This window comes from Glycine soja, chromosome 6 (assembly GCF_004193775.1).
Source record: "Glycine soja cultivar W05 chromosome 6, ASM419377v2, whole genome shotgun sequence".
Taxonomy (NCBI): domain Eukaryota; kingdom Viridiplantae; phylum Streptophyta; class Magnoliopsida; order Fabales; family Fabaceae; genus Glycine; species Glycine soja.
Genome location: NC_041007.1, coordinates 34,090,305 through 34,141,366, shown reverse-complemented (window position 1 = coordinate 34,141,366; position 51,062 = coordinate 34,090,305). Strand labels below are relative to the sequence as shown.

The 51,062-nt window shown below is 33.9% G+C and overlaps 2 protein-coding genes and 1 pseudogene across 2 annotated transcripts in view; 1 reads left to right on the top strand and 2 right to left on the bottom strand.

The window, feature by feature from the left end:
- The window catches only part of LOC114416129 (glutamate receptor 2.7-like), an 11,509-nt gene extending 2,517 nt beyond the window's left edge, over positions 1–8,992 (top strand). The window contains exons 5-8 of the mRNA XM_028380999.1: positions 6,398–6,858; positions 7,431–7,502; positions 8,270–8,338; positions 8,705–8,992. Coding sequence (XP_028236800.1) covers positions 6,398–6,858; positions 7,431–7,502; positions 8,270–8,338; positions 8,705–8,992 — 890 coding nt within the window. The remainder of the gene's footprint in view (positions 1–6,397; positions 6,859–7,430; positions 7,503–8,269; positions 8,339–8,704) is intronic.
- An 11,397-nt stretch (positions 8,993–20,389) lies between these two features.
- LOC114416806 (glutamate receptor 2.8-like) lies at positions 20,390–24,662 on the bottom strand. Its single transcript, XM_028381829.1, has 5 exons — positions 24,390–24,662; positions 22,683–23,896; positions 22,115–22,427; positions 21,353–21,750; positions 20,390–20,944 (listed from the first exon to the last, which is right to left on the bottom strand). Exons 1-5 carry the CDS (start codon positions 24,637–24,639, stop codon positions 20,648–20,650), a joined length of 2,472 nt encoding a protein of 823 aa, XP_028237630.1. The 5' UTR covers positions 24,640–24,662; the 3' UTR covers positions 20,390–20,647.
- Positions 24,663–33,653: 8,991 nt separating this feature from the next.
- LOC114416128 lies at positions 33,654–40,593 on the bottom strand (annotated as a pseudogene).
- Positions 40,594–51,062: the final 10,469 nt, after the last annotated feature.

Genomic DNA, 51,062 nt, shown 5'->3' with positions numbered 1-51,062 from the left:
GCCAAGAGCATGTAGTGGCTATAAATCTGGCAATGGAAGACTTTCATATAAAAACAATCTGAGTTTTGCTCTGCATGTAAGAAACTCTCAAGGAGATCCTCTTTTGGCAGCTACTGCGTGTCTATCTCTAATTCTGTCTCTGCCACTGACTTAAAATTCATAATTGTGCATAATCCCATGTCTCTTAATCCCATTGGAAAGCAGTCTTAATTGTATTTACCCCTACTAAGTACTAACCTTAATTGTGGCTTCTTTGGGAGCTGCCTGATTCAGTTTGAAGGGTAGTGTTTAGTCTCCTACGGACTAGAGACATAACTTAAGCAAAAGATTCAGTCAGACCCTAAAGTCAAATTCTAAGACATACAATGATATGACCTTTGGAAGTTCAGTTTTAGTTCTTCTAAAAAAACATCTGTTTTTTGTCCTTTTAATTTGGAAAACCACCATTTTTGTCCTCAAATTCTTCCTTCTATAAAGTGCTATCTAAATTACTTGAACAATCAAAAGTGGTGCGTTTCAATAATTAGCGAGCCCAAAAATGAAAAAAAAATAATTAGAGGAACTAAACTGAATTTCAAAAATTTAATGGACTAGGTACATATTTTATCTTAAAATCAATATAGCTACGTCCCTAGTAAGTGATCATTCAACAACAGCTTAATGAATAAAATAAATATGAAGTCATCATTGCTTTATGTTTTACACTTTTATCAACATCTCATAGTAAAAAGTGACAATTTTACTGTCAAAATTTCAATGTTTTATTTTTTAAATATTAGTGCCTTTCCTATTATGGGCAATTTACTGTCTTATGACAATTTTACTGTCAAAATTTCAATGTTTTATTTTTTAAATATTAGTGCCATGCCTATTATGGCCAATTTACTGTCTTATGCTTGAATAGACGCTAGAAGTGTAAAAATAGACAAATTGATGAAATAAATTAATTAAAATAAGATAGTTGTCCTATATTGTTGTCTTATGGCTGATTGATTCATTTCCCATTGAGAACTGCAACCTTTGTCTTTCTTATCAATTTCAGCAATATGAAACAACAAAACACTGTTTAGATGTGATTTGACTCTTCTTTATTCTTCAATCGAATATGTACTTTTGGCTATAGAAGCAAGCTTCATGACAATGAATCAAGTTGATTCAAATAGTTTTGATGATGACAAAAAGTTCAAGAGAATGATTTCAAGATTGAGTCAACAAGTTCAAGATCAAGATTAATTTCAAGTTTCATGAGAAGATTCAAGATTCAAGAAAAGTTTGATTTTAAGATTCAAGAGAAGATGAATTCAAAATTCAAGGGAAGAAATCAAGAAGACTTCATAAGGGAATTATTGAAAAGATTTTTCAAAAAACAAACATAGCACAATTTTGTTTTTCAAAAGAGTTTTTCTCAAAATTTTCTAAGTTACCAGAGTTTTTACTCTCTGGTAATCGATTATCAATTACCTATAATCGATTACCAATGGCAAAGTTTAATTTCAAAAACTTTTAACTGAATTTGCAACGTTTCAAATGTTTTTTAAATGATGTAATCGATTACAATATATTGGTAATCGATTACCAGAGTATCTGAATGTTGAAATTCAAATTCAATTATGAAGAGTCACATCTTTTCATAAAATGCTTTGTGTAATCGATTACATGGCTATGGTAATCGATTACCAGTGATAAGTTCTGAATAAAAAGTCAAGAGATGTAACTCTTCCAATGGTTTTCTCAAAGATTTTCTCAAGGCTATAACTCTTCCAATGATTTTCTTGACCAGACATGAAAAGTCTATAAAAGCAAGACCTTGACTTGCATTTCAACAACTCTTACAACTTTTATAATTTCTTGAACTACTTTTGAGAAATCTTGAAACCTTTGCTTCTCATCTTTCTTCTTCTCCCTTTGCCAAAAAGCTTTCTAAGTTTTCTGGTTTCCAAACCTTGTTCTTTCACAGAAAAACAAAAGTGTGCTGCTATATCTTTTCATCCTCTTCTCCCTTTGCCAAAAAAAATTCAACAAGGACTAATCACCTGAATTCTTTTTGTGTCTCTCTTCTCCCTTTTCCAAAAGAACGAAGGACTAACCGCCTGAATTCTTTTGTGTCTCCCTTCTTCCTTTTCAAAGAATTCAAAAAGACACAGTCTGAGAATTCTTTTGATTCTCCCCTTTCCCTTAAACAAAAGATTTCAAAGGACTAACCACTTGATATATCTTTTGTTTTCCCTTCACAAAGATTCAAAGGACTAACCGCCTGAGAAATTTGTCTTAACACATTGGAGGATATATCCTTTGTGGTACAAGTAGAGGGTACATCTACTTGGGTTGTTGTAACTGAGAACAAGAGAGGATACATCTCTTTTGGATCAGTTCAAGTGGAGGGTACATCCACTTGGTTGTTCAAAGAGAACAAGGGAGGGTACATCCCTTGTAGATCTTTGCTTGTAAAGGTTTTTACAAGGTTGAAAAGAAATCTCAAGGACCGCAGGTTGCTTGGGGATTGGATGTAGGCACGGGTTGTTGCCGAACCAGTATAAAATTCTTGTGTTTGTCTTCTTCTTTCCTACACTCTTTAATTTTCACTATGCACTTTAATTATCGCTTTTACTTTTGGTTAAATTTCTATTTTTGTTCTTTACTTTCTTAACATTATAGTAAAAGCCTAATTGAATCTAGTAACATTAAGAAGGATAGATTTTTAATTAGTAAAAGTTCATTAATAATTAATTCAACCCCACATTCTTAATTATTCTGAGGCTACTTGATCCAACATTGGCAGCTAGAGATCTCATTGAAAATCAAAAGGTGCAAGCCACCATTGGACCACAAACATGGGCAGAGGCATCTTTAGTTGCTGAAGTTTGTACCCAAAAGAGCATACTTTTCCTTGTTAGTTTTTTTTTCACGTAAGTACCCAATGTCTTCATAAATAAGCATATGCGGTTTGTTATCTAAATATTTAGTTATGATACTTTGTTAGCATGTGGAAAAAACTGTTTATGATGTGTTTCATATTTTGTTGTAACCATGTAACCATTATCCCACAATTATCTCTCATATCTACACACTTGAGTTTATTGATGGCCACAACTCTATATAAAGTGTGTGTTGCTGCTCTAATAGGTCACCGAATCCACTCCTCCTTTCATATACTAACACCATCAAGTACGAGTGAGCAAGGATTTGCAACCACAATCAGTTACGAAGTTGCCGTGGAGCAAAACCGCATGTTGCCGTGGAGCAAAACCGCCACCCCCATGAACGTTCATAACAACAATAGCAATGACTGGAGGTTGGTCATGTCTCTTTTAGCTTTCGCTGATCATTTAGACCCTTTCATGATAAATTACATTTGGTATCAGAGCTTGTTTGTACCTCTGCCTTGCTTGTTGTGTCGTTTCTATTGTGCACTTACGGAATTTATTTTTGAGTATATGGGTGTTGTATTTTTGGCCTTCTTAATTTGAAATAACATCAAAATTAGGAATGATATGAGTTTTCTAATTTTTCTGTTATTTAAAACGTGTTTTTAGGTGTCTAAAATGCATATAATGGTGTGGGTTTTCATAACCGGGTTCGCGGGTATTAATCGGATCTTTATGACCCGGCCGGAGATTGAAGATGCACATGCACGGGTTTTGTTTACTAATATGAAATTGTTAATAGATATTTTTTTCTGAGAATATTAAACAAAGCAAGTGACTTGATCCAATGGTTGATGCGTTTCATATTAGCTCATTGTTACGGGTTCGAATAATTGCATGTTTTCATTTTTAATAAATAAAAAGGAACCCATAAATGGAAACACCTTTAGCCAGTCTCGAACCCTTGCCCTAAAGCATGTAATAACATCCTTTGCCACTAAGTTTTATTCATTTATTATGTGTAGTTCATATATATATTCATAACCGCTGAATGATAAATCATTTATGTACAAGTTATTTAAAAAATTGTGTGTCTCTAAGCTATGCTCAACATGCAATATTATGTTAAATACTAGTATGTGTTGGATTCGATCCTTTACCTTGTGTTTGGATCAGAAATTTCAAAATTTCAAGGAATTTGAAATGCTCAGAATTTGAATTGCTTTGATTTTAATTTTCTTCATTTTTCAAATACTTTGTTTGGATAAATCAATTCAAATTTCTTCCATTTTAAATTCTTTGTTTGGATAGGGCAATTCAATTTCCTCCATATGCAAAATTTTAATTTTATATTTTAAATAGATGAAATTTTAATATTAAACTTTATAGAAAATAAACACAATCTAATTTTGAAATATTAAGTAAAAAATATTTTCAATTTTTAATAATTTATAATACAAAATATTGATAATTTTAACTAGGGTTGTTATTCCTCACCACAACCAGTGATGTTTTTAAACCGACATCAACCAAGACTATTTATTGGTCGACATCAAATAGGGTTTTTTTTGTCAAAGTAGTCGGGAATATTTGTCAGCTGATGTTAGTCGGGGCTATTTTTTGGCTGACGTTAGTCGGGGCTATTTTTTGGCTGACGTTAGTCGGGACTATTTTTTGGCTAACGTTGGTTGAGGCTATTTTTTAGCCGATGTTGGCTAGATTTTTTTTACCAACGTCAGCTAGGGTTTGTTTGGCCGACATCGGCTAGGGTCTTTTCGAACAACATTGACCAAGGCTATTTTTAGCCAACGTCAGCCTAAACAATCCTGGCAGGCGTTGACAAAAAAATCTACCCAATATCGGCTAAAAAATAGCTTGGTCGATGTCGACCAATAAAGCCTACCCGATGTCGGTTGAAAAACATCATTGGTCAACATTGGCCGAAATATACCTAGTCGAAGTTGACTAAAACAATAGCTCTGACCAATGTCGGACAAAAAACCCTACCCAACATTGACTATAAAATAGTCTTGGCTGATGTTGACTAAAAAATAGCTCTGACCGATGTCAACCGAAAAAACTCTAGTGGATGACGATTGTAAGAACCTAGTCGATGTCGACTAAAAATATCATGTCCGATGTTGGTCAAAAGTACCTAGCTGGTGCTAGCAGAAAAAACCCTAGCCAACATCAACCAAAAAACCTAGCTAATGTGGTTAAGAAATAGCTCTGGCTGATGTCAGCCAGAAAACCCTAGTCGATGTCAGCAAAAAAATCCTAACCGACGTCGGCTAAGAAAATCTAGTTGACATAAGCCAAAACACCATAGCTAACATCGGCTAAAAACTAATCCTAGTCGATATTGACTGGAAAAATCTAGCTGACGTCGGTTGAAAAACCCTAACATGTGTCTACACAAAAGTTAGTCATGACCAATGTCAGTAGAAAAAATCTAGCCAACATCAGCCAAAAAAATCATTGGTCAACATCAACTGAAAAAACCTGGATGACAACGGCAAAAAAAATCCATGGCCGACATTAGCAAAAAATTTCCATGACCGACGTCAGTGAGAAAATAACCAACATCATCTAAAAAAAATCTTAGCTGATATCAACAAAAAATAGCTTTGGTTGACATCATACAAAAAAATTCTGACCGAAAAAATCTCTACCAATGTCAAGTGAAAAACAACTTATGTTGATATCGGCCGTAAAAACTTTGGTCACCCGTAGTTGTGAGTGTTGAGCGAGAAAAAGTCGCAAGCAAGAACGTGAGTTAGAGTGAGCATCTCTGAAAAAAGAATTTCAAATTCTATATTTTTTGAGAGAATTTGAAATCTCACTATTTTAGTCAATTAAAATGATTCATAAAAATAGCAAAAATTAAATCTCCTTTCAAATACTCTATCCAAACAAGCTATTTTATCATAAATCATTTTAAATTCCTTGAAAAAATGAACTCCTCTGTTAAATTGCTCCATCCAAACACACTATTAAAGTTTATTACATGTTGAATGAATATACATACAATATTATTTTGAATTGGTATGATTGTTATACATGTAACTTTTATGATTTAATATTGAGCACATTTGCATTATTAAGTATGTTATGCAAAGATTATTTTTAAATGTTAAGTGATTAATATAATTTTATTAAATTAGAGAGTAGCCACAACATGTTTAATTGAGTAAAACTATATGCTAAATTTATAATCACATTAGAAATATTAATTGTGATTAATCATATGTAATGTGATGAAATCTACCCACAGGAATTTTGTTGTATTTGTATGATTAATTACGATAAAATATTAGATTATATTTCTTAATTTACCCACAGGAATTAAGGAAAAGAACATGATTTAATAGTTTTATCATAAAGTTGCATGATGAATCTAATTGAGTAGGACTTTAGCCCACAGGCAAGTTTTGTGTCACTAGATTCATATATTGAGACATGATTTGCATTGGCAAAACATGACATTTGTTTAGTCTCAAATTTGCTTAATGAGCATGTGTGTTTGTTTGTAGTTTCACAATTTATGAATATTTCTTGTGACCTTCCCATATTGAAAGGTGATAATTATAAGGTTTGGAAGGAAAGAATTCTCCTTCATTTGGGCTGGATGGATATTGACTATGCTATAAAGAAGGATGAGCCACCGGCTATTACTGAAACTAGCAAACTTGATGTTGTTGACCTTTATGAAAGGTGGGAGAGATCTAATCGTCTCTCCGTTATGTTCATAAAAACCAACATATCCGCTAGTATTCGGGGTTCAGTTGACCAGCATGATAAGGTCAGAGATCTATTAAAAGCTATTGATGAACAGTTTACGACCTCTGAGAAGTTGCTTGCTAGCACACTCATTATGCAATTCTCTTCCATTAAGCTTACTGGAACGAGAGGTGTACGTGAACATATCATGCGCTTAAGGGACATAGTGGCTCCGTTGAAAACCTTGGAAGTTACCATGTCTAAATCCATCCTAGTACATTTCATTTTGTGCACCCTACCTCAACAATATGCACCCTTTAAAATCTCCTACGAGGTGTACGTGAACATATCATGCGCTTAAGGGACATAGTGGCTCCGTTGAAAACCCTGGAAGTTACCATGTCTAAATCCATCCTAGTACATTTCATTTTGTGCACCCTACCTCAACAATATGCACCCTTTAAAATCTCCTACAACACACATAAGGATAAATGGTCTGTTAATGAACTGATGACCAAGTGTGTTCTAGAAGAGGAGAGATTGGTAATGGAAGAGGGTGAAAAGGTAAATTTGACTACTTCTGCTTTTGGAAAGGATAGGAAGAAGTCTCTAGGCACCAGTAAAGGAAAGATTCTGATTCAACCAACAATTAAAAAAGATTCAAAGTGTTTCTTCTGTAAAAACAAGGGACACATAAAGAAGGACTGCCCCAAATTTAAAAGTTGGTTTGAGAAGAAAGGTACACCATTTACTTTCATTTGTTATGAATCTAATTTGATTAATGTGAATCATAATACATGGTGGATTGACTCTGGTTCTACAATCCATGTTTCTAATACCTTGCAGGGTATGGAAAGCCTAAGGAAGCTAGTGGGAAGTGAGCAGTGCATCTACTCAGGGAGTAGGATGAGCTCGCATGTAGAGGCCATTGGAATGTGCATCTTAGTTTTAAGTAGTGGCTTTAAATTACATTTGGAGAAATTTTTTATGTTCGTAGTTTTTGTAAAAACTTAATTTCTATTTCTAAACTTGCACCCTTGGGATTCTATTTTAATTTTACAGACTTTTGTTTTAATTTACTGAATAAATCTGAAATTATTGGTTGTGGTCAATTGATTGATGGTCTTTATTCGATTGAATTGAAAAGCGACACTACTTATAATTCTATGCACGTTTCTGTTGGGTTAAAATGATGTATTGTGAATGAAGAATCCTCTATGTTGTGGCACCGAAGATTAGGACATATCTCTATTGAGAGAATTAAGCGATTAGTGAATGAAGGAGTACTTAGTACTTTGGATTTCGCTGATTTTGAGACTTTTGTAGATTATATTTAGGGTAAGCAAACTAACAAGTCTAAAAAGGGTGCAAAGAGGAGTACTAATTTATTAGAAATCATACATATAGACATATGTTTCCCAGACATGGATGAAAATAGTTCGAAATACTTTATAACCTTTATAGACGATGATTAACGATATATGTATCTCTACTTACTTCATTCTAAGAATGAAGCTTTAGATGCCTTTAAAGTTTTTAAGGCTGAAGTTGAGAAACAATGTGAAAAACAAATTAAAATCGTGAGATCAGATAGAGGTGGAGAGTACTATGGTAGATACACAGAGGATGGACAAGCACCAGGTCCATTTGTGAAATTTCTTCAAGAACATGGGATTGTTGCCCAGTACACTGTGCCTGGTTCTCCGGATCAGAATGGTGTGGCAGAACGAAGAAATCGAAGCTTATTAGACATGGTGAGAAGCATGAGGAGTAATGTAAAGCTTCCTCAATTTTTGTGGATTGATGCACTTAAGACGGCTGCGTATATATTAAATTGAGTTCCAACCAAGGCTCTCTCAAAGACACCTTTTGAGTTATTCAAGGGTTGGAAACAAAGTTTGTGACATATACATGTTTGGGGATGTCCGTCTGAAGTAAGAATTCATAATCCACAAGAGAAAAAACTAGACCCTAGGACTATTACTGGATATTTCATTGGATATGCTGAAAAGTCTAAAGGGTATAGGTTCTATTGTCCATCCCACAACACTAGGATTGTGGAATCAAGGAATGCAAAGTTTCTTGAAAATGACTTGATTAGTGGGAGTGATCAATTTCAGAACATTTCTTCTGAAATGGATCACTATGAAGCTAAACCTTCTGGGACAGGTAATAGATTGGTAGTCATCCCCACCCCTCAAGTTAAAATGGGTGTTAGACAACCAGTGATTGAAGTTCCACAAGCTGTTGAAAGTGATCATGTAGATCAAGTTGTTTGTGAGGAACAACATGATAATGTTGAACAAACTGGTGAAGAACCGGTTGAACAAGATCCTCATCAGGATGACCAAGCAGCATTAAGAATATCTACTAGAGTAAAAAGACAGCAATTCCTAGTGATTATGTAGTGTACCTACAAGAATCAGACTACAACATTGGAGCCGAAAGTGATCCCGAGACGTTTTCACAAGCCATGAGTTCTAAGGAATCAAATTTGTGGTATAATGTTATGAGGGATAAGATGGATTCTATGGCATCTAACCAAGTTTGGGATCTCGTTGAGTTGCCTATTGGTGTAAAAGCCATCGTATGTAGATGGGTCTTCAAAATAAAGAAAGACCCAGAAGGCAACATTGAGAGACATAAGGCAAGACTTGTTGCTAAAGGGTTCACTCAAAGAGAATGAATAGATTACACAGAGACCTTTTCCCTTGTATCTAAGAAAGACTCTCTTCGAGTAATTTTGGCATTAGTAGCTCATTTTGATCTTGAGCTGCATCAAATGGATGTGAAAACGGCATTCCTGAATGGTGATCTAGAAGAAGAGGTTTACATGAAACAACCTGAAGGGTTCTTATCTAGTGTTGGTGAGCACTTAGTCTGCAAGCTTAATAAGTCCATCTATGGATTGAAACAAGCCTCCCGCCAGTGGTATTTAAAATTTCATGAGGTCATTTCTTCATTCAGCTTTGAAGAGAATGTCATGAAACACTGTATATACCAGAAGGTCAGTGGGAGTAAGATTTGTTTCCTTGTATTATACGTAGATAATATTCTACTTGCGGCTAATGAAAAGGGTATGTTATATGAGGTGAAACAATTTCTCTCAAAGAATTTTGATATGAAGGATATAGGAGAGGCATCTTATGTCATAGGCATAAAGATCCATAGAGAAAGATCTCGAGGCATTTTAGGCTTGTCTCAAGAAACTTATAACAAAAAAGTTTTAGAGAGATTTAATATGAAAAGTTGTTCACCAAGTGTAGCTCCCATTGTGAAAGGTGATAAACTTGATTTGGGCCAATCCCCAAAAAATGATTTTGAGCAGGAACACATGAAAAATATTCCATATGCTTCAGCAGTTGGAAGCCTTATGTATGCTCAGGTTTGCACTAGACCTGATATTGTGTTCGCTGTTGGAGTTTTGGGAAGATATCAAAGTAATCCAGGTATTGACCATTGGAAAGCTACAAAGAAAGTTATGAGTATTCAAGGGACAAAGGATTACATGCTCATGTACAGACAGACTGATTGTCTGGAAGTGATTGGCTACTCCAACTCAGACTTTGTTGGTTGCGTTGATTCACGAAGATCAACATCTGGTTATATTTTTATGTTAACCGGTGGAGCTGTATCTTGGAGAAGTGCCAAGCAAACCTTAACTGCTACTTTCACTATGGAGGCTAAGTTCGTTTCTTGTTTTGAGGCTACCTCTCATGGTGTATGGTTGAAGAGTTTCATGTCTGGCCTTAGAGTTGTGAACTCTATTTCTAGGCTTTTAAAGTTATACTGTGACAACTCTACTACGGTATTTATGGCTAAGAACAATAAGAGTGGAAGTCGAAGTAAACACATCGACATTAAATACTTAGCTGTAAGAGAACGCGTTAAAGAAAGGAAAGTTATCATTGAACTCATTAACACAGACATGATGATTGTTGATCCCTTAACTAAAGGCATGCCACCAAAGAATTTTAAGGATCATGTAGTTTGAATGGGACTTGATTCCATAATGTGACATTCATTGTAAGTACATTTATTGTTTTGATGAAATTCTTATTAAGTTTGATGTTTCTCATTTGTTTTGTGAACTTATTTATTTTGAGAAGTATCATTTGAATTTTGACTTAGAATAAGCATGTGGTTTATTCATTAAGTTAAGAGCATTGAGACACTTGGTATATTGTGATACATGGAAGATAACACTTGTTTTCAGAGGACTTATCGCCATGATTCATATATTTTGTTTCTTGTTATGATTAGTGATGGGATAAATGGACCAGGTGGGAGAATGTTAGTTTTTTTTCACGTAAGTACCCCATGTCTTCAAGAATAAGCATATGCGGTTTGTTATCTGAATATTTAGTTATGATACTTTGTTATCATGTGGAAAAAATTGTTTCTGATGTGGTCCATATTCTGTTGTAATCATGTAACCATTATCCCACAATTATCTTCCATATTTGCACACTTGAGTTTGTTGATGGCCTTAGCTCTATATAAAGTATGTGATGCTGCTCTGATAGGTCACTGAATCCGCTCCTCCTTTCATATACTAACACCATCAAGTACGAGTGAGCTAGGATTTGGAACCACAATTAGTTATGAAGTTGCCGTGGAGCAAAACTGCAACCCCCACGAACGTTCATAACAACAATAGCAATGGCTGGAGGTTGGTCATGTCTCTTTTAGCTTCCGATGATCCTTTAGATCCTTTCATGATAAATTGCATTCCTTTCACTAGCAGATGCAACTTCAGAATGGTCAATGAAGAAGTGGCATTTCTTGTTGCAATCAAAATAGGATGGAAGGACTATTATTCTAGGATAAGACTTAGATGCAAATTCTTAGGTGTTTTTTATTTTGTTCTCCAATCAAAATTGGAGTTTCATTCGGGTAGTATGCATAATGGAGGCTTACACTAAACATCGGCATAGGATAGGCTAGAACATCAAACAAAATAGAATGGAAGAACTATTGTTCTAGGATAAGACTTAGATGTAACTTCTTGAGTGTTTTTTGTGTTGTTCTCCAATAAAAATTGGAGTTTCATCCAGGTAATATGCATAATAGAGGCTTACACTAAAGATCAGCATAGGTTAGAAAGGTGAAACTCCAGTTCTGATTGGAGAACACTAAAATCACTTATGAATTTGCATCTAAGTTTTGTCTATTATTTTCATGTAGCTTAAGTTTTTAATTGGTTGTACCTAAAGGCATTGTATGTAAGAATTACTCTTAATTTCTAGCCCTTCAACTAATGTCTTTGCTGGTATTTCCAAGGGGATCTCCGTTGCTTCCTAGTGCAAACCAAGCCCTGCTAAACATATCTGAAAGTGGCACACTTTGCGATCTCGAAAACAGTATGCTTGCATCAGACAAATGTAAACACATAATTGACCCGGGTGCAGAAACTACTAGTCTTAGCCCTGCAAGCTTCATGTTGCTCTTCATAATTGACCCGGCTTGCAAGTTTGTTAACCATTTGTAGTGTAAAATTTGAAATGATCTTCTATATATGAATAAAGGATCAAATGGATAGATGGAGTGGTTTTTGTTTTTTTTTTGTTATGGTTGTTGTTAGAATCCATTAATTGTAGGGATTATATATGATTTGGATTTAAATTGTAATTGATCCAAATCCCTATATATTTTTCTCCTTTTTTATTTGTGATTCTGTTTTGATATTTTGTCCTCAATAATCATCGAAAGATGGTAGAGAGAATCATGTATTTATTCACTATTTCATATCAATAAAAATTACTAGATTCTATTTTCTTAACAACTATGTTGTTTAGTTTTCTTCTTTGTTCTCTCAGGGTGCAAAAGACTACATATTGTACACATTCTATCTAGAACAATCATGCCTTTTTCTAATCTTTAAGCAATGGCTCTTCATGTGCTTCCCCAGTGAATTCTAGAAATATAAATTTACCAATAGAATCTTTGCAAGAATCAATTACTAACCAAGTACTATAGTGAATCATGTGTCTGAGTTGAAACTGTAGCGAGCTTTAGTTTCAGAGATCAATATATTATGTGCTCATAAATCTATATGAAAGAGGTTTCTCTGCACACCAAGTCTCAAGAAGACTTAAAGTTGGAGGCTTGATCCTGGATTCCAATGTCAAATGTGTCAAAAAGATTTGATTGAAAGGTTAGGTTTGTTATATGGAAGAGACAAATTGGCACCCTGCTCCACAGTTCCTCATCACCTTCAAAAGCAAGGTTGATTTGAAAAGGAACTTTTCACTTATCTATGTGGGGCTTTTGTTTGAGCATATATGTTTCAAATAGTATTTTAGAATGGTATGAGGGCTTTGATTCTTAAAATTGATGCCAAGTTGCCAACTATCTAATGTTAGAATATCAATGCCTTTGTTTCACAACACAATTAGTTTAGGATTTTATATGAAGTTATTGCACGAAATTACATTATGATGCTAATATTTTCTTAATTTGTTCATGGATTTCTCCTGGACAATAAATTTTAAAATAACTTACTGATTCTTTTGTATGCTTTGTTGCTATTTTTGTTTAATTAATTTTAGATGTAACCTTGAGAAACTTGGATATGTCGCTCTCTACCCACAACTAGCGTAGAATTCCCCAGGTGATTGATGACATCATTTGGTTCTAAAGGTCAATCTAATTTTGAAGATCAATAGAAGAATGAACTTTGTACTTTATGGTATAGTTTTTGTGTTGCTCGACCAATTTATAAGTTACATCACGAGAATTGAGGCAAACAATGTGAGACTTCATAACACCTCCTTATGAAACCCTAATTTGCAGATCTAATTTTTAGGATCAACAAACTAGGGAACCTATTTGAGACTCTACGAAATTGGGAAAAATAAAAAGGAAAAAATGGAATTAGAAAAGGAGATAGAAAGAACAACATCACAATCTTGGGAAATTGATAAGTTGAGGATGATTCATCTCAAAGAATGGAATTCTTTGATAAGAACATAAGGTTTTACACAAGCACAAGAGAGACACTCTGTGTCTAATATGAAATTTCATCAAAAAATACCAACAAAGTGTTTAAGGAGTCTATGTGTAACTCCTACTAATAACCCTAAATTAAGCCCAATGCCCAATACCTAATCTAATAATTAAAAGACTTAAACATAACAATAAAAAAGTAGCAGCTCATTACTATTGGGTTACAAGTGTGAGGTGAAGTCCCACATAGGGTAGAAGTGGAGAGGTTGAGCACCATATAAGTGAGGAGAAAACCCATAAACCTGAGCCTTAAGGTTTTGGGTTAGAGTGTGGTGTCAGGTCTCCTTATGTGATGGCTAGTGGTCCACAGGTGTACCCCTCGAATCACCCCAACAATTGGTATCAAAGTCGATGGTTCGATTTGGTGACTGGCTTAGACGAGTAAAATGGCGGCGATGGATCCTTAGCCTTGGTAATCCCTTGTATCGAAAGTCTTCCTGGTGGTGTGTCCAGGCAGCGTGTCCCGCAAATGGAGCGGCGGTGCAAGTAATGGCTATACTCGTGGATGACTTCCGCTCGAGGGGGAAGCTACATGTGGAAGAGACTCACACTTGAGGGGGAGATGTGTTGGGTTACAAGTGTGAGGTGAAGTCCCACATCGGGTAAAAGTGGAGAGGTTGAGCACCATATAAGTGAGGAGAAGACCCATAAACCTGAGCCTTAAGGTTTTGGGTTAAAGTGTGGTGTCAGGTCTCCTTATGTGGTGGCTCGTGGTCCACAAGTGTACCCCTTGAATCTCCCCAACAATTACAAGTCCAAAAATAAGTATAAAATACAATTAAAAATGAAAATAAATTTTATTCTAAAAGTGGGCTAAAATTCAAGAGATTCACTTCTTTTTTTTCATAAGAGAATTTAGTCTCTCATCAAGCTTTTCATGAAATCTCTTACTGCTTGCTCAAGTGATTGGTTCATGCATGTGGAGTCCACTCAAGCAAAACTCTTCCTCCTTGGATAGTCCTTTATCACCAACACAACCATAGTCCTTTTGTTAGGACATGGGGAGACAATATAATCCTTTCCCAAACACTTAAAACATTTAATAGAATTCTTTTTTGAAGAAGTGAGAGTAAGGTTAGAATTATTTTTACCAAGGGCAGCACCTTTTTCATGAGATTGGAATGAAGATCATCCCTCTTTCTTGAATGTCTCCTTATCTTTCCAAGTTGAAGAGCCATAGGGCGACTTCTTAAATATTTACTTCCTCTTTGATTTCTGCTCCACCATGATAGCATGATGAATGAGATCCTCCTAAAAGACATAATGGTGTAACTCTACAATGTCTTGGATCTCCCTATTAAGGTTATGCAAAAACCATGCCATGGTGACCTCTTGAGACTCCTCAATTTGAGCCCTAATCAAGGAAATTTTCATCTCTTTGAAATACTCATCCACACTCCTATTTCCTTGAATTAGTCTTTGGAGCTTGTTGTTAAGGTCTTTCCCATAATAGGACGACATAAATCTCTCTCTCAAAACCCTCTTCATGTCTTGCTAAGTATTATTCAAAGGCATTCTCATCCTCTCAGCATCACTCCTCACTTGATTCCACCATACTAAGGCATATCCCTCAAACTCCAAGGAGGCCAATTTGATCTTTTTCTCTTCATTGTAGTTGTAGCAAATAAAGACTTACTCAACCTTCATCTCCCACTTAAGATACACTTCTAGATCAATCCCTTTAAAAGTAGGGATCTTCACCTTCACTCCGTCAATCCCTTCCTCTCTTTGCCTACCTCCATATCTTATATGATTTTTTCTCTCCCTATACCTCTCATTCCTCCTTCCTCCCTCATCCTCTTCATACCCCTCGTCTTCTTCATGAGAAGAATTGGATGATCTATCATCTCTTATTCACTCTATATTTTTAATCCTCACACTTAAAGCTTCACTACTTCTGTGTATTCTTCTTAAACACTCCTCATTCTTCCTTCTCATTCTTTCCATCCTTTCTTCATTGTCATAACTTATTCTTCTCATTTGATCACCAAGTTGAATCATCTTTGCCATGAACCTTGCAGTTTTTGGAGATGGTGGAGTAGCATCTCCACTTGTAGAAGTCATACCTACAAAGGAAAGTTAGTGCACAAGTAATAAACAGAATAGGACCTCACTGCTCAACTTAGTATTTCACTCTCAAGTTCACTCATGCATCACTCTTTCAAGGCCTTTTCTTCTATAATATGCACTCTTGCCTTTTACCACTCTTGTTCCTCTTCAGTTCTTAAGCAGAATTTTCAAGCTCAAAATAAAAAAGTATTCAATGTGAAATATGTCACAAATCAAAACTCAACTCAAGAAGCCAAAAATAGAAATACTCTGAGAAAAAACTAAGGAATTTTAAAGACAAGCAAAAATAATGAATTAATACTCAAAAGGAATGCCAAGGAAGACAATGTAAGAGACTCCAGAATCAAGAAAAGAATTGTTCCAGAATTGAACTAAACTAGATGTAAATAACCAATAAGACACAATCTTTTTAACTATAGGTATGTGAAAGCTAGAAGGGAAACAACTTTGGATGTAGAACTATTTTTTTGCACTTTTTTGCATTTTTTTTCTTATTTTTTTTATTTTATCTCTGTACCTTTTTTCTGACACGAAATTCAAATTTAAATGCAAATGAATGATTAGCCAGATCCAAATTTTGTCTCCAGATTTGAAAAAAAAAATTCAGATCCCAACAACTTCAATTATCCAAATCTAGATTTTAACAGAATTTTGGTTCGAAATCAAATTCAGATCCTCACAACTTCAATGATCCAAATCTGGATTCTAAAAGAACTCAAAAATTTGAAAATTGATTTTTTTCCCTTTTTTGCACGAATTTTTTATAATGTATATAAAATAAGAAGATAAAAAATATATTGATACTATATAGAGTTCATAAAAGAAAGATAGACTCAAAGAAATAAAATAAAAGAAGATGAAACAATAATATAGAGTTAAACAAAAGGGAAAGAACAAACAAAGCAACAAACACACAAGAAGAAAGAAAATACAAAGGATAGATAACACATGATTTCAAGAACCGAAGATTTGATACCAATTGATGGAATCCTAATTTACGAATCCAATTTTTAGCATCAACAAACCAGGGAACCTATTTGGGACTCTATGAAATTGGGAAAAATAAAGAAGAAAAAGACGGAATTAGAAAAGGAGATGAAAAGAACAACGCCACAATCTTGGAAGATTGATAAGTTAAGAATGATTCGTCACAAAGAATATAATTCTTTGATAAGAACTTAAGGTTTCACAAAAGAACCAAGAGAGACACTCTCATGTGTCTAATATGAAATTTTATCAAAAACTATCAACAACGTGTTTAAGGAGTCTATTTATAACTCCTACTAATGACCTTAAATTAGGCCCAAGGCCCAATAACTAATCTAATAATTAAAAGACTTAAAAAAATAACAATAAAAAGGTAGCATCCCATTACAAATCCAAAAATAGGTCCAAAATACAATTAAAAATAAAAATAAATCTTATTCTTAAAGTTGGCTAAAATTTATGAGATTCACATCTTATTTTTCCTCCATGAGAGAATTTAGTCTATCTTCAAGTTCTTCTTAAGATTTCTTATTGCTTGCTCAAGTGATTGGTCCATCCATGTGGAGCCCACTCAAGCAAAACTCTTCCTCCTTGGATAGTCCTCTATCAGTTGGGTAATGGGGATATCACTAGTGCATCTTCTTCTAGCTCTGCTAGCTCTTCTAGTAAGAGTGAAAGTGAATGTGATTTAAACCTCTGGAAGGTGATCTTTTGATGGTTAGGAGGCTAATGGGTAGTGTGTGTAAGGATCGAGATGAAACTCAAAGGGAGAACATTTTTCATACTAGGTGCATGGTCATGGGGAAAATATTATCTTTGATTATTAATGGGGGTAGTTGCACCAATGTAGCTAGCCAAAGATTGATTGAAAATCTTGCTTTGAAAACTTCCCCTCACCACAGACCTTACAAACTACAATGATTGAGTGAGAAAGGGGAGCTAGTTGTAGATAAACAAGTTTTTATATGCTTCTCCATTGGAAAATATGTTGATGAGATATTGTTTGATGTAGTACATATGGAGGCTAGCCATCTCTTACTTGGAAGGCCTTGGCAGTAGTATAGGAATGTTGTCCATAATGGTGTCACAAACAAATTTTCATTTGTACATAAAGAAAAAAAGGTGACCCTTACACCTTTGTCTCCAAGTGAGGTTTGTGATGATCAAATAAAAATGAGAGTGAAAAAAGAACAAGAGAGAAAAGAAGAGAAAAATAAAATTGATGAAAAAATAGAGCATGAAATGAGAGAAAAGAAAGAAAAAAGTGGAGATAAAAAACAGTGATACTTTAAAAAAAATATGAAAATCAAGAGGAGAGAAAAAATATAGAGGTTGTTCATGAGAGAAAAAGAGGTGAAGAAAGTGATGCTAACTAGTCAACCTATGTGTTTACTAATGCCTCATGATTACTGTTTGTCTTCTATTGCTAGTTCTTTTCCCCTAGGTATGGAAGAATTATTGAAGAAGTTTGGAGATGACTTCCCCAAAGACCCCCCTCATGGGTTACCTCCTTTGATAGGGATAGAACACCAATTTTATCTCATGTCGGGAGTTTCCATACCAAATAGGCCAGCATATAGAAGTAATCTGGAAGAGGCAAAAGAGAGCCAAAGACAAGTGGAGAGCTTGATGAAAAAAAAGATGTTAGAGAAAGTTTAAGCCCATGTGTTATGCTCGTCATTCTGGTAAATCAAACTCTATGTCAACTTTTAAGGTGCTTGGTAGGTTAGAATTTGAAAGCTTAGGAGGAATGCCTACCCCACGCTGAATTTGCTTATAATATGGTAGTAAACTCTACTACTTCTTATTCTCCTTTTGAGGTAGTTTATGGTTCTAGTTCATTGTTCCCTCTTAATTTGTTACCCTTGCCTAACACTTTTGTTATAATGGATAGGGATGGACTTTTTAAAGCCAATTTTATTAAGAGTTTGCATGTGAAGGTGAAAGCACAAATTGAGAAAAAGGTTGAACAATATATTAGATATTCTAATAAGGGGAGAAAGAAAATGGTTATCAAACCGGGTGATTGAGTTTGGATTCACTTGAGGAAGAATAGGTTTACTTCCAAAAGGAAATATAGACTTTAAGAAAGGGTATATGGTCATTTTCAAGTTTTAGAGCGCATCCACTATAATGCATATAAAATTGATCTATCACTAGACTATGGTGTGAGCAACACTATTAATGTTACTAACTTGACTATTTGTGATGTACATACCTTTTGACATCAATTCGAGGGTGAATTCTTCTTAAGAATGAGGGAATGATAGATGACTATTCAAGGAGGAAGAGTTTTGCTTGAGTAGGCTTCACATAGATGAACCAATCACTTGAGCAAGCAGTATGAGATTTCAAGAAAAGTTTGACGAGAGACTAAATTCTCTCGTGGAGAAAAGAGGAGTGAAGCTCATAAATTTTAGCCAACTTTTAGAATAAGATTTATTTTCATTTTTAATTGTATTTTGAGCCCATTTTTTGACTTCTAATGGATTGTTACCTTTTTATTGTTATTTTTAATTCTTTTAATTATTAGATTAGTTATTGGGCCTTGGGCTTAATTTAGGATTATTAGTAGGAGTTATAAATAAACTTCTTAAACACTTTATTTGCAGTTTTCTTTCATATGAAATTTAAGATTAAGAAAGTGTTTCTGGTGTGAAACATCTTACAAGACTGTGACGTTGTTTTCTCATCTCCTTTTCTAATTCCACTTGTTTCTTTTTTATTTTTCCCAATTTCATAGAGTCCCAAATAAGTTACCCAATTTGTTGATGCTAAAAATTGGATTCGCAAACTAGGGTTCTATCACCTCCCCCTCCATAGATGTCTACCCGAACAAGCGAGCCTATTAGAATTGGTGAGAACCAAGATGGGCTATAGGCTCTAATATCATGTTAGTTTTCAGCTTAAAACCAATTGATACTAAATAAAATTGTCCAACAGATTTATAAGCTGCATCCCGAGAATTGAAGCAAGCAATGTAGGACTTAATAGTTTTATGTTTGGGAAATTTAACACTTGAATGTTGCTTCCCACCTTTTGTGCTTATATCCGAATGAGAATTTTAGAAATCATTTACCTCTAGATGCCCTTAATCATATATTTTCATCCATCGCTAGTACTTCCAATTCATGTATCATTAGAAAGATTATAGTCACCCCTGCATCTTTTTTCTCTTTGGCACAGGTATTCAGCCTTTTTCTTTTTGTTTAAAATGAACACTATCATAATTTCCAAGCTTACCATATGTTGGCAGAAGTGGTATTTTAATGGTAATCCAAAAGGTAAGAGTTTCACATTGCCTAGACTTGTTTATATGTCAACTTGTGATTAAGGCTTTCAAGGTGGCTAGTAGAAGGTGGGAGGCATGCACACATGAGCTTTAAAGTGTCTCTTTTAATCATAAGTAATAGATTCTCATTACATACGCATCAACTTTTTAATGTTCAAGTAATAAAACTGTTTTAACCCCTTCAAAGTACTGTTATCTATATCATAAATTTGTCCAAAAAAGTTTCATGTGTCAACTTTTGGAGCTATGTTTCCCACTTAAAAATGTTATGGTATTGTTATAGATTTACTGTAAAATCAATGACCCGTGCAAATATTCAGTACTTTGGAAGCATTTACTTTAAAAAAATCTTTCCTTTGTCTCTTATGATACAAAATAATTGTCCTTATGACTTTTCCTTTATTGTTCTGTGATGAAATCAGAAAAATTAAAAACAAAACTTTTGCGTTTTGTCAAGTCATAGCCCATTAATAATAGTCCAAATAATATTGTGCCATTTCTACATGAGATTACACATTAAAGTTCACAAGATTTACAAATGGTTTGTTCAGAACCTTTATTTGAAGCTCCTTATTCTGATTCCTAGATGTACCATACTACATAAACTTCTTGTTTATGCTAAAGCTGGCAAATTAGAAATGCTGGAAGAGTTTAAAGGACTTTCTGCAACATTGTGGGCTCTTGAAAACAGTCTCTTATAAGATCTTCAACGTTTAATTACAGCCATCATTAGTCCCCACATTGTTCTCTGTCCATGACATAAATAATTCGCCGAAAATATGTAAATTAAGAGTGCAATTGTTGAAGTGCCCCCAGTTAAGAAGAAGGGCACCATGAAGCTGGTAGGGCTGAGACTAGTATATTTTGCATCTGGGTCAATTATGTCTATACATTTCTCTGATGCAAGCATTCTGTTTTCTAGATCACGTAGTGTGCCACTTTCAGATATGTTCAATAGGGCTTGGTTTACACTATGAAGCAATGGAGATCCCCTTGGAAATACCTGCAAAGACATTGCAGCTGAGTAAACATAAACTCGGTTCTAGTTGAGGAGCTATAAATAAAGAGTAATTTTTGCATGACAAATGCCTATAGGTACAGCCAATTAAAACTCATGATACATAAAAGTAACGGCCAAAACTTAGATGTAGTTCATCAGGTGCTTTTGCCGCTTTACGGTAATTACAGAATTAGAGTTTCATCTTGATTATGTTAATCTTTCATGTGAACCATTATTACGTGGATTACAAAGGTGAAACTCCAATTTTGATCGGAGAACAACAACAATAGCATCCAAAGAATTGCATCTAAGTTTTTAATGCTTTCTTAATCTTTTGTCTGGTTGTGCATATAGCAATAGAAATATTCAAACTAATATAGGAAAAAAGTGAAAGAAATGCTGAAGCAATACAAATCCATATCCTCCAATTTTGTATGTAGGCATTGCTTGAACAAACCCTTTGCAGTGCTTTGCAAGGAAAATTTTTGCCTGCGGAACATCAAGGAAGACAGCTGCTATTTCTTTGTTTCTTAGCGCATAGGCAAGGCTCTCCATAGAGTTAAATGGCTTGATTTTATTGGCATTGATGCCCAATGCATCCTGCAGATATCTTTGCAAGTAGGATCCTCTATCACATCCTACAATGGCATTGTTGTTCTTTAGCTGCTGAATGCTGTCTACAGTTGGTTCAGACCGTTCAACAGTCAACATGCTGGCAAGGCTAGCAGTGTAAATCTGTGAAATGATTAGAGCCACCAAAAACCATACAACCATTGCCACCCTTGATAAATTGCTATGCAATCTGTCCCCTGTGTCAGCAGATTAAGCGAAAGTTATGTTACATGAGGTAGTTGTAGTTGTTACGGTTACTCGTTAGTTAATAGTTAGTCACAACCACCAAATAATCAGGAGTTTGATTATTTTTGTCCCTATTCTTAATTTTTTTTCTGGATAAAATGATGGCAGAGGTTTTGCATATATAATCTTGTAAAAACTCTCTTCTTAACACCTAAAATTATTCTTCAACGAATAATTAAGCTTTTGCTGTAGTTAGTTCTTGTCAAGTAATATTAGCTACACCATGAACCTCAACTAAAGTTCAAATAGAAGTTAGAGAGCCTTTGATGCGAAAATAAGATGGATCAACAGATGAACACAGCAGAAAGAAATTACCATTCAAAGAGAACAAAGAACAGAAAGCCAACAATAACATAGTTGTGGTTTGCTGCAGAATAGGCCCCTCCGGTTCAGGGCGGTGGTTTCTTTCAATAATCCATACAACAAAACCATTGTAGACAATGATGAACAATATTAGAATCCACATGCGCTTTGTGAAAGGTTTCATGAATAGCCACGTTCTATCACCTGTCTTTGATTTAATAGGAACAATCATCATCAGTCCGGTTTCAGTATAGGGCTGAGTGAATGAAGCATATTCATAACGTGTGGACACTATCGATACATCACCAACAACTGCATCATAGTTCTGCATCAAGCATTGTTGAATGAAGCATATTCATAGCTTGTCAGATAACCATGTCATGTTGCATAGAATATTCAAGCTTATCTAAGTAAGGTATTCTAATTTGTATAACAGCTAACATAGATATGTATCAGACACAGATGCAATATGACATGGTTATCATTTAGAAGTGTCTTTCCCTCATAGCAGTTTATTATCAATGATTTGCAAAAACTGAAGTGAGCTACAACATACAAGGGTAATAAATAAAACACTTACCTTCAAATAAACTTGCTTCACCAGCTCATCATATGTACCATTAAAGGCAAAATAATCATATTCCAGACGGTATGGCAATTTTTTTACTATTTCATCAAAAAGACATATGGAAAATCCCTTGAAGTTGAAGGAAGGAACATTTTGAGAAAGATCTTGAATAACTTCGGCATACTGTTTGACGTTTGACATGGAAGGGACACCAATTCTCAGTCGTATGGCACATGTTGGATTAACAACTTTTCCTAATTCCTTCACCGAAGAACTATAAGAAGCCTTTTCATCTAAATATTTTGAGAAACCAAGTCCATCTGACCAGAAACCAATTTCCCTGTAGCTCCTCCCTATCAAATTAATGATTTTAAAAGTATGTGCCGGAGCTCTTCCATGTTTAGTAAACTGAATTTTTCCACTTAAGCCAGTAAAATTACTAAGCATAATCTTATCTAGCAAAAGTTGACCCCCTATTTGGTTGGTTTCCCTCATTGCATCAACCACAATCCTTGCAGCATCATAAGCTTCGGCTGCAAAGATCCCAGGCTCATAATTAAACTCTTCAAAATTCTCCGAGCTAAATTTTTTCCGAAATCTACGGTAGAAGTCAGCATACTGGGGAAATAGTTTTGGGATATAGCTCTTGACTCCAATAACCCCTTGCATATTGGAGATAGTGGATGCATTCAAGGAATGAACAAGGCTTGTAAAGGAACCAGTAGTAATCCATACATTACCTTCCCCCATAATATTCATTCTTTTTGCAGTTTCAAAGAGGTTTAGTGCCAAAGGAAAGGATAAATGGACAATAATGACTCTACATTGTCCTTCTCTTAGTTTCTCAAGTTGTTGGGACAATGAAGAAGAAACTAGAGGTGGGATTGCTATAGCATTGCTTAATTCTGTCCCAAATTTTGTAAGAGCTTCAGAGAGTTGAGATAAAATTTTAGTGGATGATGAGTCTCCATCTTCATATATCATAGTAATATTATAGAGTTTCCAAGACTTTACAATTTCAGCAATAGCTTTCATCTGCATTATTTGGCTAGGTGAGGATTGCAGCAGGAAATGCCACTTCTTCATTGCCCATTCTGGAGTTGCTTCTGCTAGAGAAAGGAAAGGTATCCTCTTTTGGCTACTGATTTCAGCCACTAAAGATGTCTCTGCCCATGTCTGTGGTCCAATGATGGCTTGCACCTTTTGATTATCAATGAGATCTTTAGCTGCCAAACAAAACATTCCATTGTAAGAAGAGAAGAGTCACACCATGTCTATTCAAGTTTTTTATTTTATTTAATTAACTTATCTATTTTTTCCTCTTTTCGACTCTATTCAAGCATATGACAGTATATTATTGGCCATAAAGGCAAGGCACTAAAATGTTTTAGAAAAAAAAGCATTGAAACTTTTGATAGTCAAATTATGACTTTTTACTACTGGAGATGTTGAACAAAATGTAAATCATGAAGCAATGGTAAGTTGATGCTATATTCTATTTGTTAATCTGTTAATGAATGATCACCTATATACCAAGGGATGCAGTACTGTTGATTATATGATAGACTGAACAGTTTATATGATTTTGAAAGGTCATATCATTGTAAGGTTAAGACTTCAGAGACGTCAGGGTTCAGGGATATATATTACTCACTGATGCAATTATATTATATATGAATTATTTAGAACAGTAGGAGAGACAAAGAATGAGAGATAGACCTGCAATAGCTGCCAAAAGAGGATCCCCTTGAGAGTTTCTTATATGCAGAGAAAAACTCTGAATGCTTTTTTGATAAAAATCTTCCAATGCCAGCTTCATAGCCACTGCATGCTCTTGGCCAATGCGAGAACTCTTATCTAAAATAGCTCCTATTATGCCCTTATCATCTGAACTCTCATTAGCTGCAATGTTCCCATGTATAATTACATGCATGCTGATAAACCAAAGCAGAAAAGCAAACTTGTGCATTTTTTCTGATAAAAAATTATGGTGAGAATTGTAACATCCCAATTTTTCGTAAATAAATTTAAAAACCTTTTTAGTAAAATAAATAAATAAATATAGAGTAAATAATAGGCTGAGTATCCTAGGTATAAATAGTTATGTTAAGTCAGCTACCTCCTTTTGGCCTCATTTTCGTTTTTCCCCTTCTCCTCTCAAAACCCTTTCTTTTTCCCGCAGCCCACCAAACCAGTCTCAGAAAAACGACGATCTCAAACCCGTTCACCGTTGGATCGTCGTGAAATTTGAGTATCATGTTTGCAACACAATTCCGAGCATTCTCACCGTTGGGAATATCGATATCATGTCTGAATTGAGAGAAACACCCTTCGCATTGTAGCTTTTTTCTTTCCCGCAGAAACCCAGAGCTGTCTTGGTAAAACTATGATCCCGGTTTCGTTAACCGTTGGATTATTGTGAAATTTGGATATGTTGTTCGAAATTCAATTCCTCACGCTTCCACCGTTGGGATTTGCGAGATAATATTCGTGGATGGAGAAAAAGGAATCGCATGAAGACAGTATAAGTGGAGGTTTCAATCTCTTCTCCGTCTCTCTGACGTTTGGGAATTCTATCGGAACAGTTGGAGGAATAACTGAAAGAATTTCAGGGAACCGCTAGAGATGTTGCTATCCCTGGCTGAAGACACGTGAGTCCGCTCAGAGGTAAGGGATGAGTTATTCACAGTTGGGGATTAGTGAGAACATGTGTAGGGATCCTTAGAGGATTAAATTGGGGTTTTATTTTGAGATGTTTATTAAATTGAAATTTTTCCTTTATGATTATAAATAAAATATTGATGTCCTAATGAAAATTGCTTGATAAATTGTGCTCTTGATATTTGTATATTTCGACCTATGATTTTGATATAATTGTGTAATATTAGTTAAGGGGTTTTAGTCCTAATGTTGTGATAGTGTTTTATATAAATTGTTATATTGAGGATATGAAATGATGATTCAAATTGTGAGTATGTGATGAATTGTAGAAGAATATGTTGCTTTGAGATTATAATATTGTTATTGAGATTGAGTATAAGTGTAAAGTTGAACATGTGTTAATTTGTGAGATACGTGTAAACATGTGATGGTGAATTATCACACTATGAGAAGTGAAATTGTGAATGAGTTCTAGTTGTGGATAAGTGTGTAGTTAACACTTGATGTGAAATTACTTGTGTTGTAAGCTATGAATTGTACAATAACCCGACCAGTGTTATCTTGAGAAAAGCGTTGATGCACAGTGTTAAAGAGAAAATGTAGGTTTCCTATTTAGGAGCCAGTGTTAAATCATAGTGCGATTGTGTTGAACGTGTTTAAAACACGAGTGTAAGGTCGTGGGTATTGTATAATTCATGAGCAGTGTCTGCATGCAAAAATTATTTTAGGGGTTGGACCTGAATCAGGAGGGAGAGGCCCTGACGGACTCTTCGGAGTGTAGGCCTTGGGGGTCACCGGGTTTGAGTGCTCCTTTAAGCCTATTCTGATCTCATATGGTTGGAGCATTCTCGCAAAACATCGTGACCCTGACTGGTCTCCCTATGATCTTACTTAGTGAGAGTGACCGGACAAACCCATTGTGTGGTGTGTCTTGTTATGTACTCCTAAGCGCCCCAGGGTGGTTTTTCACTGACATGGTACCACATTGCATATAGGATTGAGTCTTAGCATAACTATTGCATATGCTTGCTAATTGATGTGTTATTATATCTTGATCGAAGTGTGGGATTCTTGTGTAATGTGATTGATAATTGAAAAGTGAATTTTGAATGATGAAGTGGTGAAGTTACGTGAGCTATGTTTAAGCAAGTGGTATCTCATTTATATAATATGTATATTTAATTGTCTTGTTTCTCTATTAGCTAGGAATGTGATAACTCACTCCCTGTGTGTTGTTGTGTTTGGATCCTGTGATGATCTTGAACTTGTGTTCGGGGGAGCAGATGAATAGGTGGATGACTATGAAAAACCTCATGCTAGAGGACACGGGAACACCACGCTCTGATAGGATGTGACATTAGGATATAGGTTCTATATTAATTGTATGAGACTTATATGATTTTCTTTTAGTCGAGATGACTTTATTATTTATTTGGACAAGTTTGAATATGATGTAGAAGAAAGTGAATGTGAGCCTTTTATCCATTTGAAAAGCTTGTATTTAAAAATGTTTTAAAAATACTTTTAATTAATATTTGAATTTTTATTCCTTTATTAATATATATGTGAGGGGTAGAGGGTGTCACAAGAATAGATATACATGCAGGTGCCCTGCTAACAACCAAAAACGTACTACTTAGAAAGTTTCTACTAAATTTTTTTTGAGTTCAAAGTTATGATTCTTTTCTTTTCGGTAATTCTTCCCTTCCTTCAATTTCCCGGAATGTTGCTGAGTAAGGTCTAGCTATAATTCAATAGTGATTCATTGTGGAAACTTTTGGGAAGAAATAAGATTCACATGACAATGACAAACAAAGACTTGAATCTAAAATAATTTTTTCTTCCTCAAAAATATTTAAAATTTATCTCTATAAAATTTTGAGTAATTTTTTTATTCTCACAAAATTAAAACTTATTACTTTTTAATCTAAACATATATTCAAGACTAAACATAACATAACAATCTAAATGTGATATTTTTTATATTGCTTATTTATCTAATCGATGTAAAAAAAGTAATACATGTGACTTTGGATATCCCAAATCTGTTTTGAATTAAAAAATTTATAATAATGAATTTTAAATATTTTTATATTTATGAGAAAAAAAACATATTTTAATATTTTCATTATTATTCATATAAGCCCATTTATTTATATATTTTCACATTTTCTTAATTTTCTATCACATTAATTACTGTATCTATTACACCTTACATGCCTTAATTTTATAACCAGTGGAAATATATATGATTCGGCTATCAAAACACTGGATTAGGTGAAGGCTTGATGTTGATGGATAATGGCATGCATTTTTTTTTTCTTTGGGTTAGTAAACGGGCATGCACGTCATCAAAAAACGTAGAAAACGGGCATGCATTTATTGACGAGAGAAAACTCATTTTCAACTTGAGAAAACTATTGTTAGTGTTACTATTTGATGAATTGTACGAATTTTGTGTGATAACTGATAATTAATTGTGAAAATGAAGTCAGATCCAGGTATCAGTATTATCCGCACGGGTAGAGGCGGGAATAGGTCAGGCCGACCTACGATTTGACTTACATAAAATCTGATTTGAACTGATTTATTTAATTAAAAGGTTAGACTCAGACTTTTTTAAAAGCCTATTAAATTAAATAGACGAGACTTAGGCTTGTTAAAAAGTCTTATAAGCCTGATAGGTCAGCCTATATATATATATTTATATTATTTTTTGGATACCAATTTATACTTATATTATTTTTTGGATACAATTAATTTTTTTTAAACTAGGCTCCATAACTTCCATTCCTATAATCAAGTAAAATTTAAGTGTGAGTCATGTGTCCCTTTATATTACTCATTATTTTTATTGGCTTTCATATTCTGGTTAACGTTTCCTTTTCCATTAGCTTTTTTCCTATTACGTTCCTACTCCAAAGCACAAATATAAAAGGCTATTAGGTTAGGTTTTTAAAAAGGTTAGGCCGAGTCAAAATAAAAGCCTTTGTTAGGCTATAGGCCTGACTCAGACCTCAAAAATTCATCGTAGGCTAGGCTCAGACCTTTTAAAGTCTGGTCTGGCCTGACCTATTCCCACCCCTACCCATGGGTTTCATTCTTTGACCACCAATGTTTGATTCCGAACATCAACAAGAAAAAGACTTGTAATATATACAAATTTTAATAAATTTTACTTTTCATTTAATCATTTTTTTTATTTGATAGTTTTTAATAAACTTTAATCATCAATAAAGTATAAGTTAATAATATTTTTAATGAAGACGTCTTTTCAATTTTGCTTGTACAAAAACACTAAATTATAATTTTGATTATCCTTAATTAATTCTTTTGATTTGTGATTTTAATCTTCTCTTTTTCAGTGATTTTAGTCTTTCTATTTTAAAAAATTAAAATTTTATTTCAACCTTCAGTTTTATAAATATTTCGTTTATTTTATTTTGATTCGGAAATCTAATGTATTCACTTAAGATATCATAAACATAAAAAATCAAATTAAAGTTAGGAAAATAGAATTTTGTGTAAGGGGACCAAAATTAAATAATTGAAGTTTAGTGATGTCTTTCCAAATCATTTATTCTAATCTTATGTTTGGATTGGGTGATTTATGAGGGAGAGAAATGAGAGGGAATGTACATTATGTTTCTATTTGCTTGCAAGAAAAATAGGAAGGAGAAAACGTCAAATTCGATGAACTCCTCCATTTTTCAAATCCTTAGTATTTAGCACAATTTTGAGATGATTTCTTGTGCACCTTTATTTTTCTTTTATAATTTTTAAAAATTAAATAAACTTTTATAACAAAAAATTACAAATAATTTGTGTTAAGAAAAAATGGAGTAAAAAATTATATTTTAAGCAGTATAAAAATATTTTTTATATATTTATTTTTTTCACTTCTTTTCTTCAATTCCTATTTCTATTCATCTTAACAAATACATCTTTTGCTTTTTATTTTTTCGGTTAAATTACTCATTTATACCCTATAGTTTTACGATTCGTATATTTTAGTTCTTATAGTTTATATTTTAATTATTTTTTAGACTCTATAGTTTAAAAGTGATCTTTTTAGTCTTCATAATTTATATTTTAATTCTCTTTTAATCCCTATAGTTTGAAAGTAATATTTTTAGTCCCTATAATTTATATTTTAATTACCTTTTAGTCCTTATTACAATATATATATATATATATATATATATATATATATATATATATATATATATATATATATATATTGCTACAAATTAGTTATAATTTATCAACTATTTTTATTACAAATTACCTTATGATAAATTAGTTACGAACTACTTGCTAATATTTTTGTAGTTAATTGTAATTGATAATATTACTCATATTTTGATGATAAAGACTAAAAGAGAATTAAAATATAAAGTATAAAGACTAAAATGACCAAAAGAAAATTAAAATCCAAATTATAAGGACTAAAAAAATTACTTAAAAACTAGGAGAATTAAAATGTAAACTATAGGAACTAAAAAACCACTTTAAAATTATAAGGACTAAAAGGTACAAATAATGAAATTATAGGAACCAAATCAGTCATTAAACATATTTTTTTCTCAATTTCCATCCTTCTCGTTTTTATTTTTATTTTTTCTATTTCACTTCTAATTCAAACAAAACATGTCACTCTTTGATAAAAAAAATTATTGCTTTGGAATTTTTTATTCAATGCATAATGTTGATACGTGAGTTTGAAATTAGTAAAAGCAAAAGCTCTTTTGAAGAGAAGAAAAAAAAACTTTTGGAAATTTTTATTCAATTCATAATGTTGATATGTGGTGTTAATTGATTTTTTTACTTTAAAAAATAATATTTTGTTATAAGAGCTAAAAGAAAAAAAAATAGAAAGACATAATATAAAATATCACTAATTCTTACCTTCCAAGTCGATGTGTTAAAATTGAGTTAACTCCTCACCCCCAATTCTAAAATAGTCTTAAAACATATTTTAAACACATTTATTGAACTGATTGCATTATTATGTTTCAGGTCCATACATCTAGGTGTGACAAAGAGTATTGATCACTCCTACCTCACCTTAATTATGGCCTAGTTGTTGTCTTAGTGGTCACTTGTAGTCCCATATCAATTAAAAATATCATTTGAGTACTCCTCAACCTAGACCAAATTTAAAATAGATACCCATCAACCTAGAACGAAATTAAAATAGGTTTATTTATGTTTTTACGTGGACCAAAATTTTGATAGGATCAATTTTGTAAACTCCACGTAAACCTAATTAAGGCCTATAAAAGTTTTTGACAAAATGGACAAAACTTTTGTTGTGGACAAAATTTTTCATGACTTAACTTGCCTCATTGGCTAGATACCTTCTCAATACTTGACTTGAATGTGAAGGGATAAAAAGTATATACTTACTGAGAGCTTTCCCACTTTCAACTTAACGCGTAAACTATCTCCCTCCCGTATTCCTATTCTACTATAGTATTTGTTTGTTTGCTAGCACAGGTAGTAGAGGCATTCTCCACTCTAGTAGTAGTATATGTAGAATCTGAAAGTGGAAGGCTGAATTCCAAGGGAAGCCTGACTTTAAAAATAAAATATTCTAAAAAAAGTATTTTTAAAATAAATTTAAAAAAAAAGAAAAAGAATATTTTAGAATAAAATATGTTTTTCCATCCCTGTAAAATATTTTGAATATTGTACTTTAATTTCAATATTATATTCACTTATCATTTTTATCTAGATTTCATTAAAAATTTAACTTCATTTTTTATTTAAACAATCCCAAAATATGCATATAGGTTCAAGTCTGTATAATTTAATAAGTATGAAATTTTGTAAATCATGCAGCTTTTGATAATGTCAAAAAGAATTTACTTAATAATAGTTGTCATCATCAAAAAGGGGGAGAATGTAAATGTATGTATACAGGTTTTTAATGATGTCAAAGTATAAGTAAACATGATTACATCAATAAATATTCAAGGTTAAGCAAGCAAAGATTACTTTAAGATTAATTCAAGATTAAGCAAACAAGATCAAGAAAAAGATAAAGTCTTAATTTATTTGTTAAAAGAATTTCACGTATGTGTATATGATTCTGCATTCTAAGTCTATCGTAAATCATTTAAAAAGGAGTTAAAATTTGTTAGTGAAAAAAATTTTAGGACTTAATTTACCCTCTTTTAAGTTATTGAGGTCACTTGTCCAACAAATTCATCACTACAAAAAAAAAATTATTCATTTTTTGTCCTCAAAATTAAAATGTATTTTTTTTTTTGGATTTGAGTTCCATTGATTCTTATTTCTGTGTCATTATCCTTCTTACATGTCACTTTTATTGGTCTCATTGTTGGATACTCTCTTTTTACTATGTTGGGGATTAAAAATCATCCACAAAATTTTTTAAAAAAAAAAACCACAGTCAAATTTTAAATCTCTTTTTTCCTAACTTTCTTCATCTTGTAGCCTGCCGTTTGACCCACCAATCACCAGTGTATCTGCTAAAAGATGTGCATATGTGAGAAGATGTCCACCATTCGCTTTAGAGTTTGTCATAATCATTCCCACCGTGGACTCAAACTTTAGAAGCCATGTAATTAATAGTACCTACCCCACAATCCTTAACATAAACCAACGGAAGCATAAAATCAAGTAAACTTTCGTCGTAATACAAAGACACCCCACCGAAAAGTCTTCCATCTTCCAGAATTACGTATGCCACAAACTCTCAATCTACGGTGGAAAAGAAAAAAGGCTTATTTTGCGTAGTGGAAAAGGCTTGCATTGGAGACGACGGTGTCTACGACGATTGACGCGGGGTGTGTCATGGCATTCGGTGTCACGTGGAGACTTTGATTCCTCAGACTCGTCGATTGGTTTTTCGAGCTAGGAGTTGTAGCCTTTGTAGAAGGCTTTGGCGTTGATGATTTTTTTGTTGAAGAGGAAGGGAAGTCATGGGAGAATTTGCAGGTGCATTTCCATCTGGTCGCGGAATGTGGGTGGTTGAAAGTTTTGGAAAAGGGACTTAAAATTTTGTGGCGACTATTTTGCAGTTTGCAAGGATTATTAACACCCAAAATCGAAAAAAAAATATCAATAAAAGAGTGAGAGGTTAAGTATGAAAATTAACCAAGCTTAGCTTATTTCAATTTTGCGACAACGAGAAAACAAAAAAAAATTAGAGGGATGAAATTCATACTTTAATAATTTTATGGGATGAAAAATATGTTTTAATCATTATTTTATTAAAAACTTAATTATATTTTATATTTTAAGGTTTAATTTGATCCCTCAATTTTTAAAATGTTTAATTTGATCTTTCAATTATTTAGAATGAAACAACTATATCTTTTCCATCATATCTCTTAATTATTTGGTGAAAATAGATTTTTTTTTTATTAGTTGTCAACACAATTGATGTAAAACATTATATTTCTAAAATTAATTGTTTGGCAACCGATGTAAAAAGATATCTTCAAAACTTTACCAAATTGAGCCTTTTACATCGATTGTCAAGCAACCGATTTTAAAAATACAACATTTTACATTAGTTATGTTAACATTCGATTTTAAAAAGACATCCTCAAACTTTATGAACCTTTTACATTGATTGTCAAGCAATCAATTTAAAAAATACGTTTTACATTAATTATTTTAACAACTAATGCAAAAAGTATCAATTTTCATCAATCAAATGAAAATGGTATAATTATTTCATTTTAAACAATTAAAGACTGAACTTTAAAATACAATTAAGAGACTCATTATATAATTAAGCCTTTATTAAAACATTATTTAAAAAAACTTAAACAACTTGGTCCAATATATTAATCTTAAGATTATATATAGTTAAATTGTAAAATTAAAGTATACAACATCAAAAATCTGTATTGGCTAATTCAAGTAGATGGAACAAGACTAGTTATAAACACCTCTAATATTTATCTTACAAGTCAATTTTGTGAGATTGAATTAAGTCATAAGTTTAAATTCTAAAAGAAAATTTATTTTTATTTTCCTTTATGATAACTAAATTCTTGCATATCAACTAAAATTAAGTCTAGTAAAAGAGGTTAGTTTTCATAGTGAATTAAGTTCAAATTCTCTCTAGGTGTGATGTTCAAATTTAATGTCTCTATGTCAAATAGGAATGATTTAATATATAAATAAATAAAAACTCAAGTGCCATGTCATGTGTGTTCCCCACATAAGTGTGAATGTGGGGCCCTGCTTACCTATGAGTGCTCTCAATTAGCTCTTCATATAGAAAACAGCAGCCGAAAAGATATTTGCACAAAAATTGTTATATGGTTTGCACAGAAGTCCTTTAAAGATGGCAAAATTGCTTTGTTTCATAGAGACATCGTTTTTACATTGTCCCAATACATTATATGACTATATGCTACAACTACGACTATTAGCTAAGCTAAACGAGTTTTAAAGTTCATGTCACTCACTAAAGAAACTCAGAAAGCAATTGTTCCCAACAAGTTTCGTTGCTGCATATTGGGAGCAGATGCCGAAATAAGGAGCAATAGATCTTGTATTATGTCAGCTATTTCCTTCTCATATTTTACCTTCAAAACCTTTCTAATCTCAACCATGTCCTACCTTAACCTTGCTTACCAAGGCTCATGCCAAAGTTCCTTTGCCCCTTCATTTCCCTTTGACTCTTGCATATAGTACCTGCCATTATTGGCCCAAATTGTCTTAAACAACCAATCTCAAAAACTATTTTATTGAAGGCTTGAAGAAATTTAGGAACGTGTGACTGCATCTAAGTGGAAATCGATTTTGTGAAAGAAAAACAAAGAAGCCACCCAAAAAAATTTAGAGCCCATCAAAATGGATCATAACCCGTGGGCCAACCCAGCCTTACCATAGGTTTGGGCCAAGTTGGGTTGGAAAAAAACTCTTACCAGTAAAAGCAACAAAATGGCCTGACCACTGGGTTGAACTCATGGGGGGCCGGGTTGGCAAGCAAGTTGCCTAGGTACTAAAAAAACCCTGCCCTCAGCTCACTCACTAAAAAAACAGGAGCCATTCAGTTCACGCATCATGCCTCAGCTCACTTAGTGACTTAGTCAAACAAAGTCTCAAAGGTGGGCTGGGTTGATCCACTTATTAAGTGAGCCAAGGTAGGTTGGGCTGGCCTGTTTTGACAGTTCTACATAAAATTGATAGAGAGCTTACTGATAGATGGAGTATGGGAGAGATGGGATTATATGACTATCCAAAAACTGATAATATGAGGTGAATTCTGCACGAAGGTGACAGCAGCCTAGTGATAGAATAAGAAGCGAAGCATAAGGAACTCCAACAACAGTGAAGTTTCTTTTCTAAAGCAATTGAATATTTTAAAACAGCACAAGTAATATGACAAGAATTGTGTGTAGTAATGGACTACTGGTGAAATACAAAGATTTCTGTTGACCGCTTGAAAATTTACAACAATACAACTTAACAAAGAATTGATTTGATGGGTCAGCTGCAAATGGTTAACCTGTAGATCTAGGATGCACACAGCAGGAACAATGGGAAAAGAAAGTCTGGACTTGGGGCCACATACAGGTTCTGAGCATTGGAAAGGGAAATAGAAGAATGAAATAGTTTTCATGTTAATTACTTAATTACTAGTGTGCATCATGTTTTCACTTTGTTTTCATTTTCAAAAGTTACATATAATTCTAAAAATTGACAAGAGAATTAAAATACTGACAGAATACTTTGGTATAGTATCTGTCAGTATCAAAATCAAAATCTAGGGTCATTCTTGCCACCTCCTGAAATAATACAAAATCATGAGGAGCGTGACCCCTGGTGAGGGATGACATCTTCACGACTAGCAAAGCTTACCTTGTGACCAAAACTATCAAAAGGACATCACAAGGTACCATTCTCTGCTATTAAGTGAGCAAACTCTTGCTGTTTATTTGGGAAATCTTATAATGTTATATTGGGGTTTACCATGTTGATATTTTGTGAAGACACTGAGAAATGATGATGGGTCAAAGCCCAGTGCTTTAGCATTTGGGGATGGTTTCCTTGCGGATTTGGTAGCAAGTGCAGTGAAAATAGAAATCTGCAAGTTTTTTTAATCAAGCACGTTTGAGTTCAACTGACTACAGACCAACCATAATGTAAATTTTATGCTGCTGTTACATAAACAAATGAAAATGAAATTAAAATTTATTTGCTCATAGTTGGTAATATGTAACATTTTAGAATCTACGCAAAAAAATGTTTAATCAAGCACGTTTGAGTTCAACTGACTACAGACCAACCATAATGTAAATTTTATGCTGCTGTTACATAAACAAATGAAAATGAAATTAAAATTTATTTGCTCATAGTTGGTAATATGTAACATTTTAGAATCTACGCAAAAAAATGTCATATCAAAGAGACGAAGCAGGAATTAGCTTTTCTCATTCTTTTGATCAGTGCGTGGGCACCCGAGTGCACTAGATATGAGAAATACCAATAATAAAAAGATGAAAAACTCTTGGACCAAAAGAAAAAGCAGGAGATGATCAAGAAGTCCCTAAACCATGCCTAGCAAACATTCACATAGTGTTTGGTTGGAGGGAGAGGAGGGGGGAGGGATTTTTTTTTTTAAACTTTGTTTGGTTCAATTTTTAGCAAGGAAGGAAGGGAGGAGCAAAATCCCTCATCTAATTTTTGCTCCCCTCCAATATTGGGGGATTTGGAGGGAAGGGAAAGGAAATTTGAAACATTTCAACTAAAATGAGTGAAATATCTCAGTTTATGTTTTGGAATTCAAAATTACAAGGATAGAAATGTAAATTTATTTTTAAAACTCTTCCCCTCCCCTTGTGAACCAAACAAGCTCCTCTCAACCAAACATAATGTCTAATCAAAATCTCTACCCTTCCCTTCCCCTCCCCCCATTTTATTCTCTCCCCTCCTCTTCCCCTCCCTTGAACACTTGAAAAAGGAGACCATGACTAAGATAGACCCTCCCTAGGACAGAACTTAAAGATTCCAATCCCTTTCATCGTACATAAAACTTGCCTGAAACCATTTGGATTGACACCAATTGCGGTTGAGTTCACTTTTAGCACACCTAAATTAAATTTCTTTTTCTTTAAGGAACCTAAATTGTATTGAAAAAAAAAATGCCCTGATAAAGTAAAATTTTTTACACAAACATCCAATCATAACTTATTATGTATGAAAACTTTATTGATTTTTTAAATAACTATCTTAAAGTAATTCAAATGATAATTTGAGATTAGATGATAATATAAAATTACATGTACAAACCAAATCAACAAATGGCACATAACTAGATTTTGCACTTGGGAGTAAACCTCGGTATATGATACTGTAAGAATTTCTTACTAGTCTAACACTGTAAAAAATTATTCATTTTTATCGTTTTCATCTTTATTTTTCACATTTTATTCTAAAAAGGACTAATAGTAATGGTGCCGCGTCTATCATAGTAAAAACTTTCATATTTGATATAGAAATCTAAAGCTAATAAAAGAAGCTTCCTTGTTAAAATGACAAAGGACATGATTTTTGAAAGAATAGGATGCAGGTCCAAACATGCATAAGTGAATAACATTTTACAAAATCAAAAATTAAAGTGAAGATTTTGTACAATCAAGAACTACTAGCACATACTAGAATTAATACCTGCATGATTGTTAGGAAAAAACATACCTCATATGACTTTGTATCAGGACCATGGGGAGTCATACAATTATGGAGACTTGCACCACCGGGAAGAAATCCATCAGCGTTGGCCTCAAAAACAAATGTGTTAGTCACAACACTAGAGAAGACAAAATTTTGTCTCAACTGACCCAAAACTAATCCTGCTCTTTTCCCATATTACCAAAAAAACTACCATTAAGATGCAAATCCTTCGTGCTTCCCACAAACAGCGATTAAAAGACAAAATTTGATATGATATACCTCATAGCCACCATGAATAAGGCCCATAAATTCACTCATGCAATTGCGATGATAATATGGAGGAAGGAAAGTATGCTCAGCAACCAGCCATCTGGGTGGGAAAATGACAAAATCAAGCAATGCCACTCCAGGTTTATCAGTTGGTGCGGTCAACACTGCACATATGAACAAAAATGTAAAAAAAAAAAAAAAACAAACAATTTCCATAAACAAAAAATAAAAAAAGAAGAGAAGGTTAAGACAAATTTCATTTTCAAAAAAGGCATACCAGTATTGATAGATGGGTCACTATGATCAAACAGAACTGTATTATAAGGGCAGAATTTGCTTAAATCATACTGCAAGTGAAAATAATAGTTGCCAAATTAATTAAGATGCATAAATTATCTCACAGGAATTATGCCCCTATCAAACTGAAAATACTATGATTGTAATCATAACTCACAATGAAGAAGGGAAAAACACCCACCTTCTATGGAACATAATTACCATGCCAAGCAACAACATTGAAGGGAGAGAAATCTTGTACTGCATCAAAGAGTTCACCACCAAACTTCTGCACTATGGTGTACCCAGGATAAGATTTATCTTCAAACCAAGCAGTAGGAACAAGGAAATCCCTTGGGGAAGCAAGACCATTAGCACCTATAGTGTAAAAAAAAGTTATTTTTAATTTCACATACCATGAATTTTCAAGCAACATATATGGTAGCTTAAATTTCTTAAGAGTAAAAGAGAAAAGATACCTATTGGTCCCAGATCAGGAAGTTGAAAATGAGTACCAAAAATTTCAGCAACATAACCGCGGGATGGACCATCAGGCAGATTCACAGAAAAACGAAAACCGTGAGGTATTATAGCAATTTCACCCGGAGAAACTTTCAATCTTCCACATTCAGTAGTGATAAGGAGTCCTACAAATCCAGCAGACAGTATGAAAAATATAAATAAAAGGGAAAGGTATATTCCTAAAAAGATGTGATCCACAGGACGGATTAGAGTGTACTCTTAAGCATCATGAAACTTTATTTAACCACAACGCCAAAGAAGAAATTCATGCATGGAATAATTCAAAAACATGGTGAGAACTGGTTGTCATTCTAACTATAAAATTCTACACAAAAAAATCAAAGACAACTCTTAAATACCCATTCAGAAGACTAATGCACCAACCCTGGAAAAGAACAATATTTGTCATTCATATGCATTGCATCCTTCAATTAAGAAATTTCTTTTATATTCAAGTCCAGCCAAGTTCATTGGCACAGATCAACAAGGAAATTATACAGGTGCAGAGAGAACTATATGCACACAAGTATAATGAAATTAAACCCAAACACAACTTTCTTAGTTAACATTGAACCATCAAGGAAATTGTTTTAGTGACTTACTTCCTTGTTGGGGAACTATCAAGAAGTCACCATCAGCATTGCAAAAGGCACAATTGTCCATTGATTTGTTGGCATTGTACCTATAAGTGATATAATATTTTCCCATTTATTAAACTGTTAAAGTTACCTTAAAAATTTAAATTTTGTCATACCAAATCTGGAAGCTTGGCATCAATATCTATGACCAATACGCTATTAGTATTATTTTGCATAGGCTACCAAAATTAAAGAAAAATCAATGGCTGGAGGTGTATTTATGCAACAGGCCATGGTAGCAATAGCATTACTTAGAGCAAAGATAAAACAGCATATCATATAAACAAATTAATTTTCACAGTACACAAATCAAACAGATGAAACAACACTTGATTCTTCTTAGATAGTGTTTGGAAGTAAACAGACTAGAACAGGATGAAACATAAAATAGCAATTGTGTTCTATGTGGGTTTCTTTTAAAAAGAGAATAAAAACAAATGTCCTATTTCATTTTGTTTAGTGTGTCAATCACTGCCTTATCTTATTCTTGTTCACACCAAAGTTATTGTTTCAGACAGAGACCTCATATCTTCATTCTCTACCCTTCAACCCAACCCACAATTACAAATCAATGCAAGTAGCACAAGAGAACTATGAGACCCATACCACACAGTCACACTATGATGACGACATAGCTTTCGGAGCCTAAACATAATAATTCAACAGCATCTCCTAGTATTCGTGAGGAAAGAGGGGATAACATGCCTTCTTAACATTAGTCAACCCCTCAACTCCTAGAAAAAAGGAAACTTAAACGTGCATAGCAGGGGAACTATATCTTGAATGGATTGTTCTCCAAGCAACCACCCCTCACCATAAATAAAGGATTTTAGTCACTTAGTTACATATCTTTTCCACCTTCATATACACCTAATGTAAAATCCAAGTGTCAAGAGTGTCTTTACCGTTATACCACTCTTATCTTTGACGCAGCAATTGGAGTCTCACCCCCTGCTAGTGTATTTTGAAAGTAAGCCCAAATCCAGACTCCAGGACAAAACAGTTATCAGAAGTACAAACTTCACATTAAAACAAGGTTATTCTAAAACACCACTTATGTTAGGTGTGATATCAACTGTCCACCATAGATCTGAAAGCAAATACAGATGAACCCAACTTCGTGAGGCGTAAAAACATATTAAGAGGAGTTCCATAAAGTATCTCATTATATTGATCAAAATGAAAATATACCAATTACTGTGATATGTGCTCTATTTGTAGAGCTTATTGTAGTAATAACTAACAATTAACAAGCTAACCAACTAACAAATGTCAACTACCACAGCTAACTGACAACATCTAACATCAACTAAAATATATATTATTTCAATTTATAGTCATTAAACAATGGCATTGGCATCATATTATAATTGTAGAGACTTAAAGCTCACAAATTATGCCATTCTGATTAAGAAACCAAGCCAACCCAAAAAAAAAGAAAATCAATGACAAAAGAAAAATAACTGACTGGCACAACACCCATTAGATAAAGAAGAATACAAATTGTGACTGCAATTGTGACTGTATTTCAAAAACCTTGTGACTGCATTTCAAAAACCTTGGCAAGAACAAACCAACCCACCCACCAACCTAACGCTGAATGTTGAGCATGTCCTTAGCCTCAATCTGCTCCTCCACAAAACACCTAAGAAGTTGCATCTAAGTCTTATCCTAGAATAATAGTCCTTCCATCCTATTTTGATTGCAACAAGAAATGCCACTTCTTCATTGACCATTCTGAAGTTGCATCTGCTAGTGAAAGGAATGCAATTTATCATGAAAGGATCTAAAGGATCATCGGAAGCTAAAAGAGACATGACCAACCTCCAGCCATTGCTATTGTTGTTATGAACGTTCGTGGGGGTTGCAGTTTTGCTCCACGGCAACTTCATAACTAATTGTGGTTCCAAATCCTAGCTCACTCGTACTTGATGGTGTTAGTATATGAAAGGAGGAGCGGATTCAGTGACCTATCAGAGCAGCATCACATACTTTATATAGAGCTAAGGCCATCAACAAACTCAAGTGTGCAAATATGGGAGATAATTGTGGGATAATGGTTACATGATTACAACAGAATATGGACCACATCAGAAACAATTTTTTCCACATGATAACAAAGTATCATAACTAAATATTCAGATAACAAACCGCATATGCTTATTCTTGAAGACATGGGGTACTTACGTGAAAAAAAACTAACATTCTCCCACCTGGTCCATTTATCCCATCACTAATCATAACAAGAAACAAAATATATGAATCATGGCGATAAGTCCTCTGAAAACAAGTGTTATCTTCCATGTATCACAATATACCAAGTTTCTCAATGCTCTTAACTTAATGAATAAACCACATGCTTATTCTAAGTCAAAATTCAAATGATACTTCTCAAAATAAATAAGTTCACAAAACAAATGAGAAACATCAAACTTAATAAGAATTTCATCAAAACAATAAATGTACTTACAATGAATGTCACATTATGGAATCAAGTCCCATTCAAACTACATGATCCTTAAAATTCTTTGGTGGCATGCCTTTAGTTAAGGGATCAACAATCATCATGTCTGTGTTAATGAGTTCAATGATAACTTTCCTTTCTTTAACGCGTTCTCTTACAGCTAAGTATTTAATGTCGATGTGTTTACTTCGACTTCCACTCTTATTGTTCTTAGCCATAAATACCGTAGTAGAGTTGTCACAGTATAACTTTAAAAGCCTAGAAATAGAGTTCACAACTCTAAGGCCAGACATGAAAATCTTCAACCATACACCATGAGAGGTAGCCTCAAAACAAGAAACGAACTTAGCCTCCATAGTGAAAGTAGCAGTTAAGGTTTGCTTGGCACTTCTCCAAGATACAGCTCCACCGGTTAACATAAAAATATAACCAGATGTTGATCTTCGTGAATCAACGCAACCAACAAAGTCTGAGTTGGAGTAGCCAATCACTTCCAGACAATCAGTCCGTCTGTACATGAGCATGTAATCCTTTGTCCCTTGAATACTCATAACTTTCTTTGTAGCTTTCCAATGGTCAATACCTGGATTACTTTGATATCTTCCCAAAACTCCAACAGCGAACACAATATCAGGTCTAGTGCAAACCTGAGCATACATAAGGCTTCCAACTGCTGAAGCATATGGAATATTTTTCATGTGTTCCTGCTCAAAATCATTTTTTGGGGATTGGCCCAAATCAAGTTTATCACCTTTCACAATGGGAGCTACACTTGGTGAACAACTTTTCATATTAAATCTCTCTAAAACTTTGTTGTTATAAGTTTCTTGAGACAAGCCTAAAATGCCTCGAGATCTTTCTCTATGGATCTTTATGCCTATGACATAAGATGCCTCTCCTATATCCTTCATATCAAAATTCTTTGAGAGAAATTGTTTCACCTCATATAACATACCCTTTTCATTAGCCGCAAGTAGAATATTATCTACGTATAATACAAGGAAACAAATCTTACTCCCACTGACCTTCTGGTATATACAGTGTTTCATGACATTCTCTTCAAAGCTGAATGAAGAAATGACCTCATGAAATTTTAAATACCACTGGCGGGAGGCTTGTTTCAATCCATAGATGGACTTATTAAGCTTGCAGACTAAGTGCTCACCAACACTAGATAAGAACCCTTCAGGTTGTTTCATGTAAACCTCTTCTTCTAGATCACCATTCAGGAATGCCGTTTTCACATCCATTTGATGCAGCTCAAGATCAAAATGAGCTACTAATGCCAAAATTACTCGAAGAGAGTCTTTCTTAGATACAAGGGAAAAGGTCTCTGTGTAATCTATTCATTCTCTTTGAGTGAACCCTTTAGCAACAAGTCTTGCCTTATGTCTCTCAATGTTGCCTTCTGGGTCTTTCTTTGTTTTGAAGACCCATCTACATACGATGGCTTTTACACCAATAGGCAACTCAACGAGATCCCAAACTTGGTTAGATGCCATAGAATCCATCTTATCCCTCATAACATTATACCACAAATTTGATTCCTTAGAACTCATGGCTTGTGAAAACGTCTCGGGATCACTTTCGGCTCCAATGTTGTAGTCTGATTCTTGTAGGTACACTACATAATCACTAGGAATTGCTGTCTTTTTACTCTAGTAGATATTCTTAATGCTGCTTGGTCATCCTGATGAGGATCTTGTTCAACCGGTTCTTCACCAGTTTGTTCAACATTATCATGTTGTTCCTCACAAACAACTTGATCTACATGATCACTTTCAACAGCTTGTGGAACTTCAATCACTGGTTGTCTAACACCCATTTTAACTTGAGGGGTGGGGATGACTACCAATCTATTACCTGTCCCAGAAGGTTTAGCTTCATAGTGATCCATTTCAGAAGAAATGTTCTGAAATTGATCACTCCCACTAATCAAGTCATTTTCAAGAAACTTTGCATTCCTTGATTCCACAATCCTAGTGTTGTGGGATGGACAATAGAACCTATACCCTTTAGACTTTTCAGCATATCCAATGAAATATCCAGTAATAGTCCTAGGGTCTAGTTTTTTCTCTTGTGGATTATGAATTCTTACTTCAGACGGACATCCCCAAACATGTATATGTCACAAACTTTGTTTCCAACCCTTGAATAACTCAAAAGGTGTCTTTGAGAGAGCCTTGGTTGGAACTCAATTTAATATATACGCAGCCGTCTTAAGTGCATCAATCCACAAAAATTGAGGAAGCTTTACATTACTCCTCATGCTTCTCACCATGTCTAATAAGGTTCGATTTCTTCGTTCTGCCACACCATTCTGATCCGGAGAACCAGACACAGTGTACTGGGCAACAATCCCATGTTCTTGAAGAAATTTCACAAATGGACCTGGTGCTTGTCCATCCTCTGTGTATCTACCATAGTACTCTCCACCTCTATCTGATCTCACGATTTTAATTTGTTTTTCACATTGTTTCTCAACTTCAGCCTTAAAAACTTTAAAGGCATCTAAAGCTTCATTCTTAGAATGAAGTAAGTAGAGATACATATATCGTGAATCATCGTCTATAAAGGTTATAAAGTATTTCGGACTATTTTCATCCATGTCTGGACAACATATGTCTATATGTATGATTTCTAATAAATTAGTACTCCTCTTTGCACCCTTTTTAGACTTGTTAGTTTGCTTACCCTAAATATAATCTACAAAAGTCTCAAAATCAGCGAAATCCAAAGTACTAAGTACTCCTTCATTCACTAATCGCTTAATTCTCTCAATAGAGATATGTCCTAATCTTCGGTGCCACAACATAGAGGATTCTTCATTCACAATACATCATTTTAACCCAACAGAAACGTGCATAGAATTATAAGTAGTGTCGCTTTTCAATTCAATCGAATAAAGACCATCAATCAATTGACCACAACCAATAATTTCAGATTTATTCAGTAAATTAAAACAAAAGTCTGTAAAATTAAAATAGAATCCCAAGGGTGCAAGTTTAGAAATAGAAATTAAGTTTTTACAAAAACTACGAACATAAAAAATTTCTCCAAATGTAATTTAAAGCCACTACTTAAAACTAAGATGCACGTTCCAATGGCCTCTACATGCGAGCTCATCCTACTCCCTGAGTAGATGCACTGCTCACTTCCCACTAGCTTCCTTAGGCTTTCCATACCCTGCAAGGTATTAGAAACATGGATTGTAGAACCAGAGTCAATCCACCATGTATTATGATTCACATTAATCAAATTAGATTCATAACAAACGAAAGTAAATGGTGTACCTTTCTTCTCAAACCAACTTTTAAATTTGGGGCAGTCCTTCTTTATGTGTCCCTTGTTTTTACAGAAGAAACACTTTGAATCTTTTTTAATTGTTGGTTGAATCAGAATCTTTCCTTTACTGGTGCCTAGAGACTTCTTCCTATCCTTTCCAAAAGCAGAAGTAGTCAAATTTACCTTTTCACCCTCTTCCATTACCAATCTCTCCTCTTCTAGAACACACTTGGTCATCAGTTCATTAACAGACCATTTATCCTTATGTGTGTTGTAGGAGATTTTAAAGGGTGCATATTGTTGAGGTAGGGTGCACAAAATGAAATGTACTAGGATGGATTTAGACATGGTAACTTCCAGGGTTTTCAACGGAGCCACTATGTCCCTTAAGCGCATGATATGTTCACGTACACCTCGTAGGAGATTTTAAAGGGTGCATATTGTTGAGGTAGGGTGCACAAAATGAAATGTACTAGGATGGATTTAGACATGGTAACTTCCAAGGTTTTCAACGGAGCCACTATGTCCCTTAAGCGCATGATATGTTCACGTACACCTCTCGTTCCAGTAAGCTTAATGGAAGAGAATTGCATAATGAGTGTGCTAGCAAGCAACTTCTCAGAGGTCGTAAACTGTTCATCAATAGCTTTTAATAGATCTCTGACCTTATCATGCTGGTCAACTGAACCCCGAATACTAGCGGATATGTTGGTTTTTATGAACATAACGGAGAGACGATTAGATCTCTCCCACCTTTCATAAAGGTCAACAACATCAAGTTTGCTAGTTTCAGTAATAGCCGGTGGCTCATCCTTCTTTATAGCATAGTCAATATCCATCCAGCCCAAATGAAGGAGAATTCTTTCCTTCCAAACCTTATAATTATCACCTTTCAATATGGGAAGGTCACAAGAAATATTCATAAATTGTGAAACTACAAACAAACACACATGCTCATTAAGCAAATTTGAGACTAAACAAATGTCATGTTTTGCCAATGCAAATCATGTCTCAATATATGAATCTAGTGACACAAAACTTGCCTGTGGGCTAAAGTCCTACTCAATTAGATTCATCATGCAACTTTATGATAAAACTATTAAATCATGTTCTTTTCCTTAATTCCTGTGGGTAAATTAAGAAATATAATCTAATATTTTATCGTAATTAATCATACAAATACAACAAAATTCCTGTGGGTAGATTTCATCACATTACATATGATTAATCACAATTAATATTTCTAATGTGATTATAAATTTAGCATATAGTTTTACTCAATTAAACATGTTGTGGCTACTCTCTAATTTAATAAAATTATATTAATCACTTAACATTTAAAAATAATCTTTGCATAACATACTTAATAATGCAAATGTGCTCAATATTAAATCATAAAAGTTACATGTATAACAATCATACCAATTCAAAATAATATTGTATGTATATTCATTCAACATGTAATAAACTTTAATAGTGTGTTTGGATGGAGCAATTTAACAGAGGAATTCATTTTTTCAAGGAATTTAAAATGATTTATGATAAAATAGCTTGTTTGGATAGAGTATTTGAAAGGAGATTTAATTTTTGGTATTTTTATGAATCATTTTAATTGACTAAAATAGTGAGATTTCAAATTCTCTCAAAAAATATAGAATTTGAAATTCTTTTTTCAGAGATGCTCACTCTAACTCACGTTCTTGCTTGCGACTTTTTCTCGCTCAACACTCACAACTACGGGTGACCAAAGTTTTTACGGCCGATATCAACATAAGTTGTTTTTCACTTGACATTGGTATAGATTTTTTCGGTCATAATTTTTTTGTATGATGTCAACCAAAGCTATTTTTTGTTGATATCAGCTAAGATTTTTTTTAGATGATGTTGGTTATTTTCTCACTGACGTCGGTCATGGAAATTTTTTGCTAATGTCGGCCATGGATTTTTTTTGCCGTTGTCATCCAGGTTTTTTCAGTTGATGTTGACCAATGATTTTTTTGGCTGATGTTGGCTAGATTTTTTCTACTGACATTGGTCATGACTAACTTTTGTGTAGACACATGTTAGGGTTTTTCAACCGACGTCAGCTAGATTTTTCCAGTCAATATCGACTAGGATTAGTTTTTAGCCGATGTTAGCTATGGTGTTTTGGCTTATGTCAACTAGATTTTCTTAGCCGACGTCGGTTAGGATTTTTTTGCTGACATCGACTAGGGTTTTCTGGCTGACATCAGCCAGAGCTATTTCTTAACCACATTAGCTAGGTTTTTTGGTTGATGTTGGCTAGGGTTTTTTCTGCTAGCACCAGCTAGGTACTTTTGACCAACATCGGACATGATATTTTTAGTCGACATCGACTAGGTTCTTACAATCGTCATCCACTAGAGTTTTTTCGGTTGACATCGGTCAGAGCTATTTTTTAGTCAACATCAGCCAAGACTATTTTATAGTCAATGTTGGGTAGGGTTTTTTGTCTGACATTGGTCAGAGCTATTGTTTTAGTCAACTTCGACTAGGTATATTTCGGCCAATGTTGACCAATGATGTTTTTCAACCGACATCGGGTAGGCTTTATTGGTCGACATCGACCAAGCTATTTTTTAGCCGATATTGGGTAGATTTTTTTGTCAACGCCTGCCAGGATTGTTTAGGCTGACGTTGGCTAAAAATAGCCTTGGTCAATGTTGTTCGAAAAGACCCTAGCCGATGTCGGCCAAACAAACCCTAGCTGACGTTGGTAAAAAAAATCTAGCCAACATCGGCTAAAAAATAGCCTCAACCAACGTTAGCCAAAAAATAGTCCCGACTAACGTCAGCCAAAAAATAGCCCCGACTAACGTCAGCCAAAAAATAGCCCCGACTAACATCAGCTGACAAATATTCCCGACTACTTTGACAAAAAAAACCTATTTGATGTCGACCAATAAATAGTCTTGGTTGATGTCGGTTTAAAAACATCACTGGTTGTGGTGAGGAATAACAACCCTAGTTAAAATTATCAATATTTTGTATTATAAATTATTAAAAATTGAAAATATTTTTTACTTAATATTTCAAAATTAGATTGTGTTTATTTTCTATAAAGTTTAATATTAAAATTTCATCTATTTAAAATATAAAATTAAAATTTTGCATATGGAGGAAATTGAATTGCCCTATCCAAACAAAGAATTTAAAATGGAAGAAATTTGAATTGATTTATCCAAACAAAGTATTTGAAAAATGAAGAAAATTAAAATCAAAGCAATTCAAATTCTGAGCATTTCAAATTCCTTGAAATTTTGAAATTTCTGATCCAAACACAAGGTAAAGGATCGAATCCAACACATACTAGTATTTAACATAATATTGCATGTTGAGCATAGCTTAGAGACACACAATTTTTTAAATAACTTGTACATAAATGATTTATCATTCAGCGGTTATGAATATATATATGAACTACACATAATAAATGAATAAAACTTAGTGGCAAAGGATGTTATTACATGCTTTAGGGCAAGGGTTCGAGACTGGCTAAAGGTGTTTCCATTTATGGGTTCCTTTTTATTTATTAAAAATGAAAACATGCAATTATTCGAACCCGTAACAATGAGCTAATATGAAACGCATCAACCATTGGATCAAGTCACTTGCTTTGTTTAATATTCTCAGAAAAAAATATCTATTAACAATTTCATATTAGTAAACAAAACCCGTGCATGTGCATCTTCAATCTCCGGCCGGGTCATAAAGATCCGATTAATACCCGCGAACCCGGTTATGAAAACCCACACCATTATATGCATTTTAGACACCTAAAAACACGTTTTAAATAACAGAAAAATTAGAAAACTCATATCATTCCTAATTTTGATGTTATTTCAAATTAAGAAGGCCAAAAATACAACACCCATATACTCAAAAAATAAATTCCGTAAGTGCACAATAGAAACGACACAACAAGCAAGGCAGAGGTACAAACAAGCTCTGATACCAAATGTAATTTATCATGAAAGGGTCTAAATGATCAGCGAAAGCTAAAAGAGACATGACCAACCTCCAGTCATTGCTATTGTTGTTATGAACGTTCATGGGGGTGGCGGTTTTGCTCCACGGCAACATGCGGTTTTGCTCCACGGCAACTTCGTAACTGATTGTGGTTGCAAATCCTTGCTCACTCGTACTTGATGGTGTTAGTATATGAAAGGAGGAGTGGATTCAGTGACCTATTAGAGCAGCAACACACACTTTATATAGAGTTGTGGCCATCAATAAACTCAAGTGTGTAGATATGAGAGATAATTGTGGGATAATGGTTACATGGTTACAACAAAATATGAAACACATCATAAACAGTTTTTTCCACATGCTAACAAAGTATCATAACTAAATATTTAGATAACAAACCGCATATGCTTATTTATGAAGACATTGGGTACTTACGTGAAAAAAAAACTAACAAGGAAAAGTATGCTCTTTTGGGTACAAACTTCAGCAACTAAAGATGCCTCTGCCCATGTTTGTGGTCCAATGGTGGCTTGCACCTTTTGATTTTCAATGAGATCTCTAGCTGCCAATGTTGGATCAAGTAGCCTCAGAATAATTAAGAATGTGGGGTTGAATTAATTATTAATGAACTTTTACTAATTAAAAATCTATCCTTCTTAATGTTACTAGATTCAATTAGGCTTTTACTATAATGTTAAGAAAGTAAAGAACAAAAATAGAAATTTAACCAAAAGTAAAAGCGATAATTAAAGTGCATAGTGAAAATTAAAGAGTGTAGGAAAGAAGAAGACAAACACAAGAATTTTATACTGGTTCGGCAACAACCCGTGCCTACATCCAATCCCCAAGCAACCTGCGGTCCTTGAGATTTCTTTTCAACCTTGTAAAAACCTTTACAAGCAAAGATCTACAAGGGATGTACCCTCCCTTGTTCTCTTTGAACAACCAAGTGGATGTACCCTCCACTTGAACTGATCCAAAAGAGATGTATCCTCTCTTGTTCTCAGTTACAACAACCCAAGTAGATGTACCCTCTACTTGTACCACAAAGGATATATCCTCCAATGTGTTAAGACAAATTTCTCAGGCGGTTAGTCCTTTGAATCTTTGTGAAGGGAAAACAAAAGATATATCAAGTGGTTAGTCCTTTGAAATCTTTTGTTTAAGGGAAAGGGGAGAATCAAAAGAATTCTCAGACTGTGTCTTTTTGAATTCTTTGAAAAGGAAGAAGGGAGACACAAAAGAATTCAGGCGGTTAGTCCTTCGTTCTTTTGGAAAAGGGAGAAGAGAGACACAAAAAGAATTCAGGTGATTAGTCCTTGTTGAATTTTTTTTGGCAAAGGGAGAAGAGGATGAAAAGATATAGCAGCACACTTTTGTTTTTCTGTGAAAGAACAAGGTTTGGAAACCAGAAAACTTAGAAAGCTTTTTGGCAAAGGGAGAAGAAGAAAGATGAGAAGCAAAGGTTTCAAGATTTCTCAAAAGTAGTTCAAGAAATTATAAAAGTTGTAAGAGTTGTTGAAATGCAAGTCAAGGTCTTGCTTTTATAGACTTTTCATGTCTGGTCAAGAAAATCATTGGAAGAGTTATAGCCTTGAGAAAATCTTTGAGAAAACCATTGGAAGAGTTACATCTCTTGACTTTTTATTCAGAACTTATCACTGGTAATCGATTACCATAGCCATGTAATCGATTACACAAAGCATTTTATGAAAAGATGTGACTCTTCATAATTGAATTTGAATTTCAACATTCAGATACTCTGGTAATCGATTACCAATATATTGTAATCGATTACATCATTTAAAAAACATTTGAAACGTTGCAAATTCAGTTAAAAGTTTTTGAAATTAAACTTTGCCATTGGTAATCGATTATAGGTAATTGATAATCGATTACCAGAGAGTAAAAACTCTGGTAACTTAGAAAATTTTGAGAAAAACTCTTTTGAAAAACAAAACTGTGCTATGTTTGTTTTTTGAAAAATCTTTTCAATAATTCCCTTATGAAGTCTTCTTGATTTCTTCCCTTGAATTTTGAATTCATCTTCTCTTGAATCTTAAAATCAAACTTTTCTTGAATCTTGAATCTTCTCATGAAACTTGAAATTAATCTTGATCTTGAACTTGTTGACTCAATCTTGAAATCATTCTCTTGAACTTTTTGTCATCATCAAAACTATTTGAATCAACTTGATTCATTGTCATGAAGCTTGCTTCTATAGCCAAAAGTACATATTCGATTGAAGAATAAAGAAGAGTCAAATCACATCTAAACAGTGTTTTGTTGTTTCATATTGCTGAAATTGATAAGAAAGACAAAGGTTGCAGTTCTCAATGGGAAATGAATCAATCAGCCATAAGACAACAATATAGGACAACTATCTTATTTTAATTAATTTATTTCATCAATTTGTCTATTTTTACACTTCTAGCGTCTATTCAAGCATAAGACAGTAAATTGGCCATAATAGGCATGGCACTAATATTTAAAAAATAAAACATTGAAATTTTGACAGTAAAATTGTCATAAGACAGTAAATTGCCCATAATAGGAAAGGCACTAATATTTAAAAAATAAAACATTGAAATTTTGACAGTAAAATTGTCACTTTTTACTATG

What these genes read in the sequence shown, in the direction of transcription:
- LOC114416806 (XM_028381829.1), bottom strand. Translation starts at nt 24,639, where the DNA reads ATGCACAAGTTTGCTTTTCTGCTTTGGTTTATCAGCATGCATGTAATT. An exon ending in TGAAGCAAGTTTATTTGAAG is followed by an intron (nt 22,428 to 22,682) that starts GTAAGTGTTTTA and finishes TGCTTGATGCAG; the next exon opens with AACTATGATGCAGTTGTTGG. An exon ending in AAATTGGAGGATATGGATTT is followed by an intron (nt 20,945 to 21,352) that starts GTATTGCTTCAG and finishes ATGTCTTTGCAG; the next exon opens with GTATTTCCAAGGGGATCTCC.